Below are 72,089 nucleotides of genomic sequence, written 5' to 3' on the forward strand. Positions count from 1 at the left end.
TCTAAGAACAGCACAACATTCTTACCTCAGGGACGTTTCCCTGTTCCAGTTCATTGAGGGAGTTGATTAAGTTTAAATGAAGCAGACACTGGATAAAAGTAAGGGTATTGACCACTGGGCAGCACGGTCTGCGCTTGAAAAGGCCTGATACATGCAGAAAAGCAAGATTTGCTAAATGCTCTAATCTTCAATCAAATCTTACATCAATACAGACAAAGTTTGGTAATGAGAGATTCAATGAAGCATGCGGAAGAAAGAATTAATCCTCTTGGTCTAAACTGGGTTCAACTTTGAAGCCTGCTCCGAAGGAAAGACAGTTATCTAAATGCTAAATAAGAAACTTATTGTACTTTTCATGGCATGCTAATCTTTTGTCTATTTCATCTCTATTATTTGTATGCTTATAGGCGGCAGTTGTCATGGTGATTATATCAAACCACTTCTGTGTGGATGGCTGCGAAGAATCAGGGCCTCCCTCCAGCCCTCCGCCGGGGCCAGCCCGCCCGTCCGCTGCTCTGCGCGCCCGCGGCAGCGCCCCGCACCCGCGGCCGGCCCCGCACCAGCCCCGCCGCTCGGCCTGCGGGGACACGGGCGGGGCAGAAATCGCCTCCCTGGCACCGGAGGCGTTTTGTCAGTACCGGTCCCCTCCTCCTCCTTCCCCCACATCACCCAACCCAAACCGCAGCGATCTCCTTCCATGAAGAGGTGCTTTTTTTTTTTTTTTTTTTTTTTTTTTTTTTTTTTTTTTGGTGAGCTTGCCTTGATAAGCTTTTGATGTCACAAATCAAACACTCGCCAGGAGGTAGATAATGGGGAGTGTGATCTCCTTTATTTGTACATAGACGGCGCTTTTGCACCGGCGCTGCCGTGAACCAGTGTCAAACTCCCTGGGCTTTGTTGGACTCTGCCCGCCGCCCCCCGGCCCGGAGCCCGGCTCTGCGGGGGGGCCACCCCGCTCCCCGCCCGGTCTCACCGGGACCCGCAGCTCCCCCGGGCTCGGGCAGCCCCTGACAAGGGGAATTTAGATTCATGTTATGCAAATGCCGAGGTGAGCTCAGACACTCTAATCGCGCAAGGTTTGGAGAAAAAGAAGAGGGCCGGGAAGAGAAGAAGAGCGCAAGGATTTATATTTTCGGGGGGGGGTGTTTTGTTTTGTTTTAACTCCACGTTGCTAACTCGAAGGCAGGCAACGGGCTCCGGCCCAAGGGCAGCGGTGCCGGACGTGCTGGGAGGACCGGCCCGCTCCGGCAGCCCGCGCCCAGCGCAGCCAAGTAGAGCTATCGTGAGAGGGGGTGGAAATTCCCAGGGTATCAATCAGACTTCCTTACTTCTGATACCCGTGAGGGACTAACGGAGGCTTTTTGAACAGCTCCGGAAGGGAGGGAGCCAACTCAAATAGGTGGGTGCGAGATAGAGGGAGCCTTCCCCCGGCTTGTCCCCTGACATTATAATCTGAGCGCACAAGGGTGGCACCCGAGCTTTTATGTCTTTTACAAAAGTTGCCAAATTAAGGTCGGATTAGGGCTCCCTTCAGGATTTGTGGGCTCTTTAGAGGCTGGGAGCTGCCGGTATAGCTCGCTAGTGCTTATGAAAAGCTTAAAAAGTAATAAAAGGGGGAGTGATCCCGAGAGAAAGTAACATGTATAACTCTTATTAAAGGAGCAGCGAGTGGGGCTGTGAACTTGAATAACTGTTTGAACTTTAATTTGTTCATTAACAGGATTTGCCCCTGACTGTGAATGTTATTACTTCTCTTAAAAGCGAGGTGCAAATGCAAAGCCATAATGAAAGAGCCTGGCAAAAAGTTAAACGCCTCGTAATTACACTAGCCTCATTGAAAACTTAAAGTAACACAAAAGTGAAGAAAATGCTGGTATTCCCAGCGCCCCAGCCTCGCATCACGGCGGCGGCGAGCTCCGGGCCCCAGCTCCCGACCCCATCAACTCCCGATAGCTCCCTATATCCGTATGTGAAACGGTTGTGTTTAAACAAGTGTAAATCACCTTTAAATCATTAAAAGAAAATTCCATGTTTTCCTAGGTGGGTGAAGCCTGGTTTATTCCTCTAACTGTTCTAAGTCTTGAGTGAAACGTGGTGTCTGAAGCCTGATCTAATCTGCATGTGTGTATCCTAAAAAGGGCACATTAGCTCCTCTCTACCCCATCACACCGACAGTAGATAAAACTCTGGAGAACCGGAATAAAACAAACTACTACTCCTCTCAGAAGGTATCTGACTTTGTACCGATGCGTTTGCCAGTTAGCTCCGCGCTGACTGTCGTTTCATCTGTCAGTTATCCCTTTCCTTGGCTTGTCAACTGCGTTTTTATAGATTCGCTTGTGATTGCATCCTTCCTCAACAGGAACATGCAGCCAGGTCGCAATTAAATATACAGATACGCGAGCTGTTAGCAAGATTCCACCCTCCCATCCGCAGCCAAGCCGGGGAGATGATTGCCCTGTCACTTCTCCTTTAGACTTGAAGCGCCTTAAAACTCGCCGGCAGAGCGCCGCTTTCGGTAGCCCGGCGCTTGCTTTGTCCGCCTCTTCTCGCCACCGACGGCTCCTTTCAAGTTCTCACTTCAGCAGCTCCCGGCGGCGCTGAGCCCGGCGCCCCTCACCGCCCCGCCCCGCCCCGCCGGCGCGGGGTGCGCTCCTCGCCCGCGGGAGGGTTTGGCCGGCTTTGGGGGTTCCCCACACTGGGAAGACACCCCGAAAGCGAGGGACAAGAAATACTGACGTGCCCTGGCAAGGCCTGGAGCTGCCGCACAAGCGGGGCTGTGCCATCACCGCCGGCAGCCGGCAACGCCTCCGGCCGTCCGGATGTGCCTTCCAGCGTAGGTGGACACGGAGGCTCCCGATCGAGCCAGGTTTGCAGTCATGTGTCAGACCAGCGGAAAAGCAAGACGGCGCTTCATAAAGACAGCAGGTGTGAAAAATCTTCTACTAGTTTAAAGTACTTTCTTACTTCTACAGCTGCCTGTACAATAAGAAGATTATTCTACTTTAACACTAACAAGGGGAACACCTTCAATTAGACCACCATAAATAAATAAATGCCCTATTTTATAAATCTAATTATTTACTTTTTACATTTTCAGCACCATTATACTTATTAAAAAAAAATAAACAAAAAAACCAAAACAGCCAAACCCCCAAACCAAACTATTTAATCGAACTGGTACTCAGAAAAAAAAATTATTATATTATTCACAAAGTAAGTAACTTCAACTCTATTTGTCCATATCTGCATGGACAATCAGCGCTGTCACCCCAGGGAAGATCTGTAAACCCAGCAAATCCAGCTACCATTTGAGAAGCAATAAACACAGACTGGACTTGACCAAGAAGACATCAGACAGGACAGGGATACCATTTTCTGTACGTCAGCTCATCAAAATCGTTGTACTAACCTGGAACTGGAAAGAAACTATATAAAATAACCAGGTCCCAAGACAGTAGCACCTTAGCCAAAAACAACCTCCTTCCTCTGCACCCGGAGATGAAGCAGCAGGCTGGGCAGGGCATGAAACATGGGTGGAGTGTGTTTTCTGCAAGAAACAGGGCCAAGTCACACAGTGCCATTCGGTGCCACATCTAAGTGGCCTTCAGCTCCCATCGCCCTGCCACCGTATCACAAAAACTCTGCGCACAAGCGACAGGACACTTATCTGATAGTGCCCCTGAAGGAAGAGTCCCAGCCTTCTCACCAGGCAGACGAAAAGCATTCCTGGCAAGGGTTGCTAAGTAATGCGTACCCAAGCTGTAATCTGGTTACTAAACAGCATGACAGCGTCCCGGGAATAGGAGACTTACCACGGCCTTGGCCGTGCAATGACCACACACAGAACAGGCTGCTGTGCTCACACTGCTGTACCGTGATGTGACTGCACAGGATCAGGGCAGGAACTACCACTATGTCGTTAGTTCCCCCCATCTAATCTCTGACGATTGCTTTAGATGTGAAGATAACGTGATACAGCTCAGATACATCCAAGGCTTCATCACGCACTGATTAAATTGTTCAACTTCACTGAGTAGACTTGATTAACTGCAAACTTGGAGCTGGATATCACCTTCATATGAGCACCACAGGTTTACCTACAATTGGAAAGACTACCCACAGGCTGGCAGGAGGATGGCAAAATGGAGCCTGCCAGAGCCCCCCAGAGTCCCCTTGGCTGCAGAGGCTACTGAGGCTTCTCAGAGAGCAACTGTTTATGGGAAAGCAACACCCTCAGCAGCTCATAGGCCTGAGGATGTGTCATCTGCTGGTCAGGAGTCCATCAAAGTGAGAAAAGATTTTTAAAAATAAGTAGGGCATCTATTGGCTCACAAGAGATATTTTTCATCCTGGGCAGGGCAGGGTGCTCACTGCTCCCAGCAATGCTGGGGTGAGGGTTAGGCTATGGGGGTTTGTTATCAGGGTACAGGAGTGCTTTGCCACAGCTTCTCCAGGCTGGGGTGGGTTGAAAGATGCACCTTCTAGCTTCTGCCCCAGTACATCACTGGCACCCTCACCTTTGGAGACAACATGAATTCTGCTTCAAAATAAGCACTGGCAGATCAATCCTCTGTGTATTTCTGATCATATAATGCATGCAATTCGACCTGCAAGATATATGGATTGTAACACTTTCATAAATCAGCATTTTACACAGTACATTCTGCTCCTGTGAGCTAACCTTGTCTTCAGAGCTGACAATTCCCAGCATCATCGCTTTGAAGCATTGAAATGGTGAGTTGGCAATCTACTGAGCCAGAATGTACATCTGAAAATAAGTATATAAATACTGTACAGTGCATCTGGAGTTGATTTATGAAATAGTTAGGAGTTAAATTCTTGATATATTAGCAAAAATAACTAGAGCTTTAAAGCCAAGAGGCCCTTAGGCTGTAGTGAAAAATCATTGATGTAGGAAAAGCATCTGTATTTTGATGACAGTGCTATCTCACAGGAAAAAAAAATCATAAAACTGTTTTTCCTTCCCGCAGATAAAAAATAAAAGTGATTTTGCACCAGCTGCGTGAAACGCTTCCTAGTGAAGCGTTTGCATTTTAACTTCCGGTTATTGGCGATCCAACTTTATATCGCCGCGTGAAACCGCCTGCTTCTTCGCAGAGAAAATAATGAGAACAATGACAAACAAAAGCAAGTCCCTGTCCGGCAGGAGCCTGCGTGGGGGATTCCCCGCTCCCCGGGGGTGCGGCAGCCGGCGGGGCTCCCCGGCGCGGCGGGAGCGCTGCCCGCCGCAGGGAGGGAGGCCCGCGGTGCCCCCCAACCTGCGCGGCCGGGGCGGGACGGTGCGGGGCTTCGGCACCGCCACTCGGCACTTCGCTACGGAATTACCCCAGCGCCCTCTGCGCGTACAGCCTTTTTTTTTTTAATATATATATATATAAATATATTAATGAGCTCTGTTGTATAATTAAAATTAAAATCGTTTTTAGGGGAATTTTTTTATTTCCACGCGGGGACTGCAGTCCGCAGGTAACGGTAGCAGCAGGGTGGCACCTGCGAGCATCGCCGGCGCTGCGTCACCGCGGCTCCAGCGCCGTGGCTGCCGGGGAGGTGTCCGCGGCCATCCGAGTCCCCGGTCTAGCTCAACAGAGACATATATTTATATAGATTTGATAGGTATAAGGAAACAATCTATCTATTTTTCTCGTTAGCAAGGTTCCCCAGCAGGCTGTGGGGACATGGGGAGCCTGGCGGGGCGGTGATCCCCGCCTCGGCGCCGAGCGGCGGGGTCGGCGCTCCGCACCGGCTCAGCGGCCGCAGGGAAGGGCCCGGCCCGGGCGGGGCGGGCGGCGGCACGCGGTGCCGGCGGCGGGGCAGGGGGAGCGGTACTCACGGAGCCGCGGCCCTGCCGGGGCAGTGGGGCAGGGGGAGCGGTACTCACGGAGCCGCGGCCCTGCCGGGGCAGTGGGGCAGGGGGAGCGGTACTCACGGAGCCGCGGCCCTGCCGGGGCAGTGGGGCAGGGGGAGCGGTACTCACGGAGCCGCGGCCCTGCCCGGACGCGGAGCGGGCGCGGAGCCGTCGCCGCCGCCGCCGCGCGGGAGCGGCGCCCCCTGGCGGCCGCGGGCGGAGGCGCCGCAGCCCCGCCGTGCCGGTGCCGCCGCCGCCGAGGCGGGTCCGTCCGCGGGCCCTGCTTGTCCTTCCCGTGGCCGCTCGTGCCGCGCCGTCCTCGGGCGGAGGCGATCAATTAGCGCCGCCGGGTCAATCGCTTCACGCCGCGTCACGGGGGACACGCGCATCAGGCGCCCGCCCGGGAGGTGCGCCTCCCGGCCCGCAGACACCGCGGCTCCGCGCCGCGCCCGCGGGCCCGCTCCTGTCCCCGCTCACAGCTCCCGCCGGGATCCCCGCCCAGGCACAGCCCAACTCACCTGGCCCGGTCGCCTCCCCTGGCTCGACTCGACTCGGCTCGGCTCTGCCCGAGCAGGGAGCCGCCCGCTTCCCCCCCCCCCCCCCCCGCCCCCGCATCTGGAATCCTCAATCAAGAGCCCAATTTTGTCATTTGGAAACACTAATTATCTAATCACGCCACGCTGCAGAGCGTACTTGTCTGCCCAATTAGCTAGGACAATTATTAAAATTCGGGGGCCTAATTATGTCTCAATTTAATGCTGGCAAACTCGCGCACAGCGCAGTAATTAAAATCCTCCCCTCGCCTCTGCCTTTAGGGCAGCGGCTGATGGGACCTGTCAGGGGCCGCGCCGCGTCGAACCAGCCGAGCGGATTGTGCTACATGACCCCGCATTGTTAAGTGTGTCAACATATTAACCTGAATTCCCTTCAGCCCCCGTAATCACATTTGGAAGGAGGAAGAAAAGGGCTAAAACATGAAGCATTTTATTAAAAAAACATAAATTCTTTTTAATTAATGCTGTAAGAGATCTGACGCGGCTTGAGCTACCAAATGCTGCAAGTCATATAAGACTGGTGCTTCTAATTACCAGTAAAGGAAGGTTTGCTCTTCTCTGTTAAAAAGACTTCCCTCTCCTCTCATTTAAAGAAAATGATCTTTCTTTTGGGTAGTGTATTTTTTAAAACCCAGCTAGTTGGCTTCCAGTGATAAAGTTGATTACCAGTTTTTTGTTTGATGATGGAGCACAAGTGAATATTGACTTCGCAAGAATCAAACAGACGACCGGAGGCATAAATAAAACGGTCAGGATTTAACACTTGAAAGAAGTTAATAAAGTTGAAAATTAAAAATCATAATATTGGGATAATTTCTAAATATTTATTTTTTCTCCGCTCTCAAATTTGATAGGAAGTCAGTGCTAAAACACAGACAAGAATTGGAGTTAACCCTGTCATCTGCATTCCTGCCTAATCTAGCACAGGCACCTGCCACGGACAAGAAGTCCCTGAGCCCACATCCCTCTGTGATGGCCACCGCAGGCACAAGACTGGTCCTCTGGCCTTGCCAGCAGAAGCCTTCCCTTTTAGCACATTTCCTTTTGACTGCCAAAGAAGGTGGTTCCTTCATCTCCAGTTAGTGAGTTCTCCGCTGTTTGGGAATACAGAAACAAACCTTCATTCCCTGGACAGGGAAGGCCTGTCTGATGTATGGGAGGGAGGGAGAGAGGGGGCTTCATCTCCCACAGTGCATGCCCTACATCTTGGAAAAGGCCTTGCTCCCAGTCTCCTCAGATGGTAAACTGAAGTGCAAATCTGTGTTCTGGCTTGTTCCAGTGGCTGTCAGTGTGTTTTCCTCTTGTCAGCAGCAATTGACTGGTGAGGTTCACCCTTGTACAGTGATTGTAACAGCTCATTGACAGACTAGTGACCCAGCCGGACCCGATAATGGAAAACTATTGATTTCTGTGGGCTCAGCAGTTCTAAAATGAATGCCCAATATAATGTCATCAGCTGTCTTGGACTCAGATATCCCTTGGACTTGGATAAAGAGATAATTGCCCATCCTGGCAATTTACTTGCAAAAAACATCCTGGATACAAACAATGAAGTGGCCTCTCTCAGTTTCTCTCCAATAAGCAACAAGCAATCAATGCCCAGGAAAATGTCAAGAAACTGCAGCCCAGATGTAGTGGTGACTCCACCACTGTCCCTTTAACCAAGGAGGCCCATGACAGCCTCTCCAGGTTTTAAACGCTTGCCACTGAAGAATAAGCATGTAGGTGAGTGACACTCCACTCCACAGCCATCCACCAGCCCCCAGAGTGAGTAAGGCAACAGGCAGAAAGGCTGCCAGGAGATGTAACCCAATAGGGACCATAATTAACTCCCACCTGCAGGAAAGCAAAAATGTTTGAACAAGCCCATGATGCTTGAGTTAATCATACCTCCTCCTGTGTCACAACAAATGCTTGGGGCTGAGGAGGATGTCAGATAACAGTGATAAATTCTGGTTAAGAAAAATTGAATAATGCAAGGTGAAATTTTAAATTTGTACAACAGTCCTCATACAGTTGAGACATTTTTGGGTAAAAAAGTACTGCAAGTACAGTTGAAATTTTGGGAGGGGGGAGATCAATGTTTAAAGATTTGCAGAATTGTATGGACTGTTTGCCATAAGCAATACCATATATAAATTTAAATGGGAAGAGACGTGAGTATGGCAGCCTTCTTGGAAAATGTTTAAATTTGGGGGGAAAAGCAAGAGCTCAAAGATTCAAAACTCAAAGCACTTTTTGGTCTTTGGAGCCAAAGTGTGGTCTGTCCTTCCTTAGTTGTTCATTTCCACACAGATAAAGCTCCTGTCACTTCCACATCCCTGTGGCTGACTGACAGAGCTCAAACCTCACTGACACACAGGCACATCAGGAAGTCAGGGGGTTGTTTACCAACACAAGGTCTGTGGAAATGGGGATCAGACAGATACTGGCTTTCTGTGGGATGCCAAGAGCTTGCAGGAGAAGTTTCACTGTGCCCCAAATCTCTTCTGTAGGGCTTGGAGCCTTCCAGAACTTAACTCCTTCCAGATGAACCAAGTTTTATATAAGGCGTGGGAGGAGGAAACAAAGATACTTACTCTGGCAGATGCCAGCACACATTTAATTCAGGCTCTAACACCAGTGTTGATTAGAACAGCTTTGTGATCCTGGCAAAAAAATTCAAGTGACCTTGGGGAGACATATTTTTAATTATGAACAACTGGTAAGTTTTATTACAAAAATAACAGCCCTTCTTGAATGCATTTCCATCTTTTGTAGCCTTCTGCTCAGTGGCTCCTTCCCATAAGTGCCCCATACCCCTTGCATCACTGCTGTCCATGACACGCACACGTGTGCATTGCCTTAGCCTTCCCCTGACAACAGGCCCAGCTCTGTGATGTGCTACATACACTCGTCAAGAGGAAATGACTGCACGGATTACGATAACATGACTGCCGCTGAGTACCTTTCAGTTTCTACACACTTCCCACTGCATAGCCTTGGCTGCCTCTCCTGAAGACAGCTCCTGAACCCACCTATCTCCACTCAAGCTTTAACTTCGTGTTCAATTTCCATATGTTGCTTTCGAGCATTTCTCTTCTTGGCATCCCCTCAGGGCCTGATCCTGTGAGAGTAACTGTGCCGCACCTGAGAAGTGTTAAACAAGGCTGTGCGAATTGCCAAGTACGCTTTGGGTTTTGCTTTTTAAATTATCATTTTGAATAAAATTAAATGTAAATACTTTCAGATCTTTGTTTTGTTTACCCAAAACAATCCCTTCAATATTTTCCATTAGCTAGAATGAGGAGCTTAAATCCCTCCTATCCACCTTGCAGAAGGGTTTTTCAGAGCACCAGAATCTCATGGGTGATGCTCAGCCCCAGATGTCTTGTCCCTGCAGAGGCTCAGTTCTTTTCTCAGCTCCTTTCCCATTTGTAAGAACCCCAAATCTCATGTTAAGCCAAGCGCAGATAACATCTCCATACTACTCCCTCCCTAAGTACAATGAATATATTCAGGCCTTCGGACAGAACCTCCTGAGGCAAGGATTATGCTCTGTAGTATTACTTTTGTCATATTTTCCCTGTTGTAATGTTCCATGTACATTTATGTCATTTATAAAATACAATTAACAGACACAGTGGAATCCTCAATGGCCCAAAGAAGGGAATAACAGAAGTAGAGTAGCCCTGTACATTTTCTTCCTACAACTATGCTGGCTGTGGTGACCCATTCCCAACCAGCAAGTGAGTAGTAAAAATGAAACACAATTCTGAATATTTAAAAAGTATGGCAAAGCTGTCCATAGTTCTCTTTCACTTAGCAGAGACTTCATAACAATGTTCAGCTTCTCTCTGCCTGAAGACACTGACCCCTCTGTCCTCACAGCACACTTCACCTTCTTCCAGTGAGGTTAAGTCAGAACTGCTCTGACTTGCTGGCTTGTCCAGCCACCAAGAAAGCATCCAAACATGATCCTCCAAAATGAGCTATGGGAAGGCTTGTACCAGGTCACTAATCTTCCCCAGGAAACGCTGCTTCAACTTGGACCTAGCTGCACTTCCTTGTGGGTCCCTTCTAACTCGACATATTCTGTGATACTCACTATGGGACCAGCTGCCTCTTGTTTTCAATGAAAGGCATCAAAAGAATTTAGACTGCCACTTATTTACTAAGTTTCTAAATCAATGTAAATATACATTTTACAGTATTCAGTATTTCAGTAGTGTGTACACATACCTGTCTACTTGCAGGTCCAAGCCTATCATACCACCTCAGTGAGCTCCGCCCTACTGGGAGTTATTGTCACTGGGAGGATTGCATTCTGCCAGTATAGCCTGAGATTTTGTAGGCAACTGTCCTTCAAAAAAGCCCAAATTGTTTTTTTTAATATTTACAAATTAGTTTGTGCAAATAATTGATTATGCTCTAAAGTAACCGAATGAAACTAAAGTGACAAAAAAAACCCCAATCGGATCTATCTGAAGTATTGCTTTGCAGTTTTCTTTGCTGAAACAAAACAAATCCCATATATTTTGAAGTGAGGAAAGTGCTTTGTTTCATCCAAAATGTTTCATTTCGGTCACTTGCAACAGAAAGAAAAAAAAATTCTCAAAGGATATAAGAGGCTGGATTCACCACAGTTGCTGTCATTCCCTTTTTATCTACTAACCCAGTTATTAGGGCAGTGACCCAGGATGTGGGAGATCCATGTTCAATCCCTTTTCTGCCTGAAGGGATTTGAACCTCCATCTCTGTATTTCCAAGGAGAGGGATGCTGGAGGGGTCTTCTCTGCTGTCTCCTTTCAGCTTAGTCCCTCCTGGACAGGTGTTTCGCGTCGGCTGGACACCGTGTGCAGCCTGGGTGCCCCATCTCACCTGGGTACAGCCAACTCTCAGAGTCCAGTGTTACTCCCCTACCTGTGTCCTGTGGCTCGGTGAGTGCAGAGATGCTGTGTGCCAGGTGGAAGAGATCAGTAGGTCAGACCACTTTCAGCTACACTACACCAAAATGTTTAAGGTGCATCCATAACCAGATCACTGTGGTGATCCCAGGTCTGGGTATTGATGCTATAAGGCAGAATGTGAGTCCTCCTCCCTAGTTCCATACCATAATGCCAGGGCCTTCCCCCAGTAAATAAGAAATATGCCAGGATAAGATTTAAAAAAAAAAAAGCAAGCCTAATTCACATAAATATCATATTTCTCTAAGCCTAACTCTCTTCCCACTTTTCTAACCACATTTTGCTACTATTTTCAATTACTCTCCTAATCAAGTTTTTTCTGTTATTGTAAATTGCCTATGATGTTAGGAAGGATTGACTTAAGAGGAGTTTAGTAATATGAACTTATTACTTTTGTCTTCCTTTTTTTGTACCTTTTAACCATATATATCTCCATAAGCAGCTTGCACTTACCCAGGAATTGGTTGTACAGTACTGAATATAGAACTGAACATGTGAAACATTCAGCCTTGTGCATAACTTTGCAGGGAAGCTTTGGACATAGTAGTTCACATGCATTATTTTCATGTCACCAATGAGATCAGCTTAAGTTCTTTCTTAATTAGGAAAATTTGGTGCCTCAATACTACATCTTTGCCAATTTTTAAATTAGAATAATTTTAATAATTCTATATAAAATTATTTTCTACTACATTTTTCTATTGAAAATATTATCTTCCTTTATTTGTTTTTTGTTCTAGTGTTTCCAGAAGGTAAATAAATTACCTGGCACTTCTTATGAGCAGACTTTGACTACTGAGAAGTCAATAATCTCTTGGTATTTGATAACCTTTTATTAGGGGCTGACCTCTTTGTGTGGTCAAGTGGCCTCAGAAGTCACAGTCAGAGAAGGGGATTCACCCATCCAAGTGTGAGAAGGACTCCTTTGTAATGAACATTAAAAAAACCCCTCTACTTTCATCTTGCTTAAAAAGCCTCCAGCACAGCATATTTACAGAATAATAAAGCAGGACTTCAGGCCTTTTCTTCTCATACATCAGTAACAGGACACTCATATCTCGCTTACATGCTCTGTACGCTCTATAGTTTACTGTATCTCACTTCTCATAGTGAATAGTCTCAAATAAATAAATTAAGTAAATCTTCTGCTACTGTTCTCATAAAGAAATTAAATCAGGGCATAAAACTAGCTGAGAATATCCCTGTGACAAGTTCTGTCCCCTCCTCCCCCTGTGACTTACCCAGTCCCGTCCTGGCATGCCCACTTGCAAGGCTCATTTATTGTTGCCTAGAACAAACAATTGTAAGATTACTATTTATTCATACTCTGAAGAAGAAACTTCAAATGAAATCCCTAGTATCAAAAGCTATACAGATACAAAGCTAAGATGCTTCCCTTCTCAGAGCCAATGCTCTAAAGAGACAGGAGGTGGGAGGAAGGAGCAGGGTGTTTTCAGGTGCAGTCATCAGAGCTGGCTGTGTGCACAAATAAAGGGAAGCCACTGCTCCCAGAATTGATGTCTCTCCTTTGCACTGATTTTAGAAATTATAAAAAACTGTGGAGTTACTAGAGTTAGAAATGAAAACAGTGAATGAATGGCTTGTTCTGGGGAAAAACATGAATCACAGTCTGTCAAGGTAAACTCAGACTTTCATCTCAAAAGCAAGAAACATCTGGGATTTTTATACCCACTCAAGGCAGTGGGAAAATGCTACCGCAAATTATCTGTATTTCATGTGCATGTGTGAATGTGTGTGTGTGTGTATGCACACACTCATTTATTTCATTTAAATTGTATATCAATCAAAAAATACATTAAATGCTACAGAAAAAGTAAGTCTTTCATGGTTATTTTAATCTGAACTTGTGCAAGAGAAGAAAACCCCAAAGTCCTGTGCTATTTTTAATCATTAGGAGGTGGGCTTTTTTTGTAATGAAGGTTCAGAGAGACTGTAACACTAAAGGAAGTCATCGCAGGTTAGATGCCTTCAACCCAGAGATGCAGCCCCTGCCTGCAGACACCCAGCACAAGGAGGGTGCAGCACCCAACTGCTGGCACAGAGCCCCAGTGTGGCTCTGCAACATTAAACACGCCACAAACCTACATCTGTTTTTCATGAGTCCTATTCAGTAAGGAGACACACAGGCACTGAGGAGTCATGGTGCAGATTTACAGGCGTCCTGCTGCCTGTGTGGGCCTGTGCCCGCCCTTGGCCCAGGGAATGCCAGGCAAAGTTCCTGCCTCAGTGCTGGTGCTCCATTGCAAACTTCCCTTGCAAACATACTGACAAAGGAAGGAAAGCCCCATTCGTTCCCTCTCTTATGTCTCCATCCATTAGCCCAAATACAGTTTTGACATGATTCAGGATCATGGCCCAGGAGTCCATCCACAGAATAACGGGCAATGTGTTAGTGTGATCCTACTGGAATCCTGCTTTTGTAAAATGATAACACTTTCGTTGGCTACCGACAATCCCTGTTAGGAATTCCCTTATCCCTAACCTCATATGGGGCACTCTTAATTCAGTCTCACTTGGAGCACCAGATGCTCTAATTACATCGTCCCGGTCTTCTATAAGGAGTGTTAGATGAACAAATGCCACACCTGTAACAGTGACAAGTACTATTTTTAATCACATCCATGATGGTTTTGTTTCAAAACCCAAGAATCCTCTCCAGCGGGCCCATTTTATGTTTTTACACAGCCCAGGAGTCTCAGTGAGGAATTCCTGAGTTACATTCACTTGTATCTGTTAACGGAAACTTGAAGGCACATAAGGCCATAAACATTTCTTGCCCATCTGCTCCATAACTTTTTTTGTAAGGCTTACTGCAGAGCACAGGAAATGAGTTATAGGTGGTCAGCTTCAGCTGTTGCTTTCTGGTTTTGCCGCAGTTGTTTCTCAGTATGCTGCAGGCAGAGCCCATACCTGCATCAGCCTGCTTGAAACAATCTCTATCCCAATGAAACTGTTAGATCCAGCACCTGATGCACTGTACCTGCATCATCTCTTAATTAGTCATCTACCCCAGTTATATAGAGGTGGTGGAAATGACCTTGAGCTCGGTAAGTTATTTTATTAGAATATTATTGAAAACAGATGTTTTCCCCCTAATCCTGATGACATATTTAAACACAGCCTGGGACAATTAGAAATACAATGCCCTGGAGACTAATTATTCATCACTGACAGTTTTCCAGATTATTCTTTTTTGTTCTCATGGCTGATACTTGTATCATTGACTGTCTCCATCCTCTTGGAGTGTAAAGAAAACTTCTGAAAAGCAGTTCTCTACCAAATTGCTTCAATAACAGCAGCAGTAACGTTCAGCGTGATGAGTGACTGTCCAGAAATAACTGATCAACTTAATTTAAATATTTAAATTAAAAATATTTAACTTACAGAAACTATTCATTAAATTGTTATGTCTATAAAGTATCCAGTTACTTGTTTACTTTACAGAATAATTTTGATTAACAAAACTGTGTGGTCCAAACAGAGCCTTAAAAATACAGGCAACATTATGCCTACATATTCATGGCATGCAAGGAAAAAACCCTAATTTTTTAAATCTGGGACTATCAGAAGGAGGGAGTTGTAATGGAATGATTCCCTTCAGAGCCAAGTCAAGGGCTGACAAGAAAAGCCGAGAGAGAAGTGACTGAAATCCATTATCAAAAAAGTTGTTTCCCAGGAGGAACACAGAGCAGCTTGGACTGGGACTTCAAAAATGGGAGCTGCTCTGTCTGCTGTTAGCAACAGTGTCTGCTTGAGGACCAGTGGAAGGTAAATTAATCCATGATGCTTTAAAGGACAGCAACACGAACCCACATCACGCTCAGGGAACGTGATGGCACGGAAGTTCAGAAGTGGAAGCAAATAAATTATCCCCCGTTAGTCACACACTGATGAGAAGAAACCAGACAACTACCAAAAAGAAAAAAAAAATTAAAGTATGGACAACAGGAAAACTGGTGCCTTTTTAGAGGACTTAAAAGCACAAATACTCTGCCAGATGGAAGCTGTGGAGGAAGCAAGACCAGCTCCTGCATCCTTGCACAGCACACACTTCACCCACTGCACTTGTGAGCAATAAAAATATGTGGAGATGTATAATCATTTGTCCAAAATACCCTGTACCTTTTTCTTTAATCTCTTCTAAATTACATACTCCCACATGAGGTAAAATTTGGGCCATATTCAAGCTTTTGTTATGAGAAGATGCTGTGCCTATGTCAAAGCAAATTTGGTGTGTCCCAGCAGGTGACGTGTCCCCCGCCGTGCCACTGCAGCCCAGCCAGATGGCCGGTGCAGAGCCCCTTGCAGGAGCACAGCTCTGCGGAGGAAGATGTCACACTGCACTGGGTGACCAGGCTGTCACTGAATGCAACTCCGTCACGGTATTTAAATCACATTAAATCTTTCTTTTATTACATACTCCCTTGTGATTTTGCCTGGCTGTAGTCTAATTACCAGCCTTGCTGCAGCACACGTGGGTTCCACAGCTTGCTCCCCCTCCCGTTTTATGGGAAATGGCTTATCTTGCACAATCCTAATGAAAATATTGCAGTGAGATAACTCTCTCCTTTCATCTTGCATTTACCACTCTAGAGGGTAAGACATTTTTTGTGGGGGAGAGAGACCACAAAATATTCAGGTTTACATGCATTTTTAGAAACAGTAGATACATCTGTTAAGGCTCCCCAAAGTAGTTTAATTGCATCTGCTATTTTCTTACATAGTACCTGATCTTGAAGTATCAATATATTTTTCCATGTCAGATGTTAGCTGAACTCATGTTTCAGAGATTTTGTGTTTCTTTTTTTTTCTTTTTTTAATTTTTTTCAAATATTTTGCATTTCTTATGCTCCCCCATTAACTTCCAAAATAGAGTATTTTAAAGGAGATGCATCTCACTAACTTCTGATGACTTACACAGGTTTTTTCAGAGCAATCTTTTTAGCAGTAGGCACAAATCCTCTCTCCTACCCAATTAGCTCCCAGCACTAATCAGGTCAGAGATCATGTGAACTTTAACAGAGAACTTAATAATGTTCAGGAAAGCTTAAGGACTAGGGTGTGGTTTCATTACATGTGTCCACATCCCTACCCTTGGCCATGGCCTTGTCCTCCCCCATTTTCCAGTTACAGCAGTAACCATACCTAAACATCATGATGATTTTATACTGCCTTGCAATAGAGTAAGACCAAAATAATTTTGACTGTTAACCAAGGCAAAGTACTGACACAGTGAAAGGCTGCATTTATACTTGCTATTTCATTTGGTTTTACCAAAGTTCCATATGTATAGGTCCATAGTTCCTAGGTACAGATCTGGAGATGGGCCTTATTAACCTGCATGCAGAGACCACCTTTGGGTAGGGAAGTAGTTCAGATCCGCAGTGTGAAGAGGGATAAGAATCTCACCTTTGTAAGTCTCCTAGAATTAAGACAGAATTTTAACAAAAACTTTTTAAGTTAAAAATAACAAAACTAATGCTTTCCTGAAGGCAGAAGAAAGGAACTGAGAAAGAAAGTCCATGCAGGGAAAGTTAAAAAAAATATGGAAAGTGTTCAGATTTGCTCTCATGATAAATGAGCTCCCTGTGACAGCAGTGAACACCAGCTCTGGCTGTGGGCAGCACGTGCTGCTGTTTGCTGGCAGCAGGAGCATAAAGCAGTTGAAGCTCTGAATATATCTGGTTCAATCTTGTATAAGAGCTCAATTTTTATTGTGATCCCGAATCTTTCAGAGCTTTCTCTCTATGTAACAGTAATAACAGCAAGAGCATAACAGATTTGTCAGCTTCAGTCAAATTCTCAGAGATAGAAAGCTGAAATAAAGCACCTGTGGTGGGCTGACCATGACTTGACACCATGTGCCCACCAAAGCTGCTTTGTCACTGGACATGGGAGAGAAACTATAACAAAAGGCTCATGGGTCAAAACAAGGAGAGAGGATTTTTGTTCTGTGTAATCCAAAGTCAGTCTAAAATCTAAACATCTCCTCCTCCCTCCATCACTTAAGTACAGACAGCTACTGCCTCTATATAAAATAAATCATAAATTAGGCCATTAGCTATGCTTTTAAGAATACTGAGAAGTACTCTATCTGTGTTCACAGTAATATAGCTTATAGGACTTTCCCAAAAAGCTTCATTACCTGTAGCCAGCAGAAAACTGAAGTCCTGAAGAACAAGAGAAATGAAAAATGAAGATGAAAAAGCAAATGTGGATATAAACAAAAACTGAGGAAAGGGAAAACAAACCAAGCTAGGAATGAAGGTAATGAAAACGGTCAGGTTAGCAGCCCAGTGAGATGCGGCTAAGTACCACCCCCAGATGGGAACCTGGGCCTGAGGGCAAAGAAATGAGTTTGGGATCCTGGAAGAACACTCACATTCTGGGTCAGGGTCTTTTGTAATTTATTATCACTCAGAGTCAGCTGCAGTCAGAGTACACTGGGATTAGTAGTGGAAGTTATTTCAGTGAGAAAAGAATGTTTTAAAATGATGGATGTAGTAAAGGAAGGAATTTCTGAAGTCAGTGAATGGCAACTCCTACATGAGCAGAACCTGGAAAATCAGATTTCGGTACCAAATTTGTGACTGAGTCCATACATGGGAAAAGCTGATCACGTTACTCCATGACTGTACCAAGTGTCTATGGATTTATATGCAGCACTTAAAAAGCATCAGTAAATGTACTCCAGATGGCAAAGAGAATGAGTAGTTGACTTTCAACACAAGAAATTGGATTTAAAGTCTCCTTTCCCTGTCACTGCCTATTTCTTTAACAGTTTGAGGTTACAACTTAATCCTTGGCTGTTCAGCTAAGGATAATATTTGCCCTAACCTCCTCTGTGCCAGGAACCCAAGCGCACCCCTGAAGATTTGGAGGCACAGCAAATGAAGCCATCAGCTAGATTTCAGGGACTACAAAACAAGTGTCAACCTCAGGCTTATACTGTCTTCTCCTGTTTGCAGTTTCTCTTTTAACCTATGGGGTTTTTGTTTTTTTGTTTGTTTTTAAAAGATTTTTTTCCCCTGCTTCTTTATCTAAATAAGGCTGTTTTCTTTCTCCTACTTTCACACAATTGTTTTTTTCAGGGAAGAGAAAGATAAAAGTATTATTTCTTGTCAGCAAGACTTGTACCTGGGTGACACAGAATTCCTTATTTGGTTAAAACACAGGTTAATGGCGTTAGCTTGCATTCTGCTCTATCAGTCTCTTCTCTTCTGAAGCCGTTTCAAAGAGCACAGTGGGATTCAGAGCTTCAGCATTTGTTGCTACAGCAGTGAGGATGGATTTGGATGAGTTTCACAGAGAGCTACAAACATGATTCACAGCTGCTGCTGACTTAAAAGTACATAATCAAATGTTTACATGGGAAGTTTCCAGTTTCCAATAAACAGGTTTTTTAAAAATGGTTGTTTATGTTTAGGAACACTTACCGGGAATATCATGTAGGCATGTTTCATGTTGCAGGTCTCTAACACAAAAGCAGAAGGGTTACCATCATCACTTGTTACATTAACCTCAGATCTTACAAGTTAAAAATACTTTTATTTAAAAGTATAGGATAGAAAGCCCAACAACATTGCAATTTATACATGTGTAGTACAAGCACCTTGGAAGCTGTGAGAAGGCTCCAAGGCTCCCTTCATTCCCTCACTGAACAGTAAGAGTTGTAATTTTGGGGTTTCTGGGCTTACAGTTACCAAGGATACTATTTGCTTGGGTTTTAATTGTAGTGAGAAGAGCTTGTGGAGCCTGCATAAGAAAGGTCTTTCAGGGCTTTTATAATAAACTTTGCCTCCCCCTAAGGAAAAGCATCCCCACAGGAATACATTTATTCCAATTTTTATTTCCAGCCAAAATAACACCATGTCAGTCTTCAGGCGACCTGTGCAAACCACCGTCACAGCCAGTGACACACCGCTCAAACCCCTCCACCTCCCATTCCAGCACACTGGGGCCACCTGCACACGAGCTCAGGCACCCGGGACTGCGGCTTTGAATGGCAAGTGCTGCCACCAGGCACCAGCTACTTGGACCACCAGGTTTTTCTACTTAATGCACTTGAGTATTACTAAGCAGTTTTATAAAAAGGCTGTTAGCTGACTTATGTTCAAAGCTTAATAGGGGAACAGGGCTCTAAAATTAGAGAGCTTTCTTTTGTTTTGCTTTTCAAATACAAATTTATCAGCCTGTAGTGGAACTAGAAATGAGAATGAGCAGTGCCAGAGTTCAAAACATGGAAGGGATCCCCACTCCAGCCCTTATTTAAAACAAACACACCCCAACAGTCCTTTATGCTATATTTGATCAACTATATTTTTTGCTTACAGTGTGTGAATGGCTGTGGTATGGCTATGAATCCTTTCACGCTGCAGGAGACCAGGAACTTGCAGAGTGCCAGGCAGATTGGGTTTTTCAGTGTACTCTGTGCCCAGGTACATGTGGAAGACACCGCACACCTAATGCTGCAGGGGAAAACTGCTTCTGAGAAAGAAGGCACCAGTGAAACCAGACTGAACAGAGAGAGAAGTGGGCAGACGTGCATGGATGAGAGCCACTGTTACTTGTGATTCAGCTTCAGCTTTGGGCCCCTTTCTCTGGTGATGTTCCCTCAGCCACCAATTCTCATTCTTGGTCTCCAATACTGAAATGTAAATACCCCCATTTTACCTCACCTCTGAATTTTCAGAAGACTACAGCCAGCAAAACTGCCCTTCTTGCCTCGCCATGTAACTTCTGGCTGGGGCAGAATTCCCTGCAGAATGAAGTGACACATGCCATGCAGCTCACCTCCGAGCACTGGGAAAAACACCAAGAAGCCTGCAGTGTTAAAAAGGAACATTTTATTGCAAGAGATTACAAATCTGGCACTGTGGCCAAACGTTTCCATTACATCACAATTGCTACCCATGTATCAGGCAACAGCACCTACAAAGCATGGTGGATTGAAATATCTGAAATCATAATGCAGTCAGCTTTTTTAAATAAGTACCACCCTAAAAAGATTTTTTTTTAAACAAAGTCAAAACTATATAAACCAATTTTTTAAATATGAAACTGGTGTTTAAGTATCCAGGCATTTAACTACTGTGATAAAAAGTGGAAAAGTCTGTTAACCATAGCATTCAACTAAACAGGCTTTGTTCACAGCCCTTAACCATTAAGTTAAAAGCCAGTACACGTTATTTGCTGTTAATGTTTCTTCATTTATTCAGCCCAATTTATCTTCTGTAGGTTTTCAGAATCAGGTAGATTTAATGCATAACCCCTCTTTAAAGCACTGCAGGAAACCCAGAACCATAACCAGCTCAGAAAAAACACCACAGTCAAAAAAGCTTTGCAGGAACACGTCTTCCCATCTCAGGCCTGTGACGCTGACCTTTGGAACTTTGGATGCTCTTCTCTGAGCCCCAGTTCATAACTCGTGTTCCTCCTGTGATCTACTTACCTCAAAGACCTTGCTGATTTCCCTGAACGTGGCTGAAAAGGCAGGACTTTGCGCAGGCACACAGCTCAAACACAAACCGTGTGGCCCAGGACCTGCACCCGACTGTTACAGTGCCCATCTCTGGCACGCCCGGCCCTCGCTCTCCCTCACCCACAGCTCCCAGTACCTATCACTGCTCAGTGCTTCCTCTCCATCAACGAGTCAGCAGCTCATTTCCTGACACTGCTGGCTGGGTAAGGCGTGCCCTGAGGAAGCAGAAGTTGGATCTGTGGGCAGAGCTGGACCGCCTCAGCTCACGGGAACAGTGCACCTCACACAGGTCATCCAACCCACGTGCGGCAGGACACGGCAAACAGCAGTAAATGCCCAGGGGTCTCTGTAAGCCGACACGTGTTGTCTGCTTGCCTCCACTTTCCATGCATAGAGCCTGAACACACTACCACGGGCACTTTAAAATCATCTTTCCAACATTCTGCAGAAACATCTTTTCAAGGAACGCAACAGAGTTTTAATTTTTGAATATAATTTGGAAATATCACTGCGATTAGGGAATATAGGCAATCATGTTACAAAAAGTGTATGGGGTGGTCTTCTACAATTTCCAAGGCTTCTCTAAGCATTCTGAAAATTCTTTTGTAATTTTCCTGAGGTTACTACTTAAGAGACCTTTACCAGAAACTAGGATAACTTCAGAAACAAGTAAGACTGTGATAAAGAACCAAAATCAACCAAACAAAAATCACTGCACCACTGCAGCCTTTACCCCAAAGCAATCTAAGTCAACCTGAACAGACTAACACTTGTGTTTCTATGTGCAACTCTGGAAGTCCAGCTCTTTAGCACAGACTGCCACAGAGACTCTCAAGCCACAGAACATGAGTTTGGTATCACAAAGCAACTGACTTAATTTACCCTCTTCTAACACATTATTTAGAATTTCTGTAAGTCCAGAAAGGGGCATTTATATTTCCTTGAAGGCAGTGACAGAAGATCTGTATTTCTAAACAACAGAAACCAAGAAAATTAATAGGCCCACTTGAGGACTAGAGGCTAAAGACAGCTAAAGGGTACTCTGATTTTTTATTTTAAAAGTTAATTTAGTTTGTATCAACCATATATGCAATTAATTCAATAATCAGAAGAGTTCTAGAACTTCTGCATATATTTCAAACTATATTGCAAGGATCTGATTTAAGTCAGGCATACAGCTCCAGTGCACCCACTCAGCCTGTCAGTGAAAACTCTGCTCCTCATCAACATAATCTCATTTTGGAAACTTACCAGCCCTAGAGCTCCCTGCTCTTCACACAGCCTTGCATTTTAGCGTTACACAAAGCAGCTCACTATTGGGGTTTAATGAATTTAATAGAATGAACTAGGGGTTTATTATTATTATTAACCTAGTAAGAGTTTTTTGCTAATGCAAAATTCCGCACGATATGGCTTCACCTTACAAGCATTCTTAACAATACTAGATAAATATCATTTGCACTTCATTGATTTGCTCATTTGTTAAACAGCCACAAAATATGGTGCTCTCACAAGCACTTTTTTTGGTGAGAAGGGTAAACAAGCACTCTATTAAAGCATTATAAACATTCAAGGTGATTTGATCACTTCCCTCTATTTGCTTCAACACATTGCTTTAAATCTTCCATTTTCACAGCGTATAAAAAAATCCCACAAGCATCCACAAATTTAGAAATTTGTTAGTCTGCATACACATAATTTGTCTGCAATATACTTCAACATCCCAGTTATCTTTTCTAAAATCTCTAAAGTATTTTTTCCTCCAGCCTTTAAATGTAACAATGTAGATTTTCCAGTTATAAGAGAATAAATTCTGACAAGAAAGCTAAACTTAGCTATAGCAATTTGTACAGTTAAACACCTGATAGCACTAATTTAATGACAGCCTTGAAGAGTTAGGATGGCCATATCTGAGGACTCTGTCCTGTAGAGCTGTGCATTTTCAGCCCATCTATTTTATCAGAACATTAACAAGCCTCATGTGTTAACTCTAAACTCCGTGCACCCAGGAAGACAGACATTTATTCATATTTTCCACCAATCAAATGTAATGCGTCTGTGAACAATTCAGTTTATTGCAAGTAAATGTACTTTTACTTAAGATCATGTGAAGATTCTAATCTCAAGCAAGACAAATCAATTTCACAAACTTAATTCACACAATGCAAATAAATGCTTCACATTATAGACATTTAGATTTTCTTTAAACCTTTTTATTTAGAGATTTTTCTGGTAAGGAGATATACCATAGGAAAGCAATTTCACTGGCAGTGAGGTATGTATATACTCTACCAAAATACTCCTCTTGCTTTAACTGCTTTTAACTTTATTTACATATAAAGAAAATATCAATGCATATCCTTGGCTTAACTACAGTATGTTACCCTATATGAGTAAAATGAAATGTTACTTGCATACAAAATTGATTTGTAGAGGAATCTAATTTGATTTAAACAAAAATCATGTTTTGAAGACAGTTTAAATGAACAAACACAATTCATCATGACCAAGACACCTGCACCATATTTCCATCCTCACAGCACATTTATTTCAATAATTCTGTAAGTAGGTCCTTAGCATGAGCATAGTGTTACAGTTTTCATACATATAATCACATCCAAAACAAGCTCTAAAATTTAAGTTGTAAACATTCTCTTCATATGTAGAAACAATTCAATCTGTGTTCGAATTTTCTAAAATGATCAATCTTTTAAACAGAATTATAAATGAAAAGTCTACTCTAACTGTGTAGTGAGCAATGCTTATTAGTACATTTCTACAGTGTTAAATAAAATAGTAGAGGCAAACTTCCGTAAGCAAGTCAGACTTCAGGTAAATCATCATAAAAGTAACAAACTTGTTAACAAAAAGATGCTTTGTAATAAAGAAAGTTGGATTGAATCTACTATGATACAAAAACATAAGGGTAAATACCATCTTTGTTGACAAGTAGGAGGTAGCATGGATGCACCACTTTATTGTCAGTGAGAAATGCAACTGAAGTAAAGAATATTTCCTTACCACAAATTTCCAGTATTATGTACATATTTCTCTTAGAAATTTGTTTAAACAAGTTTCCCTCCACTTTTTAGTACAAAAAGCCTCATGTGATTTAAAAAAAACACTTACACACCTAGATAGAATAGTACTAATTGCCCTATTGGAACGAAACAGTCTCTTGAACTATGAAGTACATGGTATTTAATGCCCTAAGTTGAGTAAATTGTATTAGCAGTTCTTGGTATTATACAAAACACTACATACATACAAACAAAATATAATAGTATCTTATTTTACTATGTAATTCTTTTTGGAATAAACAGAGCCTTGATTTGGGTAACACTGAAGAGAACGTGGTTTCTTTGTTTTATTAAAATCTGTCTTTTAAGTACCCATGTGCAACAATTTAAAAATGGCTGCCATACATATAATGGTCTTGTATTGATAGTGAACACAGTAACTGACAAAAACATAATAAACCTTAAAAACACATCTTCCACCCTATATAAAATATAAAGACTACTTACTGTAACTGTTAAGTATTCAATTTATTTTGATGTTACTGTAATCCTCCTCTATTTTTCTGTCCTTAGCATTTATAAACATAATTTAGTGTAGCAATTTATTTTAAAAAATGATGAAGTATTTCAAATTTACACCCAATTAAAATTTAAAATGTTTCCTTGTTCTATGATGCTGCTTCTGCCATCAGTAAAGAAAATGAAGTTTCAGTAATTGAAGCAGGCTTTTTAAGTAGTGATGTGACTTCAACCATGCCAGCTCCAGTCCGTGGAAGATTTGCGTTGACAATGTGTCGCTGCAAGTGCTTTATCCAGTCTTCTTGAACAGACAGAGGTCCTCGAAAGACCAGACCACAAAACCTATGCAAATATTAAAATTAATCCATCAAGATATATCTAGCTCTACTGAAAAATTATAAAAGACAGACAATAAGTGAAAAGTCTTAATTTTCTTGAAGTTTATTTCTATATATTTTAGCTGAAAAACTTAGTAATTGAGTTCATTAGTAGTAACAGTGAGCACAAACCCCTGCAGTTTATACAACTCACACTCTCACATTTTTAACACTAGCAATAACAATCTGTTCTTATGTAAGGTTTCTTTTGAAGGACAGAATATTACTTAGACATGACCAGTAAGATTTTAGCTAGAGAAGCAAGTGGCAATCACCCGAATATGACAGGATCAAATCCTCTTGTCCAAATTAACGAAAATAGGCAATTGCTTACCCTCCATATTATTCAGTTTAATCACAAACATTTATGAGATACAATCCTATTTCTTTTTATTTTCTTTTAAAATTAGTAAGCTCTTAATAATGTGTTCTTTCAATGAAAATAACACTATATACCTGCATCTGAGTATGTAAACTTCATCAGCACTATGAGGTAACGGCAGCATTTTCTTCTTGCTTCCAGATCTTGACCTTGACTTCTTTTGCTTACAGTCTAAAGCTAAGAAGAGAAATTTCCATATGTGAAAGTAATACTTCAATAAGTGTTAACCAAACAGAGATATTCAGTAAGTATTCCCTATAGCAGTAGTGAAAAGACATCTACCTCCTTGTTATTCTACATTTAATTATAATATAAATCCAAAACAATTACAGTGTATGCTAAGAAACATACTGACAAAACACATGAAGCTATTTTTTTTAGTTTAGCATGGTGCTTGTTCTTTGAAAGACTAGATAATTGACATTCAGCATTAAACTGCTGTTTTAGTATCAGGAAGCACCTACAAACCTATTGCAGAATTATACAGAAGCAAAGCACCATTGGAAATTCCCTTTCATGAATAAAATGCTGTCAAAATCTCGAACTTGTTTTGTAGTTCAAGTACCATCACAAGACCACTCACGTTCAACCAAGTTACAACTTCATAAAGTTGTAGCTTTCAGCTACTACAATCACGAATTTCTAGTTTGAATAGAACACCTCTTTCAACATAAAGCAAAAATCTGTCCTTTTGTTCTAAGAATTTCAAATGAAGCTTCCCCCTTGCTCCTGTCTGAATTCTAGTGCAGCTTACAAAAAGTATGTATTAGTCCGTGGCAGTGGGAGTTCTTATTAGGACAATCAACAGAGATGGCAAGGTCACTTTTTAAATTCAGTCTAAGCATTTGAAACTATGTATGAAAATAACGTGTGAGAACAGGAAATGCATAGCAAATGTGTTCAGTTAGTTCTGAGGTCTGTACCTCTTATAAACAGATGTAATGGGAATCTGTAACAGAATCTGGCCATTCTAAGAAGCAGCCAAAGTGGGGGATGAGTAGATTAAACTGAGTTAATATTGTTATGATGAAAACAGCTGATAAAGCTCAAGAAGTTTGTGATTGCTTGAACTGAGAAGTATATCTAGCTACACTCTTCCAAAACAAGACACCAACAATAAAACTATAACACAAATACCTTTTGTAAACAACCAGTTACACCACTTCATCAAAAACTCCACAAAAACTGGAAAGACAGCACCAGGTGGTATTCTTGATACCAAGAAGGTATAATGCTACACTACTGAAGCATCTTAACAGTAAAATTAAAAAAAAATTGTTACACTTGTCTAAAATTTTAGCTCCTATAATATAAAATAGAAGAATTAACCTCTTAGTAGTATTCTGAAGCATAAGGCGAGGCAAAACATGTTGATTTAAAGAACACAGGTCTTGACTGCATCCTTCATTTTTCTCATTTCCTCCAAAGGAACACCTCTCAAGCTTTTACCCTGTAGCCCAAGCTTTTAACTTGGTAGATATACCAGACATTTCCCAGTTCCATCCCCAGATTTAAAGATTCCTACAGTATCTAAAATTTTAGAATGGATTTCTGAGATTTGAAGGTATCAGAGAACCAATAAAATAAACTGAAAGCAGATACCAAACTAAAGAGACTTCCTTCAGACCAAAATCAGGAAAACGAGGCTTAACAGCATTTTTTTTCTGACAGCAACAATGAAAGCAGTCTGGATATAAAGGCAGTAACCCAAGGTGGCGGGGGGGAGAGAGAGAAATGGCCAAGATAACTTCTGGAAAATTGTTAAGGATTTTTTAATACTTTATTCTCTCACCAAAAGCATATTCTTCATTTAATTCGGAAGAAAAAAGATATCATTCAGGCTGTAGGAACTACCAAATAGTATAAATATTTTACATACCGCAACTTCAGTAACAACATCATCAGAAATGTAAGCAGATAAAATACTGGAACCCAGACACCCATGCTCTGAAGAGAACTATTTGTGTGAGGGGCGACTTATCTGAAGCAGTTATTACAGCAAAAGCTTTGCCTTTGATGATTTTGCAGAACATCATGGGAAGAAGGGAAACAGAAATCAGTATTATCCAAATGCAAACACGTCCATGAGCTGTATCTGAGGACAGTTAGCTGATATAAGCTGATATCAGTAAAATAAAAGAAGTAGTAGATAACAGACTACTAGCGAGGTCAACCTGCATTTTAAACAAGAACTGGTTGATTTCCTTCATGTTGGCAAAGACATTCATTCCCATAAAGAAATTTGATTCTACTCACACACATCCAGAGCATTTCTCTTTCTTTTTAGACCTGGATTAGTCTTCTGCAACAGAGTTCCTGAAACCTAATGGTTTTGTGTGTGTGCATAATCTACTAAGAAAAAAATCCCCTCTGAACTACTGTGCAACCAAACAACAGCAACAATGACAGAAACTGCCATAATGTACCAGAAGAGGTAGTTTCTGCTTCCTTGAAAGGCACCTTTTCCATGAACATTGAGAAAACAAGAAAAACAAAAGAATGCACATCTTCTCTGAGTCATTTATGATGGAGGCTCTAGATAGAGAAATTACAGAAGAAAGGGCAGAAAATATCACAGTAAATGACATCAAGAAAAAAGATTCAGATTACTCAACACATTCTCAGAGCAACTTAGCTACATTTGAAAGTAGATTTGCCCGGGCAATAAGCTGTTACAACAGACAGAAAACGCTAAGAATACTGAACCGGTGTTCTGTAAAAAATTTTTTGTTCCTTTTGTCTTTTGAGCTAGTGAACATATTCTATCACAGTTTAGGGAGCTCAAAGCAGCACAAGTACATTCTGAAGTTACTCCAGTGAAGCTGGAAAGTGAGCAGAGAAAGAGTAACATCTGTGTAAAGCCAAGCGAAAACCATAATTCCAACAGCAGTTATCAGGCACGTGGACCAGTAATTATCACGTTAGTTTCATTTTGTCTACCCAGAAAGCAACAAGTTTAAATGAAGTCACATGCACACACTTGAGTAGTCTTGATACGATGCAAGTCTTGATAGTGGTTGCAACGCATCAAGTAAGTCACACAATTGCCTCATCCATTGCCTACCCATAACATAGCCATGTTCTGACCAAAACTCAGCTACTGTATTTCCTATGTCTTTACTGTAACAAAGCATGAACTCCTCAGAAAGTATGTTTTTATCGCTTCCACGAAGACACCAAGGATAATTTAGCTCCGGTAAGCTGCATGGAAACTGCAGCAAATTGCCAGAAAGGCAGGAACTACCTTCCACTACTACTTTGTAGTTACGACAGTTTCCAAACTATCATCTTTCGTTCTCCATAAAGGCCTACTTCTTTTTGGAAGAAGCCTCCTTCCTTCAAGTTTGGCTACCCGGTGTTTCCCAGTTGCTATTCAAAAAACTTGTAAACGATGAGTCGCATCACTTCATCAAACCACTGATACAACATGACGGAGAAGCAACCCATTTAAAACAAAAGACAATCAAACTACTGGAAGTGCTCAAGTTCAATTTCAGAGCACACTATTTAGAAAAATATGTGCTAGGTAAAACGGCTGCATATAAAAACATTCTTTACCTCTGTGGCCACTTATCAAGAAACACTACAAGTAGGAGAGATAGGAGGTTTAAACGAGCATGAGAACATGAATTAGGTAGGTGACAGTTGGAGGCCCTTCATGCTAAGACATTTGGTCTGCAGTTCAAAATTAAAATGCTCTGCTTCCTGATGTCCATCAACATGGAAAGTTTCTTATTTCAGGAAGACTAGACCTGAGTCTTTTAATCAGACTTTATGAATTTTGTCATAAGCTAACACAAGCTGAATAATTGCACACATGAATGGAGCTAATTAACCATTTGAAAACTGCCAATTAAAAAGTAAAAAATAATGAATTATCTTTCTTCTACATTTAGTCACTAATTTTTCAAATTCAATCACTTGCTATCTATCCTCATCATTACTGCACAGTAAAGGGCATTAAAAACCCCCTCCAGTAATGTGCTCCCTGAAGGATTTTATAGGATGCTGAAAATTAGCTCATTGTGATGGCTGATTGTTTGTAACTGTAACTGCACAGAATAAAGATACGCAAAGCCAGTGGACCTCAGATTTCTGCTGTAGCTGGATATGCTTCCACCACAAACTTCCCAAAGCAATATTTGAAATTATTTGGATGTGTAGTGGCCTTGTGAACTGCTACCTCGGTCACACTGTTGGCTTGAAGGCCAGACTTCTTGTTCTGTACTTTATTGTTCCCTCCTGAGTTTCTGAAGAAGCAGTCTCCATCTACAGAAGCAATGACCAAAGAATAAAGTGGTGATTCCCAGAAGATGACAGCCGGTATGAAGAGACTGAGTGTGTGAAAAGAGTCAACAAAGAGAAGATGTAAAAAGCCAGAGTGTAAGAGAGTATCAAGAGACTTGGGGAGAGCAGGGCAGGGGGAGGAAGAGGGGCCTAGAGAGAAGAAAAGAAAGGAAGCTGAACATACAACTGTAACCAAGAAGAATGAGATGCATTTTGAAGATTTTGTGTAGGTCAGTCCAACACTCTCAAGATAAGCAGAAAAAGAAGCAAGTCTGCCACATGCTCTGAGAAACACCAGTGTGTTGCTGCTATTCATCAAAATGTGTATTAAAAGGAAATTAGCATCTACTCAAGACGAGCAATTAAATAATTATATTGTTCGAAGTTGGACTGAATAATGAAAAAAAGTTCCAGCCAGTCATCTGAAGATGATTATGCAAGCAATAATACAAAAGCGACTATTAAGTGAACCTAGACAGGTATTGGCTATACATTGGATCTATAATGCATACCTACAGGCACAAGTAAGATATAATAAAGACTAACCTCACACAGCCGACAGCTTAGTAACTTTCACTTCTAGGATGTTTTTCTTGAGTCCATTCTCCAAAGCTACCATTATGTGTAACTATGTCTACTATACTGCTAAAACTGTCAAGTTGCATTTGAAAAAAAAAAAGGGTAAGATTTAACTAAATATAATCAAATTACTGACTGAAGAAGTAGGGCATCTGCTAGAAAAGCAATATGATAACAGTCAATATCAAAACCACGTGCAAACAAATCGAAAATCTGAGAAGACTAATAAGTAAGCTACTGTAGCACTAGGAGAGGTCTCATTGGTGGCATACAGAGATTACTGTATTTCTCTTACTAAACAGTAATGCCTTGATAATTCCCCTAATAATTGCCAAATAAAAGAATTACAGCATTCATGTTTACACACGATTATTTAATTACAGGAAGATATTGAGAAAAATAATCAACCACTGTGGTTTCTTTTTGGTAGTTATGTTTACTTTAGAAGATCTAAGAAAGGTTTCATGAAAACAGAAGAAAGAACCTGTATAAACATATCCTCATTGTCTCCATACAACAGCTGAAGGCCACTGAAAGTTCAGCTGTGGCTGAGGCCAAACTGAAGACATCTTGAAGTTGCTCTCAACTGCAACCATTTTTTAATAATAAAACCTGAGATCTCCCCAAGAACAACACTCATAGCAAAGTTTGAAACTAGTGCGTGCTAGTGAAATCCTGCATTAAAATAATTGTCTTGCGTTATAAAGTGGAATATCAAATAAAACCACTGTTTACAAGTATGTTTTCTCGTCTACAAGCCTTGCGTTGAGCTTGCTTGAATGAAAAGTCAGGGCGCAAAGTTTACAAACTTCGCAGAGTTACAGCAGTATAATGACTAAGTTAATATAAATATACATTGGTTGCATGTTATAGCTAGAACTTAACATTGACTCTTTAAGTCAATGGTTTCAGCAAAAGGCCTTTATCCATGGTACAGGCCATTTATCTGGCTTAGCTCCAGCTTCTGAGATCAAAAGATTTTCTTTTCAAAGTTTTGTTTCTAACCTTTTATCGAAGCTTTGTTTCTAACCTCATTTTGTTTCTAACTTAATTTTAAATCAAATTCTAGGTCCAATGATAAAAGACTTGAATTTTCTTTCAGTTCTTTTAAAAAATGTGGCAACTGTTCTGATGAGAAGGTAAATACTTCACTAGCAAAATACACTTCTTAAAGAAAACAAACAAAAATCCCTGAAAGCACCCTAACAAGCTTGCTTCACTCTTCCCATTTAGCAGAAGGGAAGCTAGGCACAAACAGCTAGTCCAGGATTCAATCTCTGTGTACTATCCTGTCTGCCACTGTGGCTCTTTCACTGAATTATTAAGTTCTCAATGTGCAATTTAAATAGTATAGCTGTTGAAAAATACTTCACCAGTAGGTGTGTAAGAAAAATAACTTACCACAGGGCTAGTATCAAATCAAAGCAGTGGTAAATGAAGTCCACTACCATCACCTTTCTACTGAATAAATATGAAAATTTTCAGAATCACGGACTAAACACATATTCTCCTACGCATTAGACATTATTGCATCTGCTGACTCCTAAATCTGCTTTGTTATAGCATTAATGTAGTGTAACATAAGACCTGGCAGCCACAGGCCCATTTTGTAAAAATATTTCTTTTAGCCTTCTGCAGAGAAAGCCTGCAAATCAGTTTGTCATTCTTAGCATAATGAATTACATTTGCAAATAAAAAAAGGATTATGCATTTTCTAAGAGCATTATGTAAAAGTCTGTGCTTGTTAACACAGAAAAGTGATGGCTGCCCTTCTTAATTACAGAATATTCCAGACTTCATATCTGCCAAATTTCCTCACTATATTGCATCTCTACTCCCCAGTTTGCTGTTGTGAAGTCCCACTAATCTCAGCAATAATCCAAGTAAACTCAGAAATTTCCTACAGCCAAGCAAGCTGCAGGCCTCTGGAAACAAATAAAAATATGGAATATTAGATGAATTTCAAAAGGAAGTGTGTTTTAATTAAAAACATTAATAGCAGTGCCAAATGCTGTACTAAACAATGTCAGAGCAGGTAGTTTTTGGGTTGTGAGCCAAACAAGAAAAGAAACCAACTACATACGGTATGTTGTTAAAAATATACTAAGTGTAAAATTACTTGCTTTTCCTATTTTACTACAGTATTCTTCATAATTATATGTACTAGACTGTAAAAATTACTTGTTGTTTTGTTGTCTTTTTTTTTCCCCGCTCTCATTTTTGAGATACTTTTGAACACTTCATTAGAAGGCCAATTATCTGGTTTGAAAGTTGTGATATTGTAGGAGAACGAATTTAAGCAACCATCTCTTAGTTTTGCTTACATACCTTAGATGTTGGATCCAAAATCAAAGAGTAAGAATGAAAATCAGACATGAGAGTGGACAACAGCAACATATCTTTTCTTACAAGTTGCTGAAGTTTTATGGCAAATAAATTGTTTACCAGCAGAAGCTTCAAAATTATTTTGAATTAACATATGCTTTTGTCCAGTCTGATGAAGAAAATGTATCATAGACAGACTTGCTTTTACATCTGTAACAAAACATACCTGTCCCAGTCAAAAGTCCAGCACTCTTCTTTCGTGCATAAGCGCGTAAGTGGTTGGACAGGCTAACAGCACTTGTAAACGTCGTATTGCAATGCACACACGTTCTAAGCTTCACAGGCATACCTATCATTCAAAAGAAAACTATAATCCAGTTCTCTCTTCAAAAAATGAAATTCTCAAAGCGTTGTAAAAAGTTTTCTGCAATAAAGATGGTTTAAAATATATTCACTGCATTGACGCAATTGTTTAGTATATTAGAAGGATCCATGTTAACCGTTATTAGTTTTCCACCTGGTGCTTTAAGCCAAACCACGTTATTTGAAAAATAACAGAAAGGAGGCAACTTGAGCCCATTACGCTACTCTGCATTTAATACCAACTACCAAGTTCCTATAGATCTCCACATTATGAAGCTCTAATACAAAATACAATCCTGCAATTTGAGTAGCACAATTCTGTTGAAAAATTTCAGAGCTTTCAACATTTCCAATAAAGAGAATTTGGAAAGTCAAGTTGACAAAGTGGTAATTAAAAGTGTTTCACCCATAAGACTGAAGAGCTCCACACTAAAATTAGTGTGCTGCTGAAGGCTCGGAGAAAAAGGTGGTAAAACACACCACTGAACAGCTGTTAGACAAAACGTTTTGTTCAGTGCATTTCTGTTCTTACTTTAGATGTGCAATTGATAACGAAAGTAAATGAAGGTTTTTGCTAAAATCTTTGTGCTAAATAAACGATCAACAAAGCAACATGCTATTTATCACAGGAAAACAGTGAAACAGTACTGAAGTCCTCACTTACAGACAAAGAAACCATTGTAACTTATCCCCTGCTCACTTCACCATAATGTTTCTCCCTTCATTTTACCACAGATATATTGTTTTGGTCAACTAATATTTCAGGTTCTCTACTAATAAATTATTAGAAGAATAAATAAAAAAGCTAAAACTACTCAGCTGGAAAGCCTCTGTTTGCAGGAAAGAAAGAATGCTATTCTCCAGCAGCCACAGAAGACATGCTGTTTTTCAGGCAAGTTGCAGAAGAAGAATACCTGGTTGGTAAAAACCTTTTAAAGAAATATTTGCCTTTTTTAGGAAAAATGGAAGATTTTCAACTTTAGGTTAAATATTTTCTTATTCAACTGGCACAGTGCGTTAGTTGTCAAATTCTGTTACCTCAGCCGCAGAAAACTACAGGGCCCCATTCGTATCTGTTAGTACTATGCAAGCATATGTTTATTTTTATTTGGTTGTTCATCACACCAAACAGGTGCTACCTAGTATTGAGCAGTAAATATTAAACAGAAAGCAATACACAGTGTCAGGTTTGGCAAGCTATTCCTTGAGCATTTTCAAATCATTAAGCCTGTCAAAGATACACTTCCTTTGTTAAGCAATCTCCTGTCTTAAGGGACAACCACAGACGTCCAGAAGACATAAAATGTAACTCTGTTCCACTTCTACTATGTCATTTTAGAAAGCCACCTTTGTTAAGAAATTGATTGCCACACTTTTGTAGTCCCCTAAAAGAACTTCCGAGCACATCAGATTGTTGTTTTTATTTGTTTATAGGAAGAAAAGAATATAGGTGAAAAAGTACTAGGCACTGCCAGTTTTACTAACCTGGGTAATAACAAGAAAAGCAACAGAACAAAAAAAAAGTCAGGGGTATAAAAATAAGATCCTGCTCCTCAATCTAAAGAATCCTGCACCATTATAAGGTGGTGTCCAAACAAGAAACAGGTAAATGCAAGCTCTACATACACATTAAAAAGGATGTTGTAAGAGTTCCTCAAGACTAGAAATAACTCTTATGTGACAAGTAGGTTAAAAACATCACTCTAAAAGCCTGCTCTATTAGTATACAGAGTAGCTAGGAAGTTGATTGTAGAATTGTTTCATTAGCACAATCCTCAGCGGAGGGACAATCTAGGTCCTTATCAGTCAGAGGCCGTGCATCAGAAACCTGCTGGCTACAACTGTATTCCAACAAAGCTTGAACTAGCACAGGTCATCACTCAGGATAGACAGGCCCTAAGCAAGCATGAGTTTCTCAGAGCAGCCGCAATTTTGCAACAAACAAGAATTAATCTATGTTGTAAGAGTATGTTTGCCTAAAACCATCAAAATTAGTTGACAGTGCTTCACCAATTTGCAATATTATGCATTTATAATGGTATCAACAGTTCTGTTAGTTTGAGCAAATGCTGCCTTTCACATATCTCAAGGATTTAAATGCAGTAATTCCCAAACCAGCTGCTTTAATGCCTGAAAACAGGGTTACAAGCCCGAACATTTCAGAACTGTTAGCCCACCAAATATGCAGGGACACTTCAACTTGTTTACTGCAGGATGTGTCTTCTTCCTTACTGAGGCTCACTTTGTGTCCGCTTTGAATTTGTATGCCCAGTCATATGCAGAACAGGAACTATGTTCCATGCAAAAACCCCTCAGTGCTGCTGAGGGGTTTTTTCACTTTAGGAAAAACATGTCAGAAAAATTTGCTGTGCTACCTCTCGCAGTCAAGTGTCCTCTGGAAATGAAACAAGAATTAAATGAACAGAATCCCAAATAAAATACTTTGCACTTGTTATTTTCTCTGAATTAGAGGATTCTTTGGAAATGTTGTCAAGAAACACCTTCTTACCTGACTGCATAGTCAAGTCCATTTTTTGTGGCTGATACATCAATGGACTGTCTTCATTTAATGGAAGAACACATTTCTGAACAAACCTCTTTCTTGCAGTTTGATTATGAATCTTTTGAGGGGAAATATCAGGATTCCTTTCTTCTCCTAACCTCTTGTTTTTCAGGAGTTCTATCAGTGTAAGTGACTGATTTTTTTTGCCATCATGTAGTACTGCTTTTGTTTCATGACATTCGTTTAGGAAACTCAGCCCTTCTTCCTCCGATGCAGACACAGATATATCTTCAGTCTTTAGGCCATTATGGTATGCTTCAAGAGGTATAACATTCTGAGATAAAAAGTCATCATTTGATGCAAATTTCTGAGCAACAAACGGCCTGGGAATAATGCGGCGACTGTTCAAAGCCTTCAGGATTTTTTCATACTTCTCTTCATTTTGCATCATCTCGTTCAGAACACAGATCGGAGACTTGTGTGCATCCCACTTGGTTTTGCCAAGCCTCTTCAGGTGTCCTCGCACATGATTAGACAATCCAATTTTAGTATCGAACCAGCCTCCACAGAGCTGACATGTATGCTCAGAGGAAGTTTCAGATTTTTCAATTGCTACAAAGAAAATAATTATAATGTTTTTTGACAATTATATATAGTTAAACATGACAACAAATCATGAGAGGCTTTACAAGAAGCTAAAGCAAGTCTTGTATAGTGCTCAATAAATCCCTTTGTCCCCTTTACTTTGTACCCAAATAATAAAAAAATCTTACCTTTTCTAACACGTTTAACAGGAGTTCCTGTTCCAGCTCTTTTAAAATGCTGCATTTTGTCACTTGTTGCTATCTGTTCTGGTGAAACAACATGTCGGGCTTCATAGCTTAGTCCAGCTCTGTGAAGATGTCCTCTGACATGATTGGACAAGCCAACACCTGTTTCAAACGTTGCTGGACAGTATGGGCAGGACTTCTTTTCAAGCGACAAATCAGTCCAGTGGAAAACTGAATTATGCTTTGGCAATGCTGATCCTACATTTTCTAAATTCTGAGGATCATGCAAATCATGCAAGAAGTTACTACCCTCAGCATCTTCATAATACTCAAAATAAAAGCCATCATTCTGCTCATAACCAAGTGAAGACTTATCACCAGCTTCATTATCTTCCATTTTACCTTTGAATATGGGGAATAGGTTTACATGCTCCTGATTAATATCACTGTAAGATTCATCCTCCACAGACTGTGTAGTGTAATCACATAGTTCAACATTATCCCATGAACTTTCATCCTCCGTTTCATAGCTGTCTTTTTTTTCAGCAGAGTTAAGTTTCTGTAAAACAACAACAGTCATTTTATGCAGAAAATCTGGATAGCAATCCAAATCATCTGTAACAGAGCCTTCCCTCTTGGATTCTTTAATCACTCTTTTTACACCTACATGCCTACGATCTTTACAGCCTTCTGCCCTTTTGCAATCAAGGCTATTTGAATCCATGACAAAACAATTATTACGGGGACTACTTGATGAAGAAAATAAATGTAAAGCACTGACAGATTTGGACTCTTCCTTTTTTAAATGCAAAGGATAAGAGTCATTAGATTTTTTAATCATCCTGTAGTTTTCATATCTGTGTCTATATAAATAATTACCACTTTTTTTGGCACTAGCTTTCTGCTTTGCTGCTTGATGAAAACATTTACGTTTTTGGTCAATGCTATTTCTAATCAAAAAGTTCTTGTTTGTAGAATTTAGATTGCACACACTTACAGATGACTGTGAAACGCTTTTCCGAGCCTTCTGTATCCTGTAGGGTCTCTTGTGAAGTTTTGTGAAGTTACTGGACTGTGAAGTAGAGCCAAATGATCTTTTTACATCCTGTTTTAAAGCTGAGTTCTTTGGAAAAGTAGAAGAATGTCTCATCAACTGTTTTGTCCTGCTACCAAAACCTAAAGACTCTTCTATTATGCTGCCTTTTCTCTTCTGTAGTCTAAGATGGCTACCAAAGGGATCCATGCATGATGCGGGATGCAAATATGCCATGTGTTTTTTCAAAATGCTTCTAGCTGAAGTAGCAAATGGACACATCTTACACATATACGTCGATGACTTTCTTGAGGATCCTAAATAGGGATCTTTCAAGGATGCCTTTTTCTGGGTTTTCCTCTGGGATATGTCGCTACCAATAATTGAACATTTGACTACTGCCCCATGAGCAATCCCTCGATGGCATTCCAGTTCATTTTCTGTCACAGCCATGAAATTGCATTCCTCACAGCAGTAATATCTTTTATCTTTTTCATGGGTCTTTGCATGCTGCACAAACGTTTTGGGACAATTGGTACCAAATACACACTGCGGGCATTGTAACCGTGCACTCCTACCCTCATCCTGAAGTTCTTTCAGCTCACGAATTTCTTCCATCAGTTTCTGCCTTCTTTCCTGGTGAATTATCATATGTTTAAGAAGTGAATTACGATCTCGAAATGTCCTTCCGCATTCCCTACATGCGTAAGGCCTGGGGACATTGAGATGTCGGAAATGACTGTTCCCATCTAAATGGTACATCATATGCCTATGCAGATGTTTCTTCTCTCTAAAATTCACATTGCACTTTGTACAGGGATAAAATGATGGTTCATCAGTACTGAAAGTAGATGGTGATTCAGAATCATTCTGTTCACATTTGTTTTTCAAAGTATTGGAAAGAAAAGTGCTAGTGTGAACAGGAGAAGTATCTTCTGCACAATTACTACTGGGACTATAAATGAGCTGCTGGATAGCATCAACAGTTTCCAGCTCTTCATCTGTGGATTCAGGCTTTACTTTACTCAGTGAGTATTTCTGTGGTTCTACTATTTGTAGCTCCTCATTCTGCTCTAAGAATTCAACATTTAATAGTTTTGACTTACTAGGAATACAACTGGTATCATCAAAACAGTCTTCAGTATAGCGTGTTATTTTACTAACATCCATTTTCCTTTTTCGCTTTTTTTCTAGCCCTACCTTACAGTGAATGGGAGACTTCTCTATTGTTTCTTCATTTGTCATAAGAAACTGTATAAACTCTTTTTGTGGATCCCAGTTGGGATCACATCCCGATCCAAAACCACCTGTACCTGAGGAAATGCCTGTTAATGTATCAACACAATCATCTTTTAATAGTAAATTTTTATCATCCTCACAAACTTCTACTTGGCCTACTAAAGTGCTGTCTACGCTATTTCCTACTGTTTTCTGTGAATCACAACCAATTGAAGCAGAGGTAGGTAGATTTTTAATGGAATGAGTCAGGTTCTTAGCATGTGCTACATCAGGTAACAAAAATAAAACTTGGTGCTGATTTGATTTCTGTGTTGTACTCTTTGCAGGCAGCTGAAGATCATGAACCACTGTCAAAGTTGAGCAGGAATCTGTGTGATGACCTCCAGGCTGTCCAGTGGTTAATGAAACACTGCCTTTATTCATAATGGAAGTCTTTGCTGAGGTGGAGTGTGAAACTGGTCCATTAACAGCAGTTCCTCTAGACAACATAAAGTTTTCACTAGAAACAGTAGGAGCACCAGTGTGTATAAATAGAGAAGCCTGGCCTCCACTTAAGGCTTTTTCAGATCTGTCCCTTGATAGCTCCTCAGGCAGAGTCAATGTGTTGTTCTTCTGAAATGACGTGTCGCTCTCTTGTGGTTTAGGAATGCCACCTTCTTCCTCAGATGTGAAATTATCATCACATAGGATTTCTTCCTCTTTAGCACCAGAGACTTCAGTATTTATCTCTAAATCATCCATATTGCTGGTCTGTCCATTAAGTATATTTATACTAAAAAACAAACAAGAAAAGGATCAGGTAAATGGCAATTTTAATTTACAGTTCTTTTCAGGATCACTCTTCCTCACACTGTAATCTAAAAAGATGTTTTGAACTTCTTAAAAATGTATTTTTTAGTTAGGATATTCATGACACTTAAAATTAATCAATGAAGCAGCTAAAATATACTATTTTTTCTATGCAATATTAATAACCATACAGCAAACTAGTCACTGCCGAGTATCCCAGTTCAAAGAAGCCTGAAGACCTACACACAAACAAGATAGAGAAAATTAGATTGTCAAAACAGTTGTGAATACATTCTGCATGTACATAACCACAGAGTTTACCTTTAGCTGTTTTCTAGAAGTAAAGCATGTAAGGAGGAGAGGCTACACCGTCATCTACTAGCAATTTTAGTTAGTTTGTTTGTTTTGTTAAACATACTTCCTTTAGCAAACTAGGAAACTAAAATAATTTTATGTTTCTCAAGGTAGCACTTTTTTCAAAGTACTTGCATACAACTGACCTGATGCTACATGGAAGTCTGCTGGGGTGTTTACTTTGGTATTACAGGATTTCAGAGCATGGCAATAACAGTATCTACTAGTACAGAGAACAACTGCATATAAATTCCCTATGGGAGGTTTTATTTTTCTACAAGTAACTTTTATTCTTACACCAAATTATCTACCCGACGCTTAGTGAGCACAAAGAAGTTGCCTACACATGAAAATCAGCGTGTGACCAACAAGAATGTAAACTTCAGTCTACCCTGCCATTCGCCTCTCATATGGGTCCTAAGAACACAGTGAGCATAAGGCATTAAAACATTCATCTAGGAGCAAGAAACGTCTATCTGCATTTTACGGAAATCACATATTTTATCCTTAAAGAGTACCACTTGCTTTGATGTTCTGGGGGATTTGACTCCTGCCATCACATAGTTCCTGTTACTAATTAACATTTTGAATAGAGCTCAGTTAAAAGGAGTCATTACTTAACTCTCTAAATTAAGATGTTATAACTCACAACTAATATCCGTGGCTCCCTGCAATGGTCCTTTATCGAAATCAAGGAAGACCACTCTGGACATCCTTTTTTCCTAAGGAGAGAAAACAACCTGGTTAAACACAACCACTTTAATCTTCATATGTCACACTCTAAAGTAAGTCCAGCATTTCTTTTAGTTTTTCAATTCAACATTATGATAGCTATCCACACAATTCAAAGCTAGCTACGGCCTCATGGAAATTCTTTGTTATTGTACTTGTTTTGTTTCAAATCGACAAAAGGAAAAAACAAATACTTAACCCCCTTTAAGTTTGTAAAAAACAAACCCTAATGTAAGATGATTTACTTTTGCAGATGAAAGTCATTCTATTTGGAGCAGAAATACAACGAAAAAAATAAGTCATTGAAAAAATATTTCCTTTGCTACTCCATCACTGGACTAGCCAATTTAGAAAAATAAAGCAATGCTCATGTCAGAGGCATAATAAATGTTTAAAGTGTGTGAAATATTTTATTGTATTATTTATCTGTAACACACCTTTATGCAAATGTTCTACTAGACACCCCAGTTTCTCATCTTCCCATTTCTTAGATTTTTGCATTTCTTTGCTGTTTTGATATGGGTCATTTTCCACTATAATAACGACTTCCAATAAGATCATATTCAAAGCTATCACCCTAAAATGGTGATAATGCACCACCAAGCAGGAGTCTTTACATCACGTACACAAGTTAGAAATGGGCAGTGCAAACATGCATTAAGAATCGGTAATGCAAAAGTCAATTAAAAGAAGTGAAACCTCCAACACATGCACAACAGCTGATGCACAACAGCTCCAACAATTTGACAACTCAATATTGTAGGCTTCATATAGTATTAGGCAGAGTATAAAAACATTCACGAAAAGTTTGTAAGAAATTGAGTAGGACCATTTTCCCTCTAAGATGTGTGTTTTCCTTGTTTTATTATTGGAGAGGTAGACGAAAGTGTGCTCAGTCAATTTGAGAGCCTGTATTAGCTTTTCTCAACAGGAAGCAACGTTGCTAACGAAGTGGTAAATTCAGTGTTAATGAGTGGCTTCACTGTTACCACCTCTGAGGTAAAACCTTCCATGTTCCAAGTTCCACCCATCTGTTCTGGTGTGAGGGGCTCAGAGGAAGAACAGACGCTTCCCATTTAAAGCAACTTCACTGGTACCCCCTGAACAGCAGGGAGGCAAACTGAGAATATTGTGCTGGTTGGAGACCGCGATCCTCATTATCAGAATGGCTCCTGAAAACTTCTCACAGGTTTACATGATGAAGACAAAACCATACTGATGCTAAATATTAGTGGTAAAGCTTAAGTTAAAAAGGTGGCTAGGACACCCTATGATCACCATTAAACAGAGATTCTCCTCAGAGTTACCGTGAGCAGTATCTAAAACATTACCCCATGCAATCCTGTAAGAGACTCCTTTCCATACTGTGTATTTACAGAGATTGTGAACTACTCCATATGGATCTGACTAGAAGTCTTCTATGGTAATACAGCTGTCCCTACAGATTCAGTCTTTGAATCAAGCCTGAAACGCTTATCAATAATATCACTGCTACATTTTAATAATTTCCTGCTAATTATCATATTTTTTCCCAGCTATCAGGATGCTACAGTTCACTATTTTTTGTGCAGGACAACAAGAAGAAAGTTAACAGCTTTAACAGTGTGGCATTAGAGAAAACACAGAAGATAGATTTTTAAATTACAGTAATTTAGAGTCTTGTGATGACACTGAGCCAAGATGCAATACTTCAGTTACATTATCTACTCCAGGTATCAAAATTTATGCAGTAACAATGATAGGTATAACTAATGCCATGTTTTTGGAGGAAATGTTATCATCTAACTCATCCCTAGGGAAAAAAAAGAAAAATCAATCATTGTAACTAAGATGTAAGCAAGGTTACGCAATATTTTTTGTATGCTTCCATCACAGTTTTAAAATTATCGTCTCTTTATTGTATCAGGAATACAAAATTATTAATTCTGTCAAAATATACAACAATTAATACTTAGTGTATTTGAAAAATTAAACATTGAGATAAAACTTTAAATTTGCTGAAAACAGTGCTTATCATATTCTCTACCAAGTACTACCTCAACTACAGAGCTGAGGAAATTTTTATGTAAGCACATAGTGCAATATACCTAGGAGATACATAAATGTAAAAACAGTGATTCTCAAAAAGCCTACACAAGAGTACACAATCCCACGCTCATACCTTTGAAACACTTTATCTAAAAGGTTAGGCCAAATTCAATAATTTCTGTTAAGTCTTGAATGACTGTAGTGCACTTAACAGTGTTGTTCCTGGTTTACATGATACGCTATTTATTATATAGAAATTATTTCGTATTCAAAACAATTATTTAGCCAACTAAGCCACATTCCACCACTATTACTTAAGTAATTAAAATTTACATAACTTAAAATATTATTTTTCTTCATAAAATATCAGTTTTAAAAACAATAATGTGTTCTGCAGATATGACTGCCTGTGGCCAGATAGTCTAAGCATTAAAAAAGTATTAGGTCATATCTATCTTCAAACTGACAGATCATAATTTAAATGCCTTAAGGTAATCTTATTGTCTTAAAAATCTTGAACATCAGTATTTTTGCAAACTATCAGCACTTGCTATAACACCCTTACTACACTACATCTTGAGGTTACTACAGAAGAAATGAGGTGATAATTGCATATTAACATAATTATTTGGTAATCCCTCTGAGCAAGCTTCCTAGGTCACTCAGTAATTCAGATTAGATGCAACCTTCCTGTCATCAGATCTATGCTGTCCACTTTCTGTTCATTAATAATTCTTTTTGATAGGAATGTACTTAATTCCATTGTTCTATGTACATTGTTAATTGTATTTATTGCCAGTAGGTTTATGACCTTTCCAAGTTCTTATTTCATAACAACCTTTACTGCGCAAGAGGGTCACACACAAAATTAAGAGCATTGCTTTGGTCAATTCTACAATGCCAGTTCATTAAAGCTTATGCTCCAGTGCTACATATACTATGCTGCTGCCTACTAGCAGTTGTAGGCAAGAGATTTTTGTCAGTCTCTATTCCAAACCTCATGTTATTTTATAAGGGTTTATAACAGATTTGAAAGCACATTGGAGCTTTAAGATGGAAGAATTTGGCCGAGTTTCTGAAAAGCATGAAGTGCTTTTATGTGTTCTGATATCAAGTTTCTCACTAAATTCATAAATATGAGACAATGAGCTAAAAGCACAGAGCGACTATTAAGTAGCACAAAAACATAGAAGCCATCTCCTAAGTGGATTTAATTTAATCAGTCTAGTTAAAGAAACTGAAGGAATATAGTCTTTCAGCAGTGCTGTAATGAAGGCAAAACTATACTTGTCCTGTGCTAAGTAACTCCTCATAAGTCAAGTTCTTTAAGCAGATATGTGAATAGCCAGGACACTCAAGGGATTATTCAAATATTCAAGAGATAGGAAAGGTGCTTCAGGTTTGCACTGTTCCCATTTAGATTTTTCTTCAAGACTTCATTATGTAAATATAGAAAACTAACAAAACCTATCATTTTAGCCTATCATTTTATCAAATGTTCCTGTAATAAAGCTTATATTAAAGATGATAGAACCAAAGTCTCAGACTTTTAGGCAACAAACAGCAGACCAAGAGAGAGGTTAAGTACATTATGGCACAGGACTAAAGAGGTATCTCCTTCCATTCTGCCCCATTACGCAGTCTGTGGCCTTCGCAACTTAATCATGGCAAATATCCAGCACAGAACTTTTGCCAAAAGTGAAATGTTTAAGCACCACTGGGAAATGAAGATTTGTACAGAGCAATAGAGGAACTAGTAGTGTATCAGCACAAACCAACCACATCTGGAGAAAAAAAAAAGGTGCAAATTATTTAGAGGACAGCTGCACAATATTTTTGCCTCTTCCATAGAGTAATGCACACATTTTACACCTCTAGAGCTTTGGGTGTTATCTAGCAATAAGAATACCCAAAATCAATAAAATTGCAAGACTTTGATCATTAGACCTATTACTTGTTTTTCAGTTTATTTCTTCTTAAAAAGCTATCCTGATCCACCCTTCAGAATCACAAAGCCTGACAACTGGAGGACGAGTCAGTGACTCACTTTGCTTTCCTCCTGCTTCTATCTGTGTTTGCAAATCAAGTTGTTGAAAATACACTCCCTTCTGCACAGCAGAAACAGTAACTGTAGACTGCCTTACTTAGCTTTGAAACCTACAAATTCACCTGAACACTTCTGTGTTTTTTTAAACTTCTGCAGTGAAGAGACAGCTTGTTTAATATGCACAACACTGTGAATACTGCCCCTCAACATCTACTTTACATACAGTATGTAGTTATTAATCTAACTACAACATGAGGAGTTCCACTGCAAACTTGCTCTCTTCAATACAATTCAGATCCACAGCAGTTCACATTAAAGCACACATACTGGAAAACTCTCACAGCTAACTAGACTGCCATATTAAAAATTTTTAAAGCAGTAAGAAATATTACTAATACAACACTTGTTTTATGCCTAATAAATAAATACAAAGAAATACAAAGTTACTGCCACCCACTGTTATACTGTTGAAGAGTCACTGAGTTGTCATATCTGCGGAAAAAGCTGACCAAAGAGAAACTCTGAATTATAGAGGAGCCATATTACAAAAGCAGCCCATCTTGGCTGGGAACATCAAACCTGAACGACACGTTTTTAGAAAGTTAATTTTCCTGAAACTTAGTTCCTAATAAAATAACATCTTCAAAAGCTGTCAGAATAGTAACTAAGTAAAAAATTTCCCTAAAAATGTCAAAATTTCAGAAACTTGATTTCTAGCCTAAGATGTCTAAGAGTGATACGTTAACATGTGAAGAGGAACTAAACACAACTTCAGAACGACTACCTGACAATAAGAAATCACAGAAGAGAATACCATTACTGCCACCGACCATCTTACTCTTCTAATATTGATTTGCTTGGGAAAATAAACCAGTTTGTCACAATGGGGGGCATCATGCTAAAATTCAATACTGAAATCAATAAAAATAAATGACAATACAATTTAAGTGTCACAAGAATCAGACCTACCACTATAAAAATGTACTCTTCTAGCTTCAAGCACTCGTGTAGGAGTTTAAGATGGTTTCATTGGTAGATGTTTTTCAAAATGAACTAGGTATTTCTAAAAGATGACTAGCCAGAACAAAAAAATCCAAGATGTTGAATCTGGTAACTTAAGAACAGTCACACATTGTGTGGCAACTCCACAGGCTTCCATAACTCCCCCCAGCACTCCCCAATCCTGTTCATGTTCCTGCAGCTCTCTAGTTTGGATTTTTAGTAGCGTGATCTAGTTTGACTTGTACTGCCATTAGTTTCTACTAAAGATGAGAACTACAATCAAATACTGAATTGTCCTAAATGCAGACACACATGGTAATAACTAGCAGCACTCCAGTAAGAGAAACAGAAGTATGAAAAATACTCTGAAGAATGCTCTGTAAAATACATACTATTTCTCTCCAAAACCATTCCCTTACTTTTACATGCATAAATTCTTTTCCTTGATGCCATCTCACATGCTCACACATTTTTACTCTCTAAAGAAACTAAACGTTTAAGAAAACACTTTTCATCTCTTTCATCACCATTATCTGTGTTTTTCAGTGAAAAGTATTCTTAAGCTTCAAGTATGGTCCCAAAAATTGCTTTTATCTAGACATCATACAACAAATCCCAAATCTTCATTCGCGAAGCCTAGCCATGATGATACAACAAATAATTTTATTAACCACCAACATTAAAAAAAAAACAGAAAGTTTTTTCTCATTACAGTCTATAAATAAAAGTCCTGCTCCTAATCCTTGTTGCTAGACATCTTTAACAAGCTGCCAAAAAATTAAGGGTTGTCATCAGTGTTACAAAGTGTAGTTGGCCAGGAACTAAAGCAGTACCCTAGGGTCAAGCACCAAGTCCCACACACTGTTCAACATCTACATTAATGAACTGGGTGATGGGGCAGAAGGTACCCTCAGCAAGGCTGCTGAGAACACAAGACAGATCCACGGTTGATACACCAGCAGGTTGTGTTGCCATTGAGATGGACCCCAATAGGCTGGACAACAGGGTTGGACAAGATTGCTGCAGGTCCCTTCCAAACTCAACTATTCTGTGATTCTATTTTAGTACACTCTGCCACACAGTATCCCAATTCTTGCTTACTTTAGTCTGCTTTAGAGTGCTCCATGTGCTCACACTATCCACAATTTTCCAATTTCAAAATATCATCTATATAGGCATAAGAGTATTTTAATTTAAAAAAGTTTCCAACCACTAACTTTGAATTTATCATTCCAACAGTTTAAAAAAATTACACAAAAATTATTAGGTATACAGAAAAAGTGCATTCTCTCCATGCCAAGTTTTGTAGAATATATTGACAGCAAAACTATAATTTGATGTCCCTCTCCCTTCTAACTCTCTTCTAGTGATCATGTTTTATAGAGTTCTTTCAATAAATAAAATCATATTACCACTAAGGTATTATTGTCACCCTCAAATTTATCAACACGGTTTTTAAGTCCCACCACATTTTTTATTTGTATTTCTACAATTTTAGACTTTACAGGATGAATCCCTCTTCTACGTCACCGTATTCTCCCTGATGTGTCACATCTCAGAGGGGCCTAAGGACACCTGGCTTCTCAGTGTCAGCTCTTCGTACAGTAAAATATTTCCTCCTCAGTAAAAACATTTCCTCCTCATAGAACCCACCGCCACTAGCAAAACTCTGTCACATCTCCAGTCCTAGTAAGTGAGACATTTCACAAGAGACCATATTTAGGAAAGTATCTGCACTCTTCCACACTTTAGTCTCAATACTACAGTCCTTACATGGGGCATAATACTAATATTAGAGACCTGCTGACCATTGCAGAAGATTTTGGCTTGCAAAAAAGAGAAAGAAGTTTCAACATCCAGTCATATACTGTCAAATTACAGTGCTATACATTGGAATTATGCTTTTCTTTGCAGCAAAGCCAGTTTAAATAACTGCTGCCTTCCTCCACTCCCCCCCCAGGTTCCTTCCTCCACACTTTATCAACCATTTCATTATTCAGTTTAAAAGGCTGGGACCCAAACACTGCTGAATTGGCACAACCGAGAGGCAGCAACTATGAGTAAGGGCACAGACTTTTACCAGCTTTGTTGACAGAAAAATCTACTGGGGAATATTTTCCTAAAATTTATATGAATAAATAAAAAAGTAAAAATGCAGAGAATATTTCAGAAGGCAAAAAAGCAGCTTTGGCAGTCCTCCATTTAACGTTGCAGAGTGCAATATTATAAAGAATACTACCATAAAGCAAATTTTATGCTCTAAAATTACTTGAACTAAACTACTCAATCGAAGCAAAATGCTAGAAGTAAGTGCTAAAACAATTCAACTGGGGAACATTAAATACATCTTCTGAGAATACTATTAACACAAGCAATACTTTTAAATTACATATTAGACACGATAGCTAGATTTTCCATAGAGACATACAAATGCAAATCCTTCCAGTAGGCTAAATAAAAAGTATTTTTTTTTTTTAAAACACAGAACTAACTTCTAGAAATTTTAAAACTAATCTACTCCCCCTTAACCTACAGTTTTACAGAATCAGTCACCTTATCTGCTCAGAAACAAGTCCTTTTGAAGCCAGGTACTGCCACCAAGTGGCAGTGAAATTCTGTATGCAAATCTAATTATTCCCCACATATAGAACTGGCAGCTGTCAAATATGAGCAATGCTGTGCTAATATAAAGACATTTAAAATTAATCAAAGCAGAACCCACAGATTTTTCATATCCAAATCTAAAACTGATTTTCAATTGAAAACAAAGGTTTTTCCTACAATTCAGTCTTTTTGTTCAGACATCTTTTGTGAGCAGTTGGGCAAAGAACCCTTTCTTCCAATACAAATCAAATAGATATCAATAAACCAACTAATTATTAGTGTTTAGGTTTTTTTGCATAACTCTATGCAAATCCCCAGTGATTACAACTACATGGCCAAAGAGGTCTTACTTCCACCATAACTCCGAATTTCAGGAAAAAGTGAATTCAGTAACTGATGCGAAAGACCTCTTAAGATATAAACATGCAGCTTGTTATCTGGATAAGCTACTCAATCTGCTTTCGTTAGGAGGTAAAGATCTCAACCAGACTGGGAAGGATTTTTAGAACTTTTAGATTATTTTAGAATATTTGACTATTTTACAGGAATATTTCTCAAGTTAATTAAACTATACTGTTAGTTACCTGCATGAACTACTTGTGAAGTGTCAATCCAGCAGATCACAGATGAAAACTTGCATGACAAAAACATGATGCTATAAATGGATTTACAGTGCAACTTTCTTAAAGGCAACATTAAGAACAATTTTATTGGGACAGATCTTTGAACAAAACATGTCTTTCAACTTTGGAACAATTCTGACCTTATTTCCTGTTATATTAAAAAAAATTTGTCATTCTTTTTATCCAGCATGACTTGAAACATATATAGCAGTTTCTCATTTTTGCTTTTTTTGGCTGATAACCACTTGCTGTACCAATTTTAATGTTATCACAAATTTCAACACTGTCTCCTGCTCATGAAGAAAGATTTTTTTTTTTTTTAATTCCTAAAGCATGCTGGTTTTCCCCAATTATAAAAAGACCACCTGAGACACACATTCTGCTTTTACTAATTTAATTTAGAACCTTAGAGTAACGAATTATATTAGTGATACTCATTCATCCTTACCAGCAAACTGGTAACTCTCATCATCCTCTATGTTCTTTCAGTGATCAAGGATTAAAAAGCTAGTAAGATTCTAAGCAGCAGTACCAGGTAAGGCAAAAAGAACCATCTTGTACCTCTGCAGATTAAGAACAAAAATTCTGCTGACTTGGAGAAAGTTATAATGCTTGCTGATGAACATATGAAATCAGAGTTTTTAAAAGACCCAAACCTATATAACACACTGTACATGACCAGAAAAACACAAGTCAGAAAAAATGCTCGCATCACCTCACTAATAATTGAGGTTTGTTTCTTTAATTTTTTAATAAAAAAAATAAAACCACCACAAAACACCAGAAGTGATTTAATGGCAGAAAGCTCAACTTCATGTTACCTGGATAATATGAACAATATTAAAATTATATGAGATTACTGTCTGAACCAAAGAAACACAAATCCCACATACTAAAATCTATCCTGTGCAGAATGCTGTATATAACCTATAATTAAAATGCTTAAAATATGACTTCACTTGACACACTATTACAGGGAAATTCAGCACAAGCATCTACCTTGTGCTACCTTTTCTGCTACACAGAAGTGTGGCCCATTGTACTGTTAACACATTGAGACCAAGCTTATTTTTTCCTCACTTCCCCCCTTATTTAACACAAACAGGTCCTCCTGTGGAGCTCAGAAGATGCAGCCTGGTAATCAGAAAATTTAAGAAAAAATACTACAGTTATCCCAATAAGGTACATTAACTGCTTGTAAAACCTATCTCGTACCTGTGTGTTTTTATCTAGCAACAGATTTCTTTATTTCCAAAAGTCAGGACGTGATACCTTTTATATTTGCCTTAGGGAAGTGTAATATTTTCATTGATTAACTGACTATTCAGTTGTCATTTTTACAGAACTGTCAGAACCTCAAGATCTCCTCTAAGCAATAACAATACTGATCTAACATCATTACACTGTTTCTATGTATTCTTTTACACATTTTTCTGTCCTCTTGTTATGTATGCAAGAGTATAGGCTTTCTCCTCAGAGATCAGCTTTCTTCTACTATACATTGCTAAACACCATTAAGTCAAAAGGTCTTTGGAGTTTCATTCAGAAGACCTCATGCTTCAAGAACACACTCAGTTATTTATATATTAGACTTTTCAACTAATTTTCTGTATTTAAACCAGTTATTAGACAACAAAATTAAGAAGAGACAGAACATAAACTTTAAGCTTCAAGTACTGAAAGCATGCACTAGAAGGCACAGGTAACAGTTTGAATCTTACTATCAATTCAAGTTCCCTTTGTAGCCACGACTCTTACTTTACACTCATCCTCAGATAAAGTATCTCCTTTTGCAGTGTTATATTTATTCCTTTTTCCAAAGCAGCACATTCTAGAAACCAGCAAAGTCAGGCTAAGGCAGTAAGTTCTATGCATAAGTATATAGATAATACAGCAGCAGAGCTTATTTTTAATTGTTCATAGTTCAGAAGACAATTCATAATCCAAGTCTTGAATCAGTTATACATTATACAAAGGATCAATACTCAGGGTTATTTTAAATTCCCACAAAGCATTCTGCTATAATCAATATTTTAAAGTTAACAGCAATAGCTCTAAAGAAGTCTTAGCAGAACAGAAGATACAAACAAAGCAGTTCCTGTCTATTTCAAAATATACATACTACAATTTTAAAGTGATATCAAGTCTACATATTAACTGGAGATTAGAAATGAGGAACAAGCTCATTTAAGCAAATGGGATCTCCCTCTCACCTCTTCAAAATATCAGATCACTGCAAGCACGTACATTCTGAGATGGCATATTAGTCAAACAGCAAGCAGAAAACTTGAGAAGCCAGCTTTTGTTTGTCATGGAAGCTTCTGTACCCGAGTCCATCATGCCCTGTCTCCCAAGCAGAGTAATCTACTGAACAGTGGAGCCTTACCTAAAGATACTCTTGAAAGACTCAGAACAGATTAAAGCAAATTGCTCTTTGTTAAATGTTTCACATAATCACATGGTAAAGATATTAATTTAAATAGACTAATACAGTTCAAATTATTCCTGAAGTAGAGTATCAAGTAAATGGAAAAGAAAAAATTAGGGTTTATCTAAATTCTTTTTCTCAAAATAACAGAGGAGGGGGGTGGGGCAAAGGAGGAGAAATGCCAAAGTTACAGAAAATTTCTCCTAGATGGACACTCTGCAACTGCAAATGGACACTTCAGTTCTACTCCCAAATGGATTCCTAAAGACAGAAAGGGGGAAAAAAATTCCAACAGAATTTCATTATTAAAAATTTGAAACGCTATTCTGACAACTGGTCAAATTTCCCACAGAGTTATTTATTAATACAGTAAGTTCAAGTTTAACATGCTGCTTTGACAATGCAAAGTACACTTTCAATATTTTGCAACCAGGTGGATAATATGTAGAGAATGAAATTAATTTAAAGTACTCATAATTTTGGCTCTCAACAGCTAGCAGAACACCTTGATAGCTTTTTGACTATAATAACTTACCGAAGAAAAGTGTAATTATCATAATAATATTAAATAATAAGGGAGGATCTTTTGTTCCTATTTTAATCTCGTAGAAGTAACACTACATTCATAAATTACAGTAATCAAGATACAAATTTCAAGAGAATTTTCACTGACCACTTTTCTGCATGTTCAGCAGTATATGCTAATGGCATTTGGGGGGGAAAAAAAGGTCAACAAAAAACTTCTACTCACCTTTGCTTGTTTGATTTACATTATGCTGTAAGATCCACTTCCACAATAAAAGAAACCTGCAAAATAAAAGAAGAACTTACTGTACAGCTGTCATTTTCTGCTTGCGTCCTAGATTATCAGACAAGACAGGCAAAGCAGAGAGATAAGAAATCCACGGCCACAAAAGTATTCCATCATTTTTGTCTCAGGGTAAAAATAACAAAATTCCAGTGGTCTTCTCTGAAATACATGTGTAATTTGCAAGTAACATAGATATTGGCATTTTAATTAAAAAATCCACTAAGAAATCATGGGTCAAACAAGTGGAAAAAAGCTGCACGGCAAGAAAAACTTTGCTGCATTTTCTGCTACTGCCTTCAAAGTCAGCTATCTTAAGTTCCCTGAGTGAGGAACAATGCACAGAAAGGAAATGGTTACAAATGGAAGCTTTTTTAAAAGTCTTTTTGCAAAAATGATCAACATATCTAAGATTAATTGTTGAAGGGCTTTAAGCCTGGGCCTTGCTAATTCCTCACCTTTCCTAGGGCAGAGTTGTGTTATTATTCTAAGGCTAGCTTGCCCATCTTAAGATCATAACTTGTTTGCCTTCATGAAATGCTGATTAATGTCAGATGAAATAAATACTCTATTTTATTCATGGATCTTTCGAACTATACAAGGAAGTTTTTCACTTCCTATTTGGAGATACCAGACTATATAACATTTGGAAGAGACTCTGAGAGTCACTGAAGCTGCACAAAAACAAGAATGGATTTGGCTACGGTATCTCTACAGAACTGGGTCTACTTCTAATGAAGAAACAACAACTAGCATACATCTTTACAGAAAGGGTTGGTTATTCGTATCTAGACCAAACTAACGTTTAGTCATCATCAAAATTAAATCTGAACGAGATACCTGTCCTCACATACTGGCTAGGATTCCTTCCCTCATTTTGCTCACACACAGCTTATTGATTCTGAGTTCCCCAGTCAGACTGCAATTGTCTCAAAGCCACTTGCCTAAATAACAAACACAGAGTAAGGGAGGACAGACCTTTCAAGTAAGTCTGGCTGGGCAATACAAAGCAACAGAAGATAAGTATTTGAGCTCCTTTCCCTAGTCCCAGGATCATTTCCTTAGTATCACATTAAACTTCATGCAGCCTTAAGCAAGAATGTTATTCAATGTATACGTGCTCATTTCTCAAATAAGATTTATTACAGAAAAAAAAAATACAATTCTTTAGTTGGGTTTTAGAGTCGTATTCATTCATCTAGAGAAGCAGAAGTGTTATTTTCAAACAGCTGTGGAGTTCTTCTGTTAGTTACAGAAGGCAAATGTAAAGCTACAGTTAAAAATGCCCACAAAAATAAAAGCCTTTATGTATGAAGAGCCAAAACAACATTCAAAAAGTAAGAAAGAAGGTCTCTGCAGGCTTTATATTATCAAACATTACCATCAGCACTAAACCAGACATCTCAGTAAACCTGTGCACTTTGGCTGGGTGCCTAACACTCCTCTCACTGAAGAATTGCCCCAATGACTCTGCCCCTGTGCAAAATGCCTTCAACGAACACATCTTCTAAATACTGCAATTAACTAAACACTACCAATAACTCAGAAATAACTCCCCTTTTCAATCCCTCTGGTGTTCAAAGCTCCACACAATGCATGATAGTACTTGCAGTACTACAGTCATGCAAACATCTTCGTGAAGGCAATGCAATCCACGAGACACCAGGTTTTAGGCCAAACTACTGATAGCATTGAGACTGGTTAAAGCTACTTGACCTGTTGTGCTTAACCAGCACTCACCTCTCAAAGGTCTGTCTGCTGTCAAAGAAGATTACTCTCACTCCAATACAAACAATCAAACTCTAACACCTACTATTTATTTCAAGGGTGATGACATTTGAAATAACTCAGTGCCTGACATTCTTTACCAACAGATTCAAGACAGGTAGTTCTCCAAAAACTCCTTATGGAAAGGCAAAGATTTCAACATCACAAATGCTTTGGCTCAAATCTTCCTGTCTTAATTCTCATTATCAGGAAAAGAAGTGAGAATGAGAGTCACTCTCCATCACCAGGTAATAGACAGCATCAAAAGGGATGCAGAATTGGGTAATGTATCTACAGAACATTCACCTCACTATTCAAAGAGTGAAAGGGCACAAGCATGGCTGTAAAATGGTCAGGCTTCCGATCAGCAATAAGCAGCTGCCTGTTCTGATAAGGGCAGAGAACAGGAAGTGGAAAAAAACTGCAGTGGTGGAGACGGGCGCAACCTCAAGTGCCCCCCCAACGATACTAAAAAAAAAAGATGGACTGAAAGTTCTTTTTGCTTTAATGAAGTATCTCCTATTAACCTGCCCCCTCTCTGGGAAAAAACACTAGAGAAACACTAGAAAGCAAAGGTGTACAATGACTAAATAAAATTTGCTGTAATCTTGACAAGAGTTTGGATCCCTTTATCTACTATCTAGCCCTTATTTCCTAACAGATCTGCAATAACTGACATTTCTACATCTACCTGGGAGAAGACACTTAACCATTTTTTTAGCACCTTCTCCTGGAACAATTGCAGGCAGGAACATAATTCATAGAGAAGTTTTTCAGGTCGTTTATTTGAAGTTTTGTTGCTGTTGTTGTGTATGTGTGTGGGGTTGTTGTTGTTTGTTTGTTTCTTATTTTGTTGTGTTTGGGGGTTTTTTTAAGAGAGTCATAATGTAATATAAAACTAGCTTTTGCCCCTATAGCTGATTACGTTTGTGTAGGAAGGTTAAAAGAGGAAGAGACAAAGGCTAGAATGACTATACTATACAAACTACTTTTGTTGGTATAAACTGTGGCTAAACAGTCCATTCCACTAGCTTGACACAAAAACACAGCAAAAGGCTTGCAACTGTAGTCTTGAATTACAGACTTAGAAAATTTGATTAGCTAGTCGAGAGTGGTATGTACATTTATCAGGATATGGCCATCCCACCACTAAAATCCGCTAAATTCAAAAGAGGAGGGTGGGGTGCAGAAGAAATTTCATTCTAATACCTGATGCAGCTCTGGAAAACATCTACAATATTACAGAAATCCAATAATCCTAAATATCAGTGTGGGAAAAATCAGCCAGTAGAAAGCAGAGATTACGCTAAGAAAAGTCTATTACAAGAAACCCAGACTAAGCTCCAGCCAAAACTCTACACACAAGTATCAGGGATAAAGTAATTTGAGAAAAGTCTCCTACATCAGTTAATAGAGCCAAAAAGCTCTTTAAAGACAAGTGTATGCCATCGTCTTCCTAACAACTAGTCAGTAATGACCTTGTCTGTACAGAACGTAGTTTCCTGCTTTCTGTTTGCAGAAGGAGTTTTGATTGTCTTTGATTCCTATCTAAAAAGTATAAAAATAACTTACTCTACATTCAGTACCCACAAATACCTAGAACTAACATTCAGTGTAGATTAAATAATCACTTGAATTTAAACATGAGGTTTTCTAAAATCACAAAATTAATTCCCTTTGAGAATTTGTAAAACCTCTCAATCTATGCTATTCCAACTGTAGTTTAACCAACTGAATCATAAATGCCACTGTCAAATTTACTAAAATTAAATTTTTAAAGAAAAAATAATAATAATAATTACTCTTCTTACAATAGTTAATGAAAAGCAATATTTAAGAGCAGGTACTCTACTGAAGCCTGAATTATCCAGAAGTTAAATTAAGCAAAAGCTTAACACTTTACAACGTGAAGAGACAAAATTTAAGTCTTTTTACTGGAGATGCTTCTGACTTCAAAGAATCTGCAGTAACTGAACAAAAGCAAGCAAGGGACTGCAAGAGAGAAGACTGCCTCCTGCATTTTGAATCTCCTGCCAGATTTTGAGAATTATCTGAAAAACAGTTCAAAGAAGTTACAGTTCTTCTTTGTCTGTGCATCACAGTAAAAGCCACATGCACAGTTCCCAAAGCTGTGGTAGGGCTTTCACGTGCAAGTGCTGAAATCTCTCATTTTTCTACTCATAGAAAGTTTTGCTTTTTGACAACAACCCGTATGGGATGGTGAAGCACTTCAAGGAAACGTGTGACAGCATAGGAAATGAACACAACTGATCATACCTCAGACTGGGAAGCTGTTTCAGTCCAAACAAAATTACAAGTAGTTGAATGCAACATTAATAGGAGTATCACAGTAGGGAAAAAAGTAGTGAGAGTGAATAGCCTGAATGGAAAAAAAGAACCTTTGTTTATAGCATCAATTAGGTCAAACAACAAGATTTAATAATTATTTCAAAAATCTGCATTATATAAAAAAAAAATTGAAAATACATCAGAGGGAAGAGTGTTCCAGGTAGACAGGGGTTTGGACTAACAAAATATATTGGCTGAAAAGGTTACTTTTCCACTCTGTTACTGAACAGATCAGAAGCAAACATTTAAAAATGTACACAACAGGCACACAATAAAGATGCAAAGATGTCTACAGAGAAGCAAGGGGAAACGAACATAATTTAAGAGCTGCTTACTTTGAGTGTACATTATACAGTAAGCAAATATGTAACAATCAACATACAAAAAAAAGCATAAGAGTACTAAACTGAAGCATCAGTTTAAAGATGGAAATTCTGAAAACATTTAGAATTTCAAGGCCTTAAGAGAAAATACTAATATGTTGTTTCTAAAGGTTACTTATCAGTGCAGTTTCTCCCCTCAGCTAAGATTAGGAGTAACATTCTAAGCATCAATGATATTTAATAAATAAGTTTACAGTCCATCAATATCCAACTAAATTGAACAGCATTCTTCAAAATGAGATTTGCCATAAGCAATAAGCTGTTAAAAAATAATTCACCTTGTTATTTCTCTGCCTCTTTGAGCTGCAGATCAACATACCATTCACATAATAACCACCTGTAATTTTCAGTCACCCTTCAGCCTATTTATCTTGACCACACAAACTAGCTGTTTGCTGCACTTATATACCATAAATATAACAGCTTTTCTCAAATAGGGAAAGCCTAAAGCACAAAATGACATCATCTCTCCATTCCACTCCAAACCACTAATGGCACTGTACATATCCTTGGCATCATCCTTGACACTGAACACTTTCATTATGCTGTCAGCAAAATCTCATCAATACATTATCTGTGCAGGAATTGCCTCCACCCTTCAGTTACAGAATCACTCTCTTCTCCAGTCTGCATTTTTATACATACATATATACGTGTGTGTATATATATTCCTTCACCATATCATATAAGCTTTGCATAAAGCACCTCAAAATACAGTGACATACCCTCTAACTATAAGCACTGCACAAAAGCACTCCAGAAGACAGTCAGTTACATGTAATCTTGCCTACCTCGCAATAAAATTGATTATGGTTCCTCCAAGTTTGTACACCCTACTTCTCAGCTGAAAGTAATTAATTGGAAATCCAAAACAGGAAAGCTTCATCACTTTGCACATCACAATGCTTTTCTAAGGAACCAACAGCCTTAATTAAAAAACATGCATCTTGTGTCTTAAAAAAAAAGTAAGCTTTAAGAAACATCTGAGGCAGCTCATTTTTAGAAAACAGCCTCTTATATTTCAAGGTTTGTTTTTAAAATACCAAACTACACAGTAGTGGACATTTGTAGTGTCGTCCTCTCCTTTCTCCAAAACTACAGAATTTTAACAAAAGCATGAAGCAGGCCAGCTAAGCATAAGAATAAGCAAAGTTTAAGCAAAGGTCGTGTACATCAAATTAGTGCATCCCCTTTTGTGCACCACCAAGCAGTAACATTCTACAGTTCAAACATGTCTTTACATACTGTGCATTTTTCTACAACTTCAAAGTTTTATCTTATGTGTATTTATCAGCTCCACTTCTACTGAATGAATCCTGTGTCTTTTCAGTTGGAAAGTCCGACAGAGAACTTCACCAAAACCTCCCAAAAGCCAAAAAAAAGTACAGAAGAATAAGATCCTCTTTAGGTATGGGACATATTACACATGTGGGAATTTGATGAAAAGCAGACACACTTTACTGTCGGTCCATACCTGCCACCCATCTGCCACTTGTAGAATCCTCATAGAGACAGAATTGCATCAATTAATCTTAACACATTCACTGAACTTGACATATCCCTTTCCTGACGTACTGCATTACACAACTCTGAAATTCCTCAGTGTAACTGTACTATATTAACAGAAAACCTGCAAAAAGTTTACTACACAATGCATACACTTACACCCTTATGAAATAAAATATAGTTTCCAAGTAGATTCCATGCTATAGTCTGATCCTTACTTATAAACCTTCAAATAGGGTGTAGGTTGGGCATACTTATTTCACACTCAAAATATAAAAATATCTTAAAAAAAAAAAAAAAAAAGCTTTGCTGCACGCGGAAAAAACATTAAGGGTTTAATTTCAGAAAGCCAGAATTATGTCACCAGATTCCACCTATTTTGTGAAATAGTATCTCTAGATTGGTTTTTTCCCCTGCAAGTTGTTTTGTAAGGTCATTTATGTTTATTATTAAAATTTAAAACCATTAAGCAACTTTTTGGTGTAGAAAAAGCAGTAATTAGATTTTAAAATATATTTACTAGAAATTAGTTTCTCCAATAAAAATATTGGCATTCTAGAACAAGAAGTCTGATGATATTCATTAATATACAAATGGATGAAAATATCTGTTTCCATTAAGGACACTTTAACTTAAAAGCGGTATCTCACATAACATTTCTAACAGTAGTTAAAGCAGCACATTAATAATCAAGCCATGTTGTTACTGTAGCAACAATGATTTCTGGTAGCCATTTTCTTTTCAGCTTTAACATTGTTCCAAAGCCAACAGCCCTTACTACAACTTGTGTATAAACCCAAAGGCAGCAAAGTGCTCAGCAGTTTCTCCAGCTATGCGCTTCAGACACCTCCCTCCAGACCGTCTTCAGCCCAATGTACTCACCTAACAGTATTCCCTAACGCTGGACTTGACACAATTTCCGTTTACACTAATGGAAATATAACAGTATGGCAGCTTGCTTTTCAGCAAAACCCAAACAACCAAACCCTACATTTAGGAGACTAGCCAGTCCGCAGGACACTTTCAGAGGAGAGCAGTGCTGCAGTTCATCGTTTTAACCTGCAGGTGCTAAGAACCCAGCCTAATACAAGATCACCTGGCCACAGGCTCACAGCCTCAGTCATCACTGAGAAACCCTTCCTAGATCACACATTACAAAATCAAAGCAAGTGCTGGAGCCAAAAGCAATTTCTTAGTAGACTGATGTATCTCTGAATTTTCTACATTTACAAAACTCTTTTAAGACCAACTAGCATACACATTCATTTTCAACTCCTCCTCTACATTTCTGCAGTCTTAAAAATGACAACACTTGAAACACTTCCTTGACTTACAACTGCAATGTAGTTTTTAAAAAAGGTTGAGTCTAAAATCCTACAGCTCAAAATTAGTGATGACACTATTTTCTTCTTTCTTTAAAAAAAATAAAAATCTCTCTTTTTGTTGTGTCAACACAGCTTGAAAGAAAGCAGTGGTGAAAGAGCAGTAACAGAAAGTGAAATACATAAATATTTGTAACAGCAATGGGAGGAAATACCAAACTGGTATTAGCACATAAGTACCCCCAACAAAATAGGATCCTAAGTCCAAATTCAGTTCCTCACAAGTTTGTTCCAGTTGAAAGCATAGCTATGCTGGGATCACGAGCTCTAATGCCTGCTGTTGTCGGTCTAGACAGCATTTCTGACATTTCCTGAACATGGCAGGAGAGGGAATCTCCTGTTCCTAGCTTCAGGGGAAGCGGATTTTCTGCATCTGTGAAAATGTAGAATCTAACAAAAATTTCCTAGAGATTTCATGCACATTTAGATTTTCCTAAGTATTCATAAACCTTTGCTCATATATAAGGGCTTACATTTAAAATGAAGGTAGGTTTATGCTGAACTCTGAATTGGTGTAGCAGATTTTATTTTGATATTCCTATGACAGTGCCTTCCAGCAGAGGACAGAGTAGACACTCTAGAGTATTAGTCTCTGTAAACATCACTGCTAACTCCCAAAGAGCCTGCTTCCTTATCAGAGGAGTAAGCTGTGACTTCAATGAATGTTCCAGTACGAAGAAAATAACCAAACATAACAATCACTTAAAATATAAATTTCAGCACTGCCATTTTTCCAGCAATAGTTTTCCAAAACAAAATATACAGGATTTAGCTACTGCTTATCAAATTTGAAGTGAAACTACAAAATACTTTACTTTCTAATTGGGTTGATATACAAGCTATAATCTTTATAATCTATGAAAGATCACTTTGGGGAGTCACATATACTTAACCACTAACATAAAGCTTTTCCTTCATTTTGCTGGAGCCTGCTTTTTGGTGACAGAGGATTGGTTTTGGTGAAGAAGTTATAATATGCTGTCAATGCTATCACCTTAATAGTCATTGAAAATGTAAAAATCCATCTCTCACTTTGCTGCTCAGCGTTCATTTTTGGTTTGGTGACACTAAGTTTCTAACATTGTCCATTGCCTACATAATAAGTAAAAACTATTTCCTACTTTAGATAAGCTGTAGTAATGCAACATAATTTAACCAATTGTGTTTTACTTTTACAGATAGCTGCATTAGGGTTTTTTTTAATAGGAACAACACACATCTTACAACCCAGGTTATACAATCAGGCCTGGGAAGCAAATTGGGGCAAATGCCTCCACATACCTCTTTGAAATGTAGTTTTTGATCACCAGTTACTGTTGTGAACACTCAGCTGAACCAGTCACATATCACCAGCACCACAACCACAGAGCAGTTCTGATACAACATCCATTAGTAAGCTCCTATTCATGGTCCCTGTGTTCATATGGACAGGGTCCACAAGTTTTATTACTAACAGCATCACCATACAGGATTGTTTGCTATAGTAAAATTTCCAAGTGTTTTGTCAAGTTACTAAGCCTTTGCTCCAAAAGTACTCTACAAAATTATTCTATCTATTCTATTCTAGATATTTTCAAGATCTACCCCAAGGTCTCTACTCGAGTTATGCAGTACCTTGAGGTCTACTTTCTAAACTGTTTAATAAACACCTATGGAGCTTCCATGCTAAACTGCAAGAAGGCATAGCAGTCCTACAAAGGCTTCACTTCAAAGTTAGGGCTCCATTAAACTTTCTCTTTTCAGCCTTGAACCCTTCAAATGCTTGTGGACTTGGTTTCATTGTTCACTTCCTTTTGCTTAGCTATCAATCGGGTAAAAGTTTTTAGTCTTTGATTCTTTTGCTATTTGAATTAGTTCTCCCAAACACATAAAAACAAATGGAAAAACTCAGTATTGCCAGCATGCCACATTGGTTATCCTCACCTGTGTCTATCCAGCCCACTGGCTATCCTTAGACACCTCATTTGGTTGGGGCTAAAAAAACTACACATGCTTAGTTTGCCAGTTTTCCTGACCAAAACAGATTTCCTAACCAAACTTTAAGAAATAGCTCAAGAAACAGAAGAGACAGTACACATACTCTCAGCCTCTTTCATACACTTTACACTAGATTACCAGGATAGCACAAAAGAACCGGATCTGCATGGACTAAGGTTACATAAAATCAAGAATTTTTGATAAATCCTTGCTAGGCAAGTCATCATCATCATCATCTCTGCTCACCTCACTGGGATAAAAAATGGAAGGCAAATTCCTAAGTTGTTTTTAGTGTCTAAAAGACATTTCTAAAAATGAATTACCACAATACCTGTATGGTATTTGTAGAAACAGCATGATGTTTCAGTTATATAGGAACTTGAAAGGTTTCTCCCAAGTATTATTTCTATTTTTTGCTCTCTCCCTTGTGCAGAAATACATTCTGCCTTTAGTGCTCACTACTGCTGACAAAACACCGAGAAGCAACAGCAGTCTTACAATTGCGGTAGAGAGAGATACCTGAAGAACCATTTTTTTCTAGACAAGCTGTTCCTCTTCAAGCCTCACATACGCCAGGAAAGAAACTGGACCTCTCTCATCCACCAGTACTTTCAGTCACATGTATAGCAGTGAGAAATCACGGTGAACTTCACCAGCAAGTCTCACCACCTAGAAAGTCCGGGAACAAGGGCTTGGCATTAAGGGGAACATGGGACTGGATGCTAGTGATGTACTTAACCTTACTTCAAAACATTAACAAAAGGAAAGGTCTGTGAGAATCCATGCTAAAGCAGCTCACCAGCAAATCTACTACTTCTCATCACTTGTGTCACTACAGTCCAACACATTCAAGGCTTTAAAAGGACACAGAAATAGACAATCACTATCCCAAAGCACTTCTATAAAAAAAACAAGTCAGACAAAACAAACCTTCAAAGGTTTCCCCAAAGCAAAGATGCAGAAAGAATATACAATAGACAGTACCTAATATCTTTGGTTTATGTACCACACATGCAACCTTTCCACCTCAGTTTCTTTAGCATTTCAGTTCAGTTTGCATTCCAGACAAGCTCTACTCCCTCCCATCTGTAATTGCTCCAAATCCTCCCAATTTTTTCATTGCAGCTTATCTAGGTTAATTTAACATCACATGTCCCCCCAACTTATTTTCCCCCTTTTGCCCCAGCAAAAAAACTGCCACAACATTAGATATTTTTTGTTAATAAGTACCTGATTAGGGAGTTCTGATATTTTATTCTCAACTTCCTACAAGATGAAAAACTGTTTTTAAAGTAACTTTCTAACATTTCTAATGTTCTAACATTCACTATAATTTGTACACAGTGCAGTTATTTTCATTACCTTCCACAGATTCTCAATTTTTAAGTTTTGTTCAAGAATAGAAAAGATTAGGTGATTTCAACCGGTACCAATATATATGTTAAAAAATAGGAAGTAGAGGAGGGCAGAGTACTCACTTCACTGTGGGAGAGAAGTGGGAGAAGCCAGCTGCCCAACTGTCACTTCCCACTCTCTGTGACAGGACACACAATCAGGACTTTCTCACAGAAAATACACTCATAGTTACAGTATTAAAACAAAAAACCCCAGCACTTCTGTGTGTAAGGAAAAAAGTTATTTATATTGGAACTTTGCAGGCAGAGCCCGTCCTCTCTTGAAAATATTGTTTCTAATACCAAGCCAACTTAATAGCAACAACAAAAATACAGCTGTCGGAAAAAAATACTCCCCTTCTCAGTCCTCCCCACCAATGATCACACAGAATCTAGTCTCTCTGGTGAAGGTTCCTAAGAACATTCACAAGAACACATGATTTCTTTGCAAATAAAATAAGCATAAATACAATAACCTGCAGCCCTACAACCACTGTTTTGATTGTTGGGAGCCTAATTTTAGGATACAAATTCTCTAAACTTCCAAACTCTCCTGACTGAAAAACATTAATTTGGAAAATTAAGTTAATATCAGAGACAGTTTCTGAAACTCTACAGCCACAAAACTGTTGTATATGCATACATCTGAAGATGAAGAAAAGTATCAGCAACAAACATTACAAACATTAAGGGCTTTCCAAAAGTAGTCATCAAAAATTGTATCACATAGTGCTCCTAGGAGAGCCAAGTGGAAGCAGAAGGAAAAACCAGAAACATTCAGAGAACAGTCACTCCAGGAAAAAAGCAAGCTATCAGCCAGAAGATTCGCTGAAAAGCAGCAAAACAAAAAAAACCCAAACCGAACCAACAAAAACCCTAAACCATAACCACCACCCATCATCACCCCACTGACTGCAGGCAGACAAGAAACACACACCTACCACTTCCTACCAGCAGCAACAAGGAGCAGCTTCAGAGCTGCCATGCCTTAGGAGCAGACGTACGTAACACTTTTCCAAAAGCAGTCCCCTGACCTCCTGTTGTACGCCTTTTCCCGAAAACCCATCCCTGTCCCTACCAGAGAGCCCCACTGGCAAAGGAGATGGGATAAGGCACAACTCAATGCTATGAACATATGGAATTATTACTCTGTGAAAAGGCAGGCAGGACAGATTCATTACTACGTTCCAGTGATATATTTGTTAAGGAATTCCTTATGTCTTCTACTCAAACTATAAATGGATTCGTCAGGTAAAAGATTGTAAATAAAGGTAATTTATGCAAGAGATATACTTTGCTGTGGAAAGTATTTTCACAGGCAGGTGCTAACAGTTGGTCCAGAAACAGGGAAGGTACAACGATCTCAGTTCATGTCTTCAGCTACAGCTGGACCAATCACTAAGGCTCCTGTAATTCCTTCTATCCTGTTTCCCAAGATGCATCCTCTCCCCTGCTCCAGCTGCTTTGTGAAGAGTATAATATTATCAAGTAGTCACTTAAGGCAAGCAAAAAGTACAATCATTCAAATACTCACAGAACAATGTCCCTTTATGAAAAAAAGCAATCCGATTAAGTATGGTATTAACTTGCAGTGTTCAGCATACTGAAAAGTTACTAAACACTAGCAATAGGCCTGAAAAATTCCTAAGCCCAGCAACCTTTATTCTGATTTGAGCGTGAACTTCACATAAACTGGAATAAGTTTCAAGAAATACTGAATTACTAAATAGCCCATTATCCTTAAACTAGTTAATTATTTGTAAGACTAAGCACTTGGTATCAATCAATAAATGTCAACTAGAGAATTTCATTTCCAGAATCTGGATTTAGAATGAACCCTCAGTTCCCATACCAAGAATATTAAAATTACTTCTGTTGGAGAGTTCTCTGCATCACCAAGTTTGCTTGGAAGTATCAAGTCAGTTAATATTTAGTGTAAGAAAACATCAGTACCCACTGTTAAGCCACTGTCTTCCCCCCTTTAACCTCACTGGCAATATAAGGACATTGCTGCAACATTTTATCAACAGCTGCTGTGTACAGTTGAAGTATGACAGAAATGCACCACAATTGGACACTTTTTTTTTGCTATTTTATTTCCTGAAATTTAAAAAATCTTGCTCTCCTACAAAGAGGAAACACCACTTATGAGTAAAAACTATGGATTTTGGGTAAACTTTGTACCAAGACAGAACACTCATTACATGACACTGCGTTGCACACTAAGTAAGCAACATGACTGATCACCTGACTACCATGCATTTAAAATTTTTTCAAAAAACCCACACATTAGAAGTTTATGCAAACTCATTACATGGTCTTTCACGATGGAGAACTGTGATTTGAGCATCAAATTACATCTCAAAGATTACTGCACTGGAGAGGTGCAGTGTATTTTTGTCTGTTTTTACATAACAGGGGATGTCCAAGTGACCATTTCATGTCTTTTCTATAGTTCTGTGAACAACATGGGCATGACTTTCCTACCATCGCTGCTTGCGTGAAAGGTTCCTATTACCTGAGCTAAGGGACACAGTGGATACAGGCATGGAAGTGTATGTGGGGTTTTTTTGTTAATTAAGCACAAAAAGGGTATTTTTTTCATAATACTACAAACTACAGGAAATCCTTTAACTCAGACAGTCCAATAGTATCTGTATGTATATCAGGCAGAATGACCAACATTCACAATTTCCTCAGGTAACTTAACCTTTTTATGCAGTACCAATATGAAGGTTGCATCTACATTGAAAAAAAAAAAAAGAAAAAAATGTTAATTATCAAAAATCAGCTTATAGATTTAGTTTACAGGCAGAGTGATCAAGAAGATCAATTAACTTATTTTTAAAGAAGACAGACTTGTTTTGTTTTACCAGCGATTCCTTTACACTCTGAAGTTGGGTGGATGCTATTTTCATCTGAAGGAATCAGGTTTTGGAGGTTATGCCAAGTTAACCCAGTCTCAAAATCAATTTAAGTGAGTGCAGTGTTGTTTAATTTTATTATTTTCTTCCAAATCTCTGGATACCTAATACAAAGTGCTCTGCAATCCAGAGCACAGAGGAAACTAATTCAATTTGGCTTAAAGTAACTAACATTAGAGAAATCCATAAAAAAAGTATCTTAAGGTAGCTCTCTAACAGCCACACTTGAACTTTGCTGAAGACAAAAAGGTACTTGAAAATGTAAAAATATGAGAAAAGTGAGTTATTGACACAGTGAATCAACCACTGTTCAAAGACATTTAATTCAAACCAACCTCAGGTGAAGTTGCAGAGAAGTGACACAACTATCCAGTATTTTTTCCAGTTTTAAGCTCTTAGATCTTTTGCAAGCTGTTTAAAAGTCTGAAAGTATTTAAAACTAATAACTGTGTGTGTGAGCACGTGTATGTGAGCATGTGTGTGTTTTATTACTATGGAGAATTTTATTCCTTTTTCAGTTCCATTTTCTCCACAAGCAACTTAAAAAGGCTCGAATAAAAAGTATATAAGTTGTGCTAATACTTGCAAGTATAAGCACAAACTATTGCTCAATAAATTCCACTGAAAACCCTTGACTTCAGTATCCATATGACATTCAGTCATTTTGAAGTGGAAGGCATTGCCATTCTTGTTTAATATCCTGTTTATTCAGTTGCTGATTCTCCTACTTCAATCAATCATTTCTGTACTAAATAACCTCACAGAGATGCTCTAAGTGGTCAGTGCCTTTACCTCCTACTAGCCAGGTCACCTGTTGAGATTTCAATTCTCTTAGCATTCACTTAATAACTTCCATATTTTCCTAGGTGTATTCCTCCTGGTGTTCCTCAGTATAAGTCAGATGCTGGACATTGTGAAACTTTAAAAAAAAAAAAAAAAAGTCATCAGAGTAGTACACCTTTGCTTTTTTTTTTTAACAGTGATATTTTCCCAGGTCTTTTTTTAATTTAAAAAAATATTGCAAAGACTAAAAAAAAAAAAACAAGAAAATAATATATGTATAAAAAGAAAAGTCAAGTCCCTTTGGTGACATTACAACTTTTTTTTCCCCTCTATAAAATTCCTGTGTCTTGGGTAGATTTTTATTAGAAAAATTCTCTTGGAATGAATACTCTAGTAGTAGAAAGAAACTATTTTAATACCATATTTTGAAGATAATTAATTTCAATTCTCACTGTTAATTCTTGTATAACTCCGCACCACATCCCTCTGCAGTTACATTAGACAGGTTTGCAACATCAGCTCTGATTATAAGTCAGTTAATAGGATTGTCACACTGCATCGCTCTTTCATGCACTCTACTTAAAGTCCTCTCCAATAAGAAAATTGCTGCATTTTCTCTGCACCTAAGTGACCCACTAAAAGCTTCCCCAGATCTATTTTGCATTGTCTAATCAGTCCGTTTATTCTGCCCTCAAATCACCTGACTTGCACAAGTCAGGGAGTAAAGAATTTTACACAGAAGAATCACATTAAGTTACAAAGACTCTGAAGCACTTCACCCTCCACTGTGAAGAATCTTCTCTTTAAAATTTGTTTTATAATTTGAATCAAAAATTATTTAGGAATTTATATTAAAAAATAACATATTGCACAAACTTTTCAGTAAAATGTAAAATGTACAATTCCACAGAAGAATTCCAGAAATGCTTATCAGCCTCTTATTTGTCCCATGTGTTAATTCATTAATCTATACAACATGAAATGGCTTCTTACCCTAAAATCTGGTGCACATTCATTCCCCATATGCGTTTGAAAGCAAAGTTCCATGACACAATCTTCATAATTAAATTACATGCTAGAAAGGGGGGGTAGGAATCAGAGTATCACTGCAAAAGAGGTTTTGCTTAAAAGGCCAGTTGTACAACACTGATGGAAACCTATTTTGATATACCACGCTTGCTTTTCATTACCACTGTAATGGGTCAGTTTACAGACCAAACTACCAAAACAGAAGTATTTCCAACAGACTGAAGGTTACACACAACCTATAAGAAGAAAAAAAACTTTCTGCATTTCATATAACTTATATTTGTCAAGTGTTCACCACTGAAACCTGATGGAACACAAACTTTGTCAGAGAAACCGCCAGATCCTGAAGCAGCTCGGAGCCCGAGGACACGACTTCGATACCTGATCTAGTAACTTTTCCTTTGCTGATGTAAACCACTTCTGCTCCGGGAACCCCGCCACCGCTCCCGGTCCGAGGGCACACAGCCCAGCGCCCCTCGCCAGCCCTTTGTACCGACACCGTGCGGTTCGGAGCCGCTCCGCTTCACGGCAGGCAGGAAGGGACTGCAGGGCAGGAGAGGAGTGCGCATTCCCGCTGTCCCAGAACGGGAGCACACGACCCTTCCCGGGCCGACCAGCACGGGCGGGCAGCGCTGTGGGACCCGCACCCCGGGCCGAACGGTGGCGGGGCGGGAGAGGCGGAGCGCGGGTGGCCCGCGGGACCCGCCGGGCGGGCGGCCGGAGAGGACGGGCCCTGCGGGGCCTCGCGGGGTGACCTCGGATACCCCAGCCCGCGGGGCATTACCTGGCTGCCCCGGCCCCGGGCGGCGCTGCCCGGCCCCGGGCCCCGAGCGGCGGCCCCGGGCTGCCCGGCTCCTCCGCGCCCGGCAATGGCGGCGGCCCCGCTCCCCCTCCCCGCTCCGCGCTCACTGGCTGCGCCGCTTCATGTGACCGCACAGAACCCTCCTCGGCACAGCCCTTTGTGTCCCGCCCGGCCGGGGCACCGGGGACGCCGCTCGCCGGCCCAGGGAGGGGGCGAGAGGCGCTGCCGAGGCCGGAGGGAGGGACGCGGCGGGCAAGGAGGGGAGGGCCAGGCAGGGCAGCGCCTCCCGCGCACGCCCGAGCTCCGCCGCGCCGCCGCCGCCGCCCCGGCCCGGCCACTTACCGCGGCGGGCGGCTGCGGCCGAGCCGCGATGCCGCACCAGGTCGGAGGCGGCCGCCATGTTCCCGATGCGGCAGGATGGGGCAGAGCCGCCCGCTCCGCCGCCCGCCGCTAGGGCGGCCCGGCCTGCCCGGTCCGACGCGGCCCCGCTCGGCCCGGCCCGGCCCGCGCCCCCCGCCACGCCGCGCCCCCCCCCCCCCCCCCCCCCCCCAAGGCCCCCCCGCGGCCGGGCGGGGGCGGCGGGGCCGCGGCACAAGAAAATAAATCGTAACGGGAAACTCACGGGCTCGCCGGGCTGTGCGTCACGCCGGGGTTACGTCCTGCGCGCGCCGTCGTGACGTCATCGCGCAAGCCTCCCGACTGCCCCGCCACTCCACGCGCGCCTACGGACACACGCGCGCGCGTGCACGCGCCCCGAAGTGGGCGGAGGGCGCACGCGCACGGTCCCCTCCCTTCCCCCGCAGGGAGCGCGCGCCCCTTCCCACCCCCCTCCCCTCCCCTCCGACGGCGCGCGCTTCCCGCCGCGCGCGGTCCCACGGGGCGCGCGCCACTCCCGTCCCGGGCGCGCTCCGGTGGCGCGGAGGAGACGCCGCCCGCGAGGACGGGCCCGAACGGCCCCCGCGGCCTCTCCTCACCTCCGTGCCCGCAGACCTGGAAAACCAGGTCAGCGGCGGGATCCGCGTCGCGGTGTTCCCGTGCCGGCGGGAAGGCAGGCGGAGGCTGCTGAGGGCGGTACCGGGGGTGCGGAGAGCCGAGCGCGGGGGACACGGCCCGGGCCCCGCCGGCCCAGGCAGGGGGCGGGAGGCCACGAGGTGACACCGGGAAAGCGGAAACATCCGGTGCCATTCTCTCCTCAGATGAACGCTCTGAGGGAAACCCCGGTAAAGGGGGAGAATGGTAACCGCGCAGAGACTGCTTGGATGAATTAGATTTTTTCCCTTCAGATTTGCCAGGCTCGGAGGATTTCACGTCGGAGAGATAAAGGCAATGTCAGAGATGCGAGCAGTGGTCAGAGAGCTCGGGAGGACGCTAGATTTCAGGAGAGAGGAAGAGGGAGAACACGGCACATAAAATTCCAAAGGGGGGAATAGGTCAAGAACTGTCAATCATTCCTCCATTCCCAGAAAAGTACTGAAGCAGATGATCACACATCTTTAAGTACATGGTAGCTAATGAAGTGATAAGCTACAGCCAAGATGGATTTGTCAAGAAAATCACATCAAGCCACGTTCATCCCATGCTGTGACAGTGTAACAGGCCCTGGATATGAGTAGCCCTCGATCTGTTACGGCTTGACTTGAGTAAGGTTTTTGACACTATCTCAGAGAACTCTTAACTGAGCAACCAAAAGACATAACATACTGAAATGACTGCAGTGGTACAAAATTACATCAGCAATGCTTCCCTCTGACAAATAGTGGGAATAGCAAATTCCCTGGAGGTGGGCATGTCCTGAGTTTGGTACCAAGTCTAATTATATGACTGGCAGAGTACAGTTTACATGGATTGGATTTGCCAGCAATGCCAAATGGCAGAGCTGGAAGTATGTTGCAGTGCAAGAAAAATTCAAAATACTCTTGAAAAAGTGGTTGTAGAAATAGGATGCAATTGAATAAATACAAGTGCAAACTTCAACATTTAAGCAGGAAAATAACAACTGCACAATTGCAAGACTGGGAACACATGAATAGACACTGGGTTTACAGAAAAGGGGTTGGGGATCAGAGTAAATCACAAACTGAACACGCATCAACAATGTCACACTGTTGTGAAAAAAGCTGCAGAACAGAGAGATGTGTAAACAGAACTGTCATATCTAGGACATATAAAGAATTTCTCATATTTAATACTGGTAAAGGCTCATCTCTATGTTCAGATTTGGTCTCTGCATTTCAAGAAAAATTTCTTTCAAAAAAGTCCAATAGAACACAGTACAAGGAAGGAGGGAAAAATCAACATTTTTAAAAGATGTGACCCTAACTGAAAATAGGGATGTGTCTAGTGAATAAAAGACTATGGGGAGAAAAATACATTTTCCACTGAGTCCATTGAAGACAGGGCAAAACTTAACAGTTTCAAACTGTACTGAAAGAAATTTCAGTTAGACAGTCATGGATAAATAAAACTGGCATATATTCTTTATAGGGTTCTGGAAACGTTATTAGCATCTTTTTTAAAAGATAAGAAAAATTTACATAAGAAAAATTTAGAAGCATTTGACTTTGCTGTGAAGTAATGGAGACAGACTAGGTAATAATTGTTTTCAGCATAATTTCCTGTAACTGTAGTTACTATCCAGATATCTGTTCTGATCCTATTTTTTTTTCTGATAAAAGTGAATCCCAGAGACATTTCAACATCTAATGTGTTGTTGTGATCTTATGCACAGGTGTAGATATCCCCTTTGGGAGTCTTTGTCATGTTACATTGAGTATAGCTGTGTGCCAACATATGTCACATGCTCAGCTAATTTGCTAATTTATAAACTTTATATATCACGATAAATTCCACATTTAAAAATAATGTGTTTGTTAGTGCTCACATAACCAGTGTGTATTGAGGCTTTTGCTTTTATTTGCTTTTTTTTTCATGGTACCAGAGACTAATTTTCCCCAGAATCCATTAAATTTGGGGGGTTCTCTGGAGCTTGCCAGTTAGGAGAAAGCAGTGTGAATGGTTTATGTTGTGGGACTGAGACCTACCAAACTCAACTCATTAGAGATGACTAAAAGGCCATTAAATAGGCCAGTTTTTAATCTCCACTGAGTTAGACTGAATTCAAACTGATAGCCCACAGGCAAAAGGCTATGAATTTCATTAACAGTACCCTAAAGCACTCAGTCCCCTAATGAGTGCTAATATTATTCTTCTGAGAGTTAAGCTTGTTTTCTGAAAACATACATTTATAAAATCGAGTTCTGATATTTTAGAGCATGTATGGACAGTTTTTCCACTGCTTTTAAACACAAGAAACATGATCATCTTGTGCAATCCACGGACTTCTTGTAAGATTCTCAGTCATATGTGCTCCGTGCTAACTAAAGTACAAACAATAAAAACATGAAAAAGCAAATATTAATACTGCCCCAATGCTTCTTGCTAAATATCATATATTTTATTGTATGTGATCATTTGAAGGTCATCACACTTATTTAAGTATATTTTGTCCCCTAGCAGATAACTTTTAAGAAACAGCAATTCTCACTGCAATTTTGTAATTAATAGTTAAAGGAAAACACCAAATTCCATAAAAGCATTAACTTCTAGAAGATGGAGTGTTTTATTATACTTCACATCTATTTGTGAAGAGGTAAAATGCTTAGCATAAGGAAATCTGAACTTTAGTTCTAATGCTGCCAAATCCCACAATTTAAGAGCTTAAAGGTATCTAGCAATCTTTTTAATCTCACAACTTAGCACTTGAACTAGAAGGCCCAATTCCATTAGCAGTAGTGGACTCTAAAAAATACTTATAATTACCACAATATGTGGATCAAAAGAAAAATCCACATTTGGCATGAATGGAGAACCTAACTGCAGTATTTCATCAAAATGGCAGTGTGGGAAAAGATTATGTCCAGTGGTGTCAGAAGTCCTGTTTCAATTTCTAATTCTACTTCTATTGCCACTTATAATATATGAAAAGTAGTAGATGATCTTAAAGGTTGCATGTTGGATTAAGAAGACTTGAGAAATATACACAAAATGACAGAAAATAGGGATTGCATGTGTGCCTGAAGTAGAAATTTTAGGACCAGCCTCCAGTGAGAC

General features: G+C 39.7%; 1 protein-coding gene and 2 long non-coding RNA genes across 4 annotated transcripts; 1 reads left to right on the forward strand and 2 right to left on the reverse strand.

The window, feature by feature from the left end:
- Positions 1–1,682: 1,682 nt before the first annotated feature.
- On the reverse strand, positions 1,683–6,005 carry LOC113983811. The gene is made up of 2 exons (XR_003539235.2): positions 3,413–6,005; positions 1,683–2,979 (listed from the first exon to the last, which is right to left on the reverse strand). It is a non-coding gene; the product is annotated as an uncharacterized LOC113983811 (long non-coding RNA).
- Positions 6,006–20,214: 14,209 nt separating this feature from the next.
- Positions 20,215–40,135, reverse strand: ZNF644 (zinc finger protein 644). 2 transcript variants are annotated; one of them, XM_039382982.1, is made up of 7 exons: positions 40,061–40,135; positions 36,994–39,040; positions 36,000–36,555; positions 35,233–35,838; positions 32,587–32,709; positions 25,244–25,346; positions 20,215–24,752 (listed from the first exon to the last, which is right to left on the reverse strand). In XM_039382982.1, the coding sequence occupies exons 2-7, from the start codon at positions 39,007–39,009 to the stop codon at positions 24,560–24,562; spliced, it is 3,597 nt and encodes a 1,198-aa protein (XP_039238916.1). In that variant the 5' UTR covers positions 39,010–39,040; positions 40,061–40,135; the 3' UTR covers positions 20,215–24,559. The 2 variants fall into 2 exon arrangements, with proteins under 2 accessions (XP_039238916.1, XP_027567625.1); XM_027711824.2 differs by lacking the exon at positions 32,587–32,709 and having other exon boundaries at positions 36,000–39,040.
- A 28,708-nt stretch (positions 40,136–68,843) lies between these two features.
- On the forward strand, positions 68,844–71,397 carry LOC120323586. Its single transcript, XR_005564207.1, has 2 exons — positions 68,844–68,981; positions 69,263–71,397. It is a non-coding gene; the product is annotated as an uncharacterized LOC120323586 (long non-coding RNA).
- The last annotated feature ends 692 nt before the right edge of the window (positions 71,398–72,089 follow it).

Source organism: Pipra filicauda, unplaced genomic scaffold (genome assembly GCF_003945595.2).
Source record: "Pipra filicauda isolate LSUMZ 115617 unplaced genomic scaffold, ASM394559v2 scaffold112_size3218982_pilon, whole genome shotgun sequence".
NCBI lineage: Eukaryota > Metazoa > Chordata > Aves > Passeriformes > Pipridae > Pipra > Pipra filicauda.

Excerpts from the sequence above, each read along its gene's own strand:
- ZNF644 (XM_027711824.2), bottom strand. The coding sequence starts at position 39,009 with ATGGATGATTTAGAGATAAATACTGAAGTCTCTGGTGCTAAAGAGGAA. Across the intron at positions 35,839-35,999 it reads TGTTAAACGTGTTAGAAAAG|CAATTGAAAAATCTGAAACT; the intron begins GTAAGATTTTTT and ends TTTTCTTTGTAG. Across the intron at positions 25,347-35,232 it reads GGACTTGACTATGCAGTCAG|CTTTAGACTGTAAGCAAAAG; the intron begins GTAAGAAGGTGT and ends TTCTCTTCTTAG.